Below are 55,460 nucleotides of genomic sequence, written 5' to 3'. Positions count from 1 at the left end.
GCTATGGGTTTGGCCATCATGCTGGGGATGGGGCCAAAATACTGGGGTTCTGGCCAAAATGTCCAGGGTTTGGCCGAAATATCCATGGTACGGCCAAAATATCCATGATATGGCCAAGGTATCCATTGATTTGGCCAAAATATTCACGGTTTGGCCAAATTATCCGTTGATTTGGCCAAAATGCACCTCCAGAATCATCACCCGGGGAAGGGAGGAAGGGGGTGAGGGGCTGCCCCATTCCCAGCTCTGCACATTCCTCACCTCAAGTGCTCCATCCCTGATGTGAGCACCACGGGAGCAGTGCCTCCATCCTCTATTTTTGTGTATTTGTGTTTTTTCTCCCCCCTTTTACACGCTAATTTCCTGAGCGTGTTTCCAAACGAGGGTTTTATTTGCCACGTTTGTTTGTTTGCCTTCGGGGCGCAGCTCTCGGACAGAGGTGCTAATAAAGCAGACGTCTGTGGCAGGGGATCAGATTGTGTTCTTGTTAACACGCTGTTTCCTTTAAATAAATCATTGTCCCCCAGACTGGCATTCAATTATTAACGCAAACGCGGGGAGGGGAGGGGTGGGTGGGTGGTGGGGAACATGGGATGTGCCTTAGGGTTTTCCCTCTGTGCCAGGGCGTTTTTGTGGAGTGGTGGTGAGGCTCTGCTCGTGGATCTGGAGGAGCCCTTTGGAGGGGATATGACCCCCAGTAAGTGGAAGGGATGCATAGGGAAGGGCAGGATCCGTGCTGCTCTGTGCTCCCCAGGTCTCCAAGAGGTGACCCCTGCCGCTTCCCCCACCCTACACCACGGGCTCTAAACATTACGTGGATGTGGGGGGGGGTCCCAAGGAGCTCTCCCTCCCCATTGCCCTTTACCTTCCCACTCCCAATTCATAAAGCAGCAGAGCAGGCGTGAGGAGTTTTCCCAGGAGAGCGTTTAGACAGGAGATTGAATGAGTAATTTTCTGGGAACACGAAGATGGCACCGGATCACTTATTTATGAGAACTTTTTGACAGATCTGCCCGTCCATAATTCATGCCGCGTGGCGTTTAGTTGGGGTCACCAGTAAATAATTCACTTCTTATAAACTGTGGAAGGGTGGATGAGATGCTGAATTGTTACCTCGCACTGAATTCAGGGCTGTGGGTACGAATCCAGTGCTGACCCCATAAAGGAGGAAATCCCAGACTGGGATGCAGTGGGGTTTGTGTGGCTGCTGGTAGGAAGCAGTGTCACTGGGTTTGGGGCTTGTGCAAGAGATGATGAAATGCATCTTATGCCCTTATAGGGCTTCACTGGGGTGAATGTGGCTTTTCCTGTCTGGGTAAATCGAGTGATCCTGGGAGAACAGTGGAGCTGTGCTGGGTGGGTTCAGATCTCACTCTTGTCCCTCTGGAGCCCTGTGTGGGTCCTACTCATCCCCCAGTCTCAATGCCTGGTCACCACGTGCACAACCACCAGCAATATCACCAGTGGGCCAAACACAGCAGCTACCAGATACCCCCTGAGTATGCAGTACCCACCCTGTGCCCCACATGGCCCCGGAGACCCCCCAGCATCTGGGAGCTGCCCATTGCCCGGGCCTGGTGTGGTCCCCCCTCCAGCATATGGCTCAGAGCTCATTCCTGGTCCAGCTGTGCTCCTGCTGGGTCCTCCTGTGTCACTGTCAGCTGATCCAGGGGAGTCATCTGTGTGTGAGGGACATGGGGTCAGCCTGGGAGTGCTCTGTGGGGGGGAAATGTGCCCATCCATCCCTTGACCCCTCCTCCTCCTCCCCCCCCCCCCCAGGATTTGGGTGTTAGTGGTTCTGGATGCATTGGGTTCAATGTGGTGATGTCACCACAACGGGAACGGGGATTTCTGCACCCACCACACCTCCCAGAGGAAGCTGCAGGGCCAGTGGGCTGGGGTCAGGGAGTCCATGCAATGGGGATCCATCAGCACGTCTCCCCCAGGGGCACTGGCACTCACCGAGAACCAGCACAAGGTAGGTAAACTTCCTGGGGCTGGTGGGTTTGGAGGCGATGTCCACCCCTGCAGAGTACTGGCCTGCATCTGTGCTGCGCAGCTCCGTGATCTCCAGCGACAGCAACTGGGGATGGATTCGCAGCCGGCCTTGGAAGTCAGGCAGGAAATCCACTGCAAACTCCTTCACCTCAGGCTTGGCCTCGGCGATGTGCGTGCTGTGGGTTTCGGAAGTCCAGGTGATCCTCACGATGTCCTTAGCCACGGGGCGCAACGCCGGGAAGGACAGCGGCTTTCCCCGCTTCCCTCTCAGTATCTTGATGGCATGGCAGCACTGCAGACCTGCAAGGGACAGGATGACATGTGCTGGTGACATCCCCTGACCCCCCCCATTCCCCACCCGCCCCAGTGGTGAAAGCAGTGCTTCCATCCATCCCTCAAAGCATCCCAAAGGCATCACCCTTACCCCCAGCCATCACCAGCAGCACGCAGCTGAACAGCACAGCCCCAGCTCTGGCCATGCCTGGGGGTCCCTTCCTGCAGACCTCCAATCCGTGGGGCTGAGCGCGATGGTGCTGCAGCCAGGACTGGGGAAGGAGAATTGCTTAGTGTGTGCAGGGAAGGATGTGAGTGAGCTTTTGGATGAGGAAGTGGTGATGGGGGCAGTGGGATGGGCAGCACTGCGGAAGTGACAGCTGCTCTGCCAGGATGTGCCAGGACTGGGGCCTGCCCAGGGGTGATGGTTGGTGGGGGGAAGGATGACCTGTTGTGCCATGCTGAACCCATCAAACTGTAGAGATGCTGGGAACCCGGGGCTGATGGTGCTCATGGGTTGGGAGTGGTCATAGGAGTATCCCAGCCCCATCCCACCAAATCCACCTGGAAAAGGGATCTCAGTTCTGTGCCCCATGGCACGAGTGAGTGACATTTGGGCTCAGAGGCATTGCACAGAGCAGCTCAGGGGCTTTGTTTGGCTCACCTATGGACACAGTTCCAACACCCCCCCCCATTCACCCCTCGAGCCTTCTGCCGCCCCTGACCCGCTCGGAAATGAAGCTCGTGCCCCCACCAAGAATTTGAGATTCATTCACAGCACCAAAGGGTGCAGGGGGGGCCCGGCCGGGTGACACTGAACGCGATCCCGTGCTGCCACCTCCCGGGCGGAGCCGCGCGGGGCCGCGAGAGCGCTGGGGCTGAAATCGCTCATTCTTCCCCCATTCCGTTGGCAGAGGAAAGGGGGGGTGGAATGCTGCGGGATGGGGCTGTGCACGGGCGGGGGTTGAGGGCAGATAACAGCCTGATGCCGGGCGGCTTCGTCCTGCTCCCACCCCACACAGTGTCCCACCGGGGGTGGCATTGGTATCCATCCCCTCTGTGACCACACGAGCGGCGCTGCCTGCACGTAAACCCGTCCCATCCACCCCCCCTCGAGTCCCCTGCACATCTCAGGGGCCACATTTCGCTGGAAGGGGGATGAGAATCCACGGATGATGCACTGAATGAAAACACCTTCTCCTCTGCAATGCGGTGCTTCGAGCATGCAGCATCTTCCCTTCCTCCTCAACGCGGTCCGTGAGACGTGCCGAACGCTTCCCTTTCATTCCCGTCCCTTTTTCCCCCCTCCTTCGTTCTCCTTCCTGCTGCTCAGCTCTCCCCGGGCAGGCTGCGAGGAGCTCCGACAGCAAAGGGAACGTCCCCTTGATGTAAATCGTTCCCTACATGTTGAACTCGGCCGCAGACAAAAGCGCTAATTAATCGGCTCAGCCCCTGCTCTGGAATGGAGGTTTTCAACCTTGCGGAGCGCCGAGTTTCCTTTGTAGCCTTAATTAGTTTTTGCTCCTCTGCCTTCGAGCTGGGGGAGGGGGGAGGTTGGGGTCCGGGACTCACGTCACTGCGGGAACACGCGGGGATCGGCCCGGTGGCAGCTAATGAGCGCCCGGCAATTAACAGTGAATGATGAGCGTGGTTGCGCTGCCCCCCCATCCCACTGAAAGGAGAAGTGGAGCAGAGGGAGTTGATGCTGATTGCTGCATCACTTTTGTTGTTGGGGTCCTACAGGGGTGTGGAGGCACCGGGAGGGGGGCGGTGGAGGAAGAGGAAGGAGGACCCCGTGCACTGTCTGTGTTAGGGATGTGGGGATCTTCTCACTGCTAGGGAGATGGAGCTGAGCTGGGGATGCTCGCATGCAATTTTCCCAAAGGTTTGCTCAGAAGCTGTCTGTCTGTTTCTTAATGCTGTGCTCCCATAAAGGAAAGGCTGTGTGCAACAGGGTCCTCCTTGTCTTCGGCTCTGTGTCACCAGCAGTGTGCACCAAACCCGTAGGGGACTGCTGGGGTGAGCTGGTAGGGCTGCGTGGGGCTCTGCCTGCAGTGCTTGGGGCAGCTTGAAATCTCAGGTAGAAAAAAGCCAAGAGTGGAGTAAAGCTGCCCTCATTTCATCAGTATCTCTGTGGATTTACTGATGGATCTATGGAGCCCGATAAGGGCCCGACACATCACTGTGTGCTCAGGTCCACACTGCATGGTTTGTCTGGACACAGCAGATGTGGAGTTATGGAGCAGTGAGAAGAAACCTCCAACGATGCACAGCGATGGGCTGAGCTTCCCCACGCAGTCGGGATGGAGGGTGGATGCAGTGCTGGTGCTGCTGGGGGCACAGCGCTGCTCAGCATCGCACTCATAGCGCTGTGCTTCCCTCGATTTGGGAAGCAGCTCTCAGTTCCTCCCACACCTCCCACATCCTCCAGCGCCCCGGGCTGGTGAGAAGGAGCGATTGCCAATACACCCACTTTGGGGCTATTTTTTTTCCCCGAGAAATGCCTGTTATATGCAGCTGATAGGAAGGGAATGGATTTTTTTTCCGTGGACAAAGAAAAGCTCAGCCCTTTGCTTGTTCCCCGTTCCCATGCCCCCAGAGCACACCAAAGCCCCACAAGAGCAGCACACTGTCATTCTTCTCTTAAAAACAAACCTCATATTTTCTCACAACTCCTTCTTAATGATCCGAGTGAAGTAACACCCACAGCAGGGAGAATTTCTGCCCTTTGGTACAGCGTCCTCTGCGTTCAGCACCACTTGATGGCAGTTATTGGCAGCTATGCATGGCAGTTATGCATGGGGCAGCTGAAGTGTGAAGTGCAGCAAAACACGGGAAAGTGCATGAGACAAAACCCACCCAACAACCCCCCACTTCATGCCATAAAGAGTCTCAGGTGGCCAGACCCAGCTTGATGCTCTCTGAGCTGCAGTTGTGGTGCTCTCCTGTTGTAACACCCAGTCCTCCCACAACAGAAGTGCAAAAAGAAAGCAAAACTCCCAGAGAACCCACTTGAGCCTTTAGAATGAGCTTCCTCTGAGATGCAGAGCCAGCGAGCCCTGCAGGAGCATCGATCCCCCGGGGTCACAGAGCCCTGGATGGCTCCATCCTCCCTCTGGTGACGTGGGGACGGCGTGGGGGACCGAGGGGAGGTGGTGACGCAGAGGGTGTTGCACAGCAGCACGCGCCCATGGGGGTGTGAGGGAGGAAGTTGCTGATGGCCGGGCGCCGTCTCCCAGCTCAGTCTCCAGCTGCAGGCAGCTCGCTCACACGGTGCGGAGATGCAGCAGCACGGGGTTGCATTGCATGCACTGGAGATGCTGCTGTGCATCGTGCTGGGGGTGGCAGGCAGCGGACAAGGTGAGGAGGGGGCACGGGGTGGGGGGAGTTGGGGGTTGGGGCTGTGCCGTGCAGGACGGTGGGGTGGGCACAGTGCTCATGGGGGCTCAGGGTACCCCGGGAGATGGAGCATGGATTGGGGGGTTGGCTTTGCTCTGGTCCCAGCCCCGTCCAGCCCAGGTTGAGCCATCCCCAGCCCTCACAAAGCAACAAATACCTTCTGACTGCAATATCCTTGGAGATGCCTGAGTTTCTCCTCTCCACTCCCAGGGACAGTGCTGCAGGGCAGCAGGGCAGTGCTGTGAGACCCCCCTGACACCCCCAGACTCTGCGCACACCTCCAGAGCTCCCATTCCATTCCAAACTCTCAGTTCAACTGCCCATCACCTCCTCCCCTGCTCTCCTCCCAGCCCCAACCCCACCACCACCTCTGTGCAAACCATCCCTGGGGGCTGCACAAGGTGGGGTGCAGCTGGCTGGAAGCTGTGCAGCACAGCCTGCAGCAAGCAGGGGCTCAGAATAGCTGCATGCAACCCCCCACATGTGGTTAACACCACCTCTCACACCTCATACCTTTTCTTTCCCTGCTCGCTGGGGCTGTGGTGGCCAGACACGCACTGCTTTTGGGCTGCTGCTGTGTCCGATGTTGTCCCAAACATGCAGATGGAGGAAGTGGTGCACACCAGGCACTGCTGACTGCTGGCTCGTATTTGCTTCAGGGCCTTTTTATCTCGCCTCTGCCAGAGCCCCGGACATCCGTGGCTGCTTTGCAAAGAGGGAAAGCGGAGCAGAGCTTCTCTGGGAAGGAAGCGTCCTTTGGGTCAAATTCAGGCTGCAGCAGCGAGGAGAAAGATGGGGCATGAAGCAGCAGCGAGGAGAAAGATGGGGCATGAAGGGCACAGGAGAGTCCATCTCATGATGTCTGGGGCACTGTTTGGGTTTTCGTCAGCATCTGTTCTATTCTGAGCTGGAGAAGCACTCCCTTAGCCCATGGCCGAGTGGTGCCTTCCTCCCCTTCTTCGCTTTGCTGGGATGTGTGGGACTGTGAGCTGTAACTTCTCTCCCCCAGCTCCGACCTCCCCAGCCAGTTTCCTTATGGCCTGAAACTGCCTGCTCTCTGGGCAGGGCAGAGGGGATGTTGCACAGGCAGCTGCAATACGTGGCCAGAGTGCAGGCTGTGGACAGACCCAGCACCGCAGGAGATGGGTGCATGCAGGACCCATCCCAGCTCCATCTGCACCAAGAAGTGTTGCCCAGAGAGGATGGAGCAGCAGCACGTGGGGTGCAGCACAGGGGTCCCCATCCCAGACTGTCCCTCTGCGTGGGGACACTGTGCTCACCTCATGCCTTCCACAGAGGCTGAAGGCTGCAGGGACAGAGCAGTGCTCAGCGGTACGGATCTGCAGCTGCTGCTGGAGGAACCACTGCCACTGGAATGGACAGCTGTTGAGTGGAAAGTGGTACTGGGGGCAGAACCCCGGCAGCGCATCCTGACGGTTCGGAAGGATGAAGTTGAACCTGCAAACAGTTCTCTTTCTCGGAGAGCCACCTTCCTCTGGGAGCCCCTCTCCCTGCACATCAGTGCTGTCACCAAAGCAGACAGTGGCAACTATTCTGCAGAGATCGAACACTCACATGGCTCCGTTTTGAACAAGTGCTTCCACGTGTCAGTGTGGGGTGAGTGCCTGGACCTCCTGCCCTCCTCCATCCCCATCCCCTCTAACCTCTCTGTCCCTGCAGAGCCTGTGGGCAGCCCACACCTGGAGAGACACGTGCTGCAGCAGGAGCAGGAATGGTGCAGCTTCCAGCTGTCCTGTGCTGTGCCTGGGGCCACCGCCGTGTCCTACAGCTGGTCCCGTGACAGTGAGCCACTGGGCAACCAGAGTGTGCTGGAAGTGCCCAAGGATGTGCAGCCTGGGCTCTATGTCTGCAATGTGAGCAACCCGGCCAGCTGGAGCACAGCTAGCATAGACATGGCCACAGCCTGCACCCAGACAGGTGATCTGTCCTCTGCTCCATCAAATCCAGGTTTGGGGTTGCATTGCTGCGGTTTTGGGACCTTCATCTTCCCCCAACCCTCCCCCACCCCAAGCTGCTTTGCTGCTACCAGGGAGAAAATGTGCCCTTCTGCTGAAAAGGGAAACATCACTGCTGGAAACTGCACGTAAATGGATGTTGTAGTTTCCCTGGGCAAGTCTCTTCCCCATGCACCAGCCATGATGGGGGCAGTTCTTTGGAAATCATAGAGTCATAGAATCGTCTTCAAATGTCTCTCCTCTGCTTCATGTCACCCGTTCCTTCTGCACTCATTCCTCCCCAGGGCTGTTTGGTGCCGTCCCATGGTGGGCAGTGATCGTGATGCTGGTTCTGGCTGTTTGCATTGCTGGCTCCACCACCTACTGGTGCTGGAGGAGGAGGAGGAGGAAGGACCGCCCTGCAGGTTTGGATCCACTTGGAGTGGGGATTTGGCTGTGCATCTCCTCCTGACACCCCTTGTACCCCTGCGTCCCCCCTGTGCTGCCACCAGCCCCTGGCTCTTCCCTGCTATGTGGGACTATTTCCATCCCAAATCTGCTGCTGGCACAGGAGAGTCCATCTCATGATGTCTGGGGCATTGTTTGGGTTTTCGTCAGCATCTGTTCTATTCTGAGCTGGAGAAGCACTCCCTTAGCCCATGGCCGAGTGGTGCCTTCCTCCCCTTCTTCACTTTGCTGGGATGTGTGGGACTGTGAGCTGTAACTTCTCTTCCCTAGCTCCGACCTCCCCAGCTCCCCCTGAACACACAGAGCAATCGCTGACTGTCTATGAGGAGGTGGGCAAACTCCAAACCGGTCAGGAGCCTGTGAGTGTTGGGTTCCCCCCCCACGCTGAGCCCTGGGCAGCACATGGCCCCAGGATAGCTGCTGTCAGCCTGATGCATCCTGTGCATCCTTTGACCAGTTTGGGGCTGCTTTCTCCTGCAGAACGGGAACAGTGAGGCTCACGTGGTAGGAAACACTGTCTACGCTGTCGTCAACCCCAAAGGACAGGTGGGACTCTGTGCTGGGATCCATCCCAGGGGAGCTGTGTGGCCCCAGAGGTGTACGGCTTTTGCCCATAATTTGCTTTTCACTCCATATTTCCTCTGCTCCCCCCCTGACAGAGGCCCAGAAGCCCTCAGAAGCCTGAAAGCTGTACCATTTACTCCACTGTTCAGCACAGGATGAGGGTGAGTGCTCTGTGCTGCGGCTACGGCCCCTTTGCAGAAGCAGAGAAGCTCAAATCCTCACCAGTGCTGAGGACACCAGTGGGACCTCACAGCCACAGAGCTCTGGGGCTGCTCTCAGGGCCTCTGGGGGGGAAGCAGCCCCCTACCCCATCCCTAAGGGCAGATCCACTCTCTGCTTCACAGTCCCCCTCCTTCAAGAGGAAGAAGTTGGACCGAGCTCTGGTTTCTACTGCCTATATGGAGGTAACAGGCACAGGGCAGCAGACAGATGAGCCCTGCACACCTCCTCTCCAAGTACCACGCTCTTGAGCTTCTTGGTGCCGGAATTTGGGTGACTTTCTGGGTGATTTTTGGTGATTCTGGCCACCAACAGAAGTCCCACACCACGCACCACGAATGGCTGCAAACATCTCTGCTGTACTGACCCTCACCCACTTACCTGCAGGTGACGGCACCTTTGAGACGCTACCCCTCATCTCAGAACTCATCCACATCTCCCACAGACCACCACAACTCCTGAGCCCCGCAGGCACTCGGATCCCTCTCCCCCCTCCCCCCCCCCCAACCCCCCCTGCAGCCCGGGGGCTCACTGGGGATGGAAACATCTGGACTTGGGTTTTGTTAAGACCACAACCACCCTCTTTCCTGACTGCTGCGGGAGGTTCAGCCCTGCACCCAACGGTCCTTCCTTCCTCCGACGCCCTCCGACGGCAAGAGAGGCTCCGGGAGGAAGGGAGGGGGGAGAGAAAGGGGGACTCTGGCTTCAAAAATCGCACCAAAGGCGAGATCAAGGCTTTTATTTGGGATTAAAATTAAACGTGTCTCTTTGATGGGAGCTCACTCCCGACGGCGCCGCCCGCTTCCTTCTGTCTGAGTCCCCCGCATCAAAATACCTTTGTGTCTGTTCCCTGCGAAAGGAGCGTTAATTGGGATCGTTAATGGGGAGTGTGCTAAGAGGCTGCTATGGTAAAGGGGTGAGGGGGGCTGGGGGGCTGCTGTCACAGCAGGAAATTTGGGGGGTGGGCTCAAGGCAGAGCCGTGCTGCTGCGTGGTGCCATCATCCGCACCTCGAGGCACCCAGGTGGGAGAGAGCAAAGTACTTCTGGCCCTGACGGAAGGGAAGGTAAAATGCAACGAACGCAAATCCACTGGTTTCTTCATTTTCTAGGCGAGCAAAGTCTGCTCCTGTGCCGTCAGTACCGACTCATTGCTGTTTTGACCGCAGGAGATGGACCTCTGCATGGGGTCGGGACACGGTGCCGTGCTGGCATGGGTGGAAATCCAGGGCAGAAACATGGGAGGGGGTGAGGCTGCTGCCTCATCTTGCAGGAGCGATAGGGAGGTGAGAAACCTCTCCTGCAGGCACTGGCTCTTCTCCCTGATGGACATGAGCTGGAGTTGCTCAGAGTTCTGCAGCACCGCCACGTGCCATTGTCCCGTTGCCCCCACAGACAGAATCAGTCATTACCTTGAGAAAAGGCTTAAGGTGCTCATCATCAGTGGGATCTCAATGAAGACCAACTGCTTCAAACAGTGCAGAAAGATAATGAGTTAAAAAACCCATTTTTTAGTCCCCAGAGAGGGACTGCGTGGTGCCTCTGATCATAGAATCATAGAATCACAAGATTGGAAACGACCTGTAAGATCATCCAGTCCAACCGTATTTTCATCACCACTGCTTCCACAAACTAAACCAGATCTTTCAGCTCCTCGTCCAGACGCCTCTTGAACTTTTCTAGGGATGGCGACTCCACCACCTTCCTGGGCAGACAACTCTGAGAGAAAAAGTTCTTCCTCGTGTCTTACCTAAACCTCCTCTGATACAACTTGCGGCCATTTCCTTGGGTCCTGTTCATTGCCAGGTAGAAGAGGCCAAACCCCTCTTCACCCCAACCTCCCTTCAGGAAGTTGTAGAGTGCAATGAGGTCTCCCCTGAGCCTCCTCTTCTCCAGACTGAACAATTCCAACTCCCTCAGCCACTCTTCGTAAGATTTGTGCTCGAGACCCCTCACCAGTTTCATTGCCTGCAATGAGAACGCCTCCTGTGACATAGAAGAGCTATGATTAGAGGAAGAGGAAGACGCATGCGCTTTGCAGAGGCCACAGAAACTAAAAGTTTCAGGGCTAATGTTTCATGAATACGTATCTGCGACTGGAGACCTCAGACTTGCAGCTTTTGGGGTGCCGCTGGGGGGCTTGCCTGAGATGCTCAGTGTGGATTTTGGACACCAACTGGAATGAAGGTGGCAGTGGTGCTCACGGGTCAGCTTCTTGTTTTCTTCGTGAAAGGTACGTCTGGGTTCCTCCGGGGCGATGCTGAGCGGGGACCATGTAGATTGGACCCACGTTGATTGGGGCCATGGTGCTGGAGAACGTGCTGGTGAGGAACATGATGGCGGGGATGGCGACGGTGGTGTGCAGGAAGGATGTGTAGGGCACCCATCCCTACCCCATGCTCTCCCTTCACTCTTCCTGTACCCAGATGTGGTCTGCTGGGACATCTTGCAGTTTGATCGCTCCCCATGGGACACTCCCCTGTCCCATCATGCTGGAAGCGAATGAGCTGGGAGGGGAATGAGCAGGGAGAAAAGGGAAGTTGAATATCATGGTGTTCTCAGTAAAGGAGTGAAAGAGGTGGGGGCTGTGACCCCACCCAACTGCTGTCCCAACTTCCTCAGTAGCCCAGCTCTGTGCTCTCCCAGCAGCATGGGCGCAGCAGGACCAGACACACGTGGAAGGGCTTAGCGGTGGGGTGGCCTACCTCATCCCCAGAAAACAGGGCTTCTTCCACAAAGTTGAGTGGCGCTTCGGCAAGGACCTGAAAATTGCCATCCATGAGAATGGGGAGAAGGTCCGCTACCCCAATGGCCCTTACAAGGATCGCCTGAAACTCTTCCCCAACAACACCTTGAGGATGGACCACCTGAGAAAAAATGACAGCAACACCTACTGGGTGTATATGGAGGATAGTGCAGGCACAGAGCACCCTGAAAGCATCCGACTGCATGTGTATGGTGAGTTGGGGGAGTGGTCCTAGAAACCCACAGGAAATAGGGCGGCTGTGACTTCTCCCTGTCCCCCGCAGACGCGGTCCCCAAACCCACCATAAATTTTGTGGTGAATGAGAGCAACCTGGAGAGCTGCGAAGTCATCGTGAATTGCTCAGTGGAGCTGGAGGATGTCACTTATGAGTGGTTGCCTCCCAAGAAGATCGCATCAAATGGAGGCAGTGAGCTGTTCCTCTCCTTCAGCCCCTTGATGGAAGTCTACACCTGCGTAGCCAAGAACCCCGTCTCCTCCAACAGCTCTAAACTGATCCACAGGCACCCCTGCTCCTGGGAAGGTACTTAGTGGGACAGGTGGGAGAGAGCACTGGCTCAAAGAGTGCTCAGCAGCAATGATATGGGGTCCCAGTGAGGCTGGAGGTGGTCTCTGGGGGATGTCCCTTTTTCCCCTGGGTTGGAGGTGGAGGAGCCCCTGGGCTGATGGAGAATGGGGCTGTGAGCCCTATGGTGGTCCCACTTGCTGCCCCAGTTCTCCCTCTACCTCCAGCTGAGTCCTCTGCTGTTACTACCTCCACCAAGACCAGCGTGCAGGTGTCTCTGGGATGTCTCCTCCTCCTCCTCTTCAGTCTGCCTTAATGATGCATCACAGTTGATGCCTATCCTCCTCCTCCTTCGGCACATTCCTGCTGTGAGACCAAGTGTGGATGGAGTACTCTGACACTGAGGGACTGCAGTTCTCCAGGAATCCATCACAACCAGCATCCAGGGCACACACTCCAGTGACCCACGTGCTGTGCCAGCATCTCAACCTTTGCTATGCAACCATGAACGGTTTTTCACGGGTATTCCTTATCATGACAACTGTTAGAGATGGGAGGGCTCCCAGAGAGCTGCAGCCTTCCTCCCTTAAATGTCTGCCAAAACTGTCAGTGCACCATAGGTGTTCGGCAGTGATATGTTATCCTAATCTTTATGCCCCACATTGGGTGCCATTGGAATCTTCTGTCCCACGATGGGATGGGAGGTTTGATTGTGACAAAGAGAAACTAATTTATGAGAACTGGTAAAGGAATGTGAGATGATACAGTATAAAAGGAATCAAGGGTAATAAACAAGTGGGAGAGGGACATGGGCTTCTAACCATGCTGTGGGATGGCGGTACAGTCAGAAAGAGGTCCTTTTTTATGTCACTTTCCCCCTCCTGGATGCTACTTGGGAATGACCAGAGCTGATAGGAAAGCTTTCAGCTCTCAGGAACCAGGAAACACAGCCCTCCCAGCTCTGACAGTTGACCGCAGGATGTCATGATATGGAATATCAATAAAAAACCATGACAGCCACAGGGATTGTCTTTCACAATGATGCTTTGAGAACACCAGCAAAACAAATCAATAAATTGATGGTTAACTGCTCAAAACCAGTCCATTCCTCAACTATAGGACATGCAGGGAGAGTTGAGCCCTCCCTGGGGGCTCCCTAAGGCCTTGGGCATCTCCAGGCATCTGCCAACTACAGTGACGTCCAGTGGGACAAATACACATGATATCTCAGGTCAAAGTCAGGGTCCAAAACCGGTTCCTGGGTGAGTTTCTGCAGAAATTCTCCTCTGTGATATTTCCCAGTGCCTCACATGCTTTTCCAGCCCAGAGGCATCAGTTTGCACTGCCTGGTGCTCAGGCAGATGCTTTCTGAGCAAGGACAACCCTGCAGGACATGCGTTGGTCCGATGTGGGTTTGCTTTTAGCATCAGAAATAATTTATTGTTGACAAAAGTCTCGGCATGCTCAGAGCCTGGCTCCTCTGGAAAACGGTGGGAGGCATAAATGCAGCTTTTATTTCATCCTGACACCTAAATGTGGTCTGTTTTAAAACAAACAGAGGAATTTGTGCTTCATGCTGCTGCCTCCGCTTTCTTCTGCAAAACGAGAGAAAAAGTAACAAAAAAACTTGAAAAGAGTAATAGGAAAAAACCCTTCTCCCATTGTAAAGCAGTGGCTCTGCGCAGGCTGAGCAGCAGCAGAGATGAATAATTCATTCCACTAAAAACACGAAAACAGCCAAGATCTTCTCACCCCTTTCCAGCAATGGAACGTGCAGGCAGAGTTTTTCCAGCCTCAGTGTGTACTGAGCGCTGTCCCTGCTCCGTCCATGTCTCGTGCAAGTCTCATCCATGTCCCATCCATGTCTCACCAGTGTCCCATCCATGTCCCATTCATGTCCCATGTCCCATCCGTGTCACATCCATGCTGCAATTGTGTCCCATCCGTGTCACATCCATTTATCATCCATGTCCCATGCATGTCCCATTCATGTCCCATCCGTGTCTCATCTGTGCCCCATTCATGTCCCACCCACATCCCATTCATATCCCATCCCTACTCCATCCTTGTCCCATCTGTATCCTATCCTTGCTCCATCCACATTCATCCATGTCTCATCTGTTTCCCATTCATATTCCATCCATGTCCTGTCCTTCCTCCATCCATGTCCCACACATCTCATCCACATCCCATCCCTGCTCCGTTCATATCCCATTATTGCTCCATCCCAACCATGTCCCATCCATATTCCACCTATGTTTCATGCATATCCCATCCCTGCTCTGCTCATACCCAGTATTTCTCCATCCATGACCCATCCCTCTTCCTTCAGCCAGGGAATGCCCACAGCCACGGGAGCAAAGGTGAAGGCAATTCACCTGTGCTACTGGAAGGGGTGGAGCCTGGCTCTACCTCTCCTGGATCCCATTTAAGTGCTCACTGCCACTGAGGAAGGATCTCTTCCTGGAGATCACTCCTTGCGGAGAATATTGTGAGCTTAAAACATCAGTAAGTGTTTTCCATTTGTTATCTTCCTGTTGCAATAATCTTACTTAGCCTAACTTTCCTGGTTATTTCTTAATTATAACATCTGTATGTTCATTGATTATACAGCCCTTATCCCCAGACACCAGCAGAGCACAATGCCTGGGGTTGGATTTAAGCACTGCAGGAGCAAACTGGAGCCCCACAGTGCTCAGGTTGAGGTTCTCTTGGGCTTTAAGGACTGCCTGTGCTCCTGCTTGCAGCAAAGCCTTGGAGCTGAGGCTGCAGACTGGGACCACCCTGGATACCGTGCACCCAGAATGGGTTCATCCCCTAATATTCACTGTTTTTCCTGCTGTGAGCCAATGCTGTGGTGTGGGCTGTGCTTGTGCCGCATCCTCTGCCCCAGCTGGTGCTGGGCAGCCCCGGGAACCTGTTATCATACATAAAGAGAATTTGGTGCTGGCCATTTCCTCTTCTCACGGAGACTAAGTTAAGGGTCTGTGGCAGATGATATACTTCTGAAGAAAACTATAAATCCATGCTCTGGGCCCTTCTGCAACTCTCCGCAGTGCTCTTCAGTGATGCGTTCAGCGGCTCTTTGAATACTTTCCACTCGAGACAGAATCATTCAGCCAAAAAAACAGGAAACGCATGGCCCACAGCAGTGCCTCTGATTTGAGTACACCTGTTTTCATAATGAGCATGGCAGCAGATATTAACTCCACTCCGGCAGCAGCTCCGTGAGCCGAGGCATGGGCTGCAGAGCATCACTCTGGCTGCTCTTCTCTTGTTGCTGGGTTTGGGCTATGTATATCTTTCCTATCTGCAAAATGTGTGGTTCAGATGGCTTGGGGATCAGCAGGTATTAGAAATGGTGTGTTGTGGGCTGGGTGGGTGGATAAATGTAAATATTCATCTGGAAGACAAACGACTCCTGACTCCAGGTTGGATGTGCGGTGCATCCCTAATGCACTCTATAGTCAGACTGAGGGAGGAGAGAATAAAAAGTGATGAATGAACAAAGGCAGTGATGGTTAGAGCATACCTGTATTGATGGAATACTCTGCCATGGGTTTTCATGGGGTATCACAGGTGCTCTGGGCTGGGAAGCAGGAGATGTAGGTCCTGGCAGATGTTCTCCAGAGGTCTCAGCTCTGGGTGCTGGTTGGGGGGGAGGTGGTACTTGAGCAACAGAACATCTATAGGAGCATCAGTGCATGGGGAGGTGGGCTGAGCCCCGACCCTCTTTTCAGTGCCATTCCTAGAGGCAAAACGTGCATCCCCATGTGCTGCTGCACCATCACCAGGCACGCAGTGAAGGGTCTGCCTGGCAAAGCAGCAGCGCGGGGCTGCCTCCTTTCTGTTGGCTCACTGTTACTAGAATACAGGCCCTCAAAATCCCCCTGGGTTTTTCTGCCTGAACAGCACTCTGAAAGTCCCATGAATACAATTCCTGACACAGGGGCTGCTCTGGATGCTGAACTATGCCTATCTTCCCCCAGCTGCTCCACATGGGTGCTCCTGGACTCTCATACCTCCAGTCCCACATCCCAGCAATCTTCCCCCAGGGAGCATCTCCTCTCCCTGGGAGCTGCAGCTTGCCAGGCTGAGGGCTTTGCTACCATGTTTCAAAAAGGGCTTTTCCATTCAGTAATTAATCAGGAGCTTAACCGCTGTGCTCCACGCCACTGAGAAAATGCAGCCTCCAGCTCCATGCTGGGCTTTGCTGCGTTCCTGTGCAATAGCAGCCACTCTGCATGGCTGGGTCGGCACCCCAGAGATGTAATTCACAGGGACAGCTCTGAAGCTGCTGTGTTTCATGCCATGGAGGGAGAAAAAATAAGCGATGGCAAGGACTTGTGTTGGGGGAGGGAAGCAGTTTCTGTGAGCTCGGTTGAGGATTCAGTGGATGTGCTGTAGCAAAAGCAGATACGAATATTATCTGTGCCAAGTCCTAATCTGAGTTCTTCCCTTCTGGGATGAGCCTTTGCCCCATTGGAAAGAATAGGGCAGGAGACATGAGGGTTACGTGGCACAGTCCCTTCCACGCTCTATCGGTGAGCAGTGCTGAGCTGGTGTCATCCCCACACTGTTTCCTACAAAAACAAGCCCACGGCTCACGGGGTCTGCAGGCAACTATGAATCATGGTCACAACCAGAGTCAACCCACGAGCAACCCGGGGCTGATGGTGACCAAAGTGCTTTGGTGTGCACCAGGTACCACTGCCACCAGTGGTGCTCAGATGCCCTCGGGGCACGCAGGGGTTGCTGGAGTGTGGGGCCACTGTCACTGGGGCAGGATGTGGTGCCTAACCCAGGTCTCCGGCTGAAAACATCATGAGGCACATCAGTAGAGAGACGAGCAGATCATTGCACAGGGGTTGACATGAGATTACCAGGGCAATCCCAGCACCGTCCCCTGCTCATGCAGCTCTGTAACCAGAGGGTCACAGCTCCTCCAAGCACACCCCAGACTCTCCCCGTGCATCTCTGCTCTCCTTCCAGGCTTAGGCTGTGGGACGATGGAGACAGTGCTTGGCACCCTGGGGAAGGTAACAATCCTGAGGATCCCCCCTTACTTCCAGAATCTCACCCAGCACTGTGGGACAGATTCTCTTCCACCCATCCGGCTCTTCACTGGAGATCCTCAGCACCCAACAGCATGACCAGCAGCTCTACGAATACTCTGTCACCATGGAAGCGGGGGAGAAAAACTGGCAGATCCGACTGGCAGTGTATGGTGAGACACCTTGCATTGTTGGGATGGTGGGAGCGTCCAGAACCCTCTGGTGAAGGCAGACCTCACCCTCATTTCCAGAGCCTCCAGCAGGACTGGGACTGGACCAGCACCTCCCCACCTCCAGCTGATGGCAGGAGGGCTGGATAGGATTTCTCAGCCTTTCTCTCTTCTCTCCACCCAGAGCCCGTGTCTGATCCTCGACTGGTTGCTGGCCAATGACAGCTGCACGGTCATCCTCAACTGCACAGCAGCACAAGGGGACAACGTGTCCTACAGCTGGGCCAGCTCTGAGGCCAGCACCTCACCACTCTGCACCCACAACGGCAGCCTCCTGCTGCTCTCCTACGATCCCACCAACAGCAGCCTGCCCTGCACCTGCACAGCCAGCAACCCCGTCAGCCGCCGCACCACCACCCTCCACTCCTCCACCTGCAGATCCGAGGAGCGAGGTGAGCCCCCAGGGATGCAGCTCCACTCTCTCCCCCACCTTCAGCCCCATGGGGGATTTTTTCAATTTGCTTTCTTCACCTCGGAGGAACCCTTGGCAGGAAAAGAAGCCACAGCACCTCTGTGGGCTGCGTGGCCATTCCCGTAAGCGCTGAGCTGTGCTCGCTGCGCCCCGCTGCCCAAGGCTCTTTTGAAACACACCAGGAGAGCTGGGGATGATGAGAACCTCAACTTTCCCCAGGAGGCTCTTGAGGCCAAAATCATGCTCTCTGTCATTGGGTTTTTCTTGCCCTCTCTTCCGACCTGGGGACTTTTGCTGTGGCTGTCCCTCACCCTGGGGACACAGCAGTGACACCACCTCTCTGTTGCCCACCCACATGGGGATCTCTCAATGCCCTGTGCCTGGCAAAGGTCCCCACATCATCTCTAGATCTCACTGGAGAGGGGAAGATGCTGACATGAGATACTGCAGGGCACATTTCCCAGCACTGGGTCCCTCCAAACCTTACACACACAGGGACACCCTTGTGACACATTAATGGCAGCCTCTGTCCCTTGAGGACTGGAGTGCAGAGCTCTGCCCCTGGGCTCCCCACAAAGCCTCCAGAGAGATGTCAGAGCCTCATCCGGCCCTCAGCAAGATTTTTTTGCTGGTGGTTGCATTTTGAAGCTGACTATAGAGAGTTCAGCTCAAAAAAAAAAAAAAAAAAGCATTTCCTGCTCCTTGTTATCGTTCTCTGAAATCCTCAGCCCCATAAATAGACAAGAAGGTACAGGGAGGGGTGGAGTTAAAGATGAGCTTCTCTTCTGGATGCTGACTGCTGACCTTCACTCTCTCTGAGCCACGGGCAGCTGGAGGACAGGGATGCTGCTGCTGGGGGTGGTGCTGCCCATAATGGTCCTGATTGTGCTTGCTGGGGCCTTCGCTGTGGCTTATGTGGCTGCAAACATGAGTGAGTGCAGAGCGTGGAGGCTTGGGGGTGACAGGAGCAGCTCACAGCTCCCGCAGGCTTGTGTTGGGGTACCCTCCTCCCACGGGGGAAAGGCTGAGTGGGACCTGCTTCTTTTTAAGCCTGGGGTAACAGACAGGAAGGAAACAAGCTTAAAAAAAAAAAGAAAGAAAAGAAAAAAAGAAAAAAAGAAGAAAAAAAAAGAAAGACATAGATACCTGCTTTGCTTAGTATGTGACATCAAGGGCTTTGTGTGGATGCTGCACTTCTCTGATGGTATCACACGGCTTCAAGGGGAAACATGTGATCTCAGCCCAAGCTCAAGAGAGCAACATCTCTGTAGAACACCCTGGTTGGGGGTGAACACCCTGAACAGTGACAAATTCACCAAGCCAATGAGCCCGTAGCCAAACGGCTGCGTCAGGGTTGGATGCAACATGGGAAAGACAGGGAACCCCATGGGGGGAGGAGTATGGGGTCAGCAGGGGTCCTGCTGCCACCCCATCCCCGTGGTGACTTTGCTGTGTCCGTGGTGCAGGACAACCCAGGGAGCAGTTGCTGCTGGCTGAGGACAGCACAGTGCATCAACTCTCAGGTGCAGCGGGTGGAGGTGAGTGAGCCCTGCAGGGTGCAGCATCCCAAAGCTGTGTTCTTGCAGTTCTATGGGCGGTGAGGTTGGAGCACAGGGTGCCAATGTAGCCTTGCAACAGGGGACAATGAGGTCATACCCACCCAGGAGTGGGGTGGCTGTGGGCTCCCCGAGTGTCACCTCCAGTAGGTCCACTTTACTTTGGGATTATTTTGGGTGCTGCCATCTCCCCAGCCCTCAGCATCCTATGGTGGCTCTGGGGATAAGCTCTATCAGGAGGCCTTGTAGTGCTGGAGGAAGGGGAGAGCAGCAAGCTGGCTGCCATTGCTCACTTTTTGCTCCCTGTACAGAAGCCAAAGTCCCCCTGCAGCCCTCCGGGCACTGATCACCCCACCTGCACCACCATTTATACCACATCCCTGGCCCCATACAGCTCTCAGGTAATTGGAGGGGGTTGAGGTGGGTCCCATACTGAGCACCCCGATCCCAGCACCTCGCTCACCCCACTTTGCCTTGCAGAGTCCCAACACGGAACCTATGACAGTTTATGCCAACGTGATGCTGCCCATCAGCTGAGCCTCCTCGTGGGGCAGGATGTGGCCAAACCCCACATCCCTGCAGGGGACCTTGCCCATCCCTGTGGAAATGGGGCACGCAGCTCCCAGCCCCGAAGCATTGAGCTGATGGTCGCTGGAGCAACGTGTATGGCTGAATGAAGGAAAGAAAGCAAAGAGAGCAGCGTGGGGACAAAGAGAGCACCATGTCCAGCACCAGGACAAGGGGTGGTTCAGGGCTGTCGGCTCTTTCCAGCTGTGCCATAATTCTACCACTGCTGGGCTCGGGCAGCAGAGCTGACCTCACCTGCTAGAGAAAATAAAGCGATAGGAAAATCTTTCAGGAAGGATTGTGAAAGAGCATGCAAGGGCTGCAGCTGGGTCAGGCTCTGGGGGAAGAGAAGGGCATTTCTACACATCTCAAGCTTCCTCTTCCCCTTATTTAAGCAAAAATCAGCTATGCTACTTTCTTGGGAAGTCTATGCAAAGATGCCATCACCCCAGGAGCACATCCCCATAACTCCTCTTCCTCCTCCTCGCCTAGTCCTCCACCAGCATGGGACAAAGGAGGAGCTTCCCTTAAGGGCTTGGTAACTATTTCTGTATCGGGCAATGATAACTTGCATGCACCCTGTGCTGAAGAAGTGGCTGCATTATCCCGCAGGATGAGCTAATCACATCCGCTGCTCCTGCTCACCCTCATGTGGCTCAACACTGGGGAGGAGCAACAGCTGAGCCTTTTCCTTCACCCCAGCAGAGAAATCATCACAAGTCCAAAGCCCCATTTGGCTTTGCACACTTCCCTTCAATTTTGATATGATGCCAGGGTCAGACTGCTTCCTGAAATAAGCCCAATTGGGGAAGTGGCTGATGTATCTCAGTTGACCCTCTGCTCTCCAGCCTGGCACAGCCATCCATGCCCCCAGCACCACATGGGTCCTCCCTCTCTATCCCCTTACCCTGGAAAGTCTGCAGAGCTGTGCTGCTGCTGTAAGGACCAGTGCCAGATGTGCCCACAGAGCAGTTCGTGCAGGTAGAGAGCTTGGCTCTCATCTCCCTTACGCTGCATGCCCCAGTGAACCATCAGTGGTCCATGAGCACCAGCACGCTGCTGGGTGTGACACTGCTCACACACATGATCATGCCTTGTGTCACCGCTTCTATGCTCTGCCTGAAGGCTTCTCACCTTTGGTTTTCATTCCATGCGTTCTATGGGATTTTCTTGCACTTCACCCCTCTTTGCAATGGGGACATCAAGTTGAAGTGATGGGGGGAAGGAAATCCGTGGGTTAAGTTCCAATGCTCTCCTCTCTGGGCTACAGGGACCAACCTGAGCACAGCCAGAAGCAGAGCAGCTGGCACAGCAGCCTGTGGGTTCTGCTTCGGAAGCTTTTGAACCTTCTGGATCAGGGCCTAAGATCACCAGGAACACCTGGAAGCCCTCTGAGAAATAGAACTGAGCTTAAGCAGAGGGACCTGCAGGTGGGCAATGAAATGCCCGCGAGGTGTGGTTAATGCAGAAACCCCCCAAGCACTCTATCACTGAAAAGGAGGCCCAGGGGAGACCTTATGACTCTCTCCCATTCTCTAAAAGGAGGATGTAGTGTGGATGGGGGTTGGTCTCTTCACCCAGAAAACAGCGATGAGATGGCAGGTGATGGCCTCAAGCTGCACCAGTGGGCTGGAGATGGCAGCCACCAGGGGGACCATGTGCACCTTCATCTATCTGCGCACCGGTGCTCTCAGCAGGGCAGGGAGCAGCTGGGAGCCGGGGCTCACCCAGATCTGGCCCCGAAATACACCGCTCCCCACTGACTGCTCCGTTCTTTCCCAGTCTGCACCAAAAAACGCACACACTATGGAAGTTCCATCCCCTGCTACCTGCTGGGCTCGGAAGAATTCCATTATCACACGTGCCTTCCTTAGGGATGGCATTTGGGGTGAGCCGACGGATGCAGAGGGAGGCATCAGAACGGACATTAGGAACAATTCCTTCTCCAAAGGAGTGGCGATGCACTGGTCCAGGGGCGGTGTCACCATCCTTTGAGGTTTCCCAGCACAGTGGGGATGTGTTGGAGCTGGGCTGATCTGAGAGTTCTGTTTGAACCACAATGATTCTTTCATACTCTCACTTCCTTTTGTCATTGGAAGTGGTAGTTCTTACCTGAGCAGGGATGAGATGTGTGCTTCCCTCGTGGGTGGGAGGCAGGGTGGGATCCTGCAGCTGGGGTTGTTTTGGGAACACCTAGGAGAACAGAGTTCTGACAGCGCTGTCTCATGCAGAGCCATCAGCACACAGTGCAGTGCCTTCTGTGAGGACAGATGTTGTTTTTTAACTCATTATTAGGGTTTTGCTGTGCTGTCCCAAAGCAGTTGGGCAGATCCCAGATCTTATCCTGATCCTACTGCAGATCCCACCAATGATGAGTGCCAGCTCCCAGCTCCAGCCTTGCCACATGCTGCTGCTCTCTGCATCCTTCTGCACCCCTCCTGTGTTGAGCTCGGGGTCTGTGCCCTATTGCCACCCATGAGCTGCTTCAGAATTTTCAGTACCTCCAGCTCTCACGTTTCCATTACGGGGTATTTAGGTCTGTTTCTGAAAATGAAGCAGCTTTCCTAGCTGATTTCCAAGCTGCCACGAACACTGGGAAGACCTGTGTGTCTCATTATGTCCTGGGCACAGAAGTAAACTTGAGGGAAGTGCAGAAGGGAAAATCACATGAATTCCCAACCAGCATTGGAGAGCCAGGAGAGGTCCCTGAGTCCTTCTGGGGTCCTGGCTTTGGCCAGATGCTGGCTCAGGATGGGGTTTGGTCCCCTGCAGGACAGAGATACTCTTTGTAATCAGAAACCAATGCTTCATGTAGGGTCTGCAGCTGGCTGTGACACTTGCAGGGGCAATGGGGTGCAGCTGTGATGCTGGTGGTGACCCCATGCCCTTGTTATCAGCCTGGACAGGGAACCCAAGGACATGCATCATGCAGCAGCACTTCCATCCCTTCCCTTCCATCCTTATCTCCCTCATAAACACTTCCCCATGGCCAGGGCAGCTTTTCCTTGGAGCTTTCACCAGGGAAGGAGTGTGGGCACAGCTGCCTTTGCCTAGTTTCAAAAATAAGCATTGGAGAGAGAACATCTCCTGGTACCAAGATTCATTCTTCCCAAGCTCTGAGGGGGAAGCTCCACTCCAGGATCAAGCAAGACAGAGGGGATTTGAAAATAGGAAGAATAACAGGACAGTATCTTCTCCCTCCTCAAAAGAGGGAAGTGTCAAATTCAAGGAAGAGGCCACCTGATTTCCACAGGCTCCTTTAGGTGAACTTGTCTGCCATGAATAGGGAACCTGCTTGACTTCTCCAAGCTGATCCCAATTCCTCCTTGCACTTTTGCTTCACCCTTTGCATGTTCCTGGTGCTTAGGGGATGTGAAAGTACAGACAGCAAGAAGGGGCTCAGGGAACAAAGATCCATCCCTGAGGGTGGAGGGCTCCACAAGCAGCACCCTGGAGCCCTGCACTCCTCCTCTGGGCTCAGCTGGGTTTTTCTACTCAGCGCGTGCCAGCAATGGGATGGATGTAGCTGGGGCAGAGGGCAAGTCTGTCACACCCCACCTTCAGAACCTGATAGGAGAATACTTGACCTGGAGCTTCCGTGGTGAACCCATATTGGTCATCAGATTGGGGGCATCTCCTAAACTCGTGTTTTCTGACAAATCCTTCGTGTTCTGCGTGGCCTTTCCCAAACAACGGCAGCTCACTCACCATCTAGCAGCTGAGGAGGGGTGATGCTGGCACCTGCTTAACAAAAAACCACGAAGTCAAAGTGAACTTCACCCTGCATGTGTACCGTGAGTGCTTTTTGCTTCCGGCCCCAGGCTGGAAGTGGGGTGGGGGAATTTGCTGACAGCCCCTTCAATTCTCACAGGTGAGCTGCTGGAGCCGATGGTGAGCTGCACCGGGTGGAACTGCTCAGCTGAGAGCTGCCTTTATGCACTGCAACACACAGTGGACCCCTCCCAGAGGACAGTTCCTTCTTTTGGAGCTACAATGATCAACCAGAGAGGCAGGGATGTGAGTGAGTGGTGGTGGTGGAGAGGCAGCACCCTGCGGATCTGGACCCGTTGCTGTACACCTGCACAGCACAGAACCCCGTCGGCAGCTGCAACACCAACTGTCTTTCCCTCTGCCCTTTGTGCAGGTGAGATCTCTCAAAGGATGCACACGTGGGGGATGCTGGGGATGTGCTGGGGACGTGCTGGGGACAGGACACATCCTGCAAAAGGTCCCCAGTCAGGGGCTTTATCAACGCATTCATTTCTCTCCTCCCTTCCCTATTCTCTTCCCCACACCACCAGAAAGCACAGCCCGCATCCCTGCTGCTGGTGAGTTGCTGCCTGTCTGCATCTGGTCCCCAAATGTCACAGAGTCCCCAAGGCACCACTGCCATTGCTATGCTGCCCCAACTCCATGCTGGAGACTGGGGAATCTGAGGCCAGGGCAGTTTACCTCTTCCTACAGCTCCTGGGGGATATCCAGGCTTTCTGAGCAGCTTCAGCATCATTCACTCTTTTTGCCTCTGGAAAATCAAGAGGGGAGATCTGAGTTGGACACAACTGTCCTGGAGCGCAGCAAGGAGGCAGAGCTGGGGTGAGCAGAGGTGAAAGGTAGGAAGGGTTTAGCAGGGCTTGAAGCATCCCTGCTCTGATGTTGAGCAGAGGTGCTTCGGGATGTGCCTGGGATATCCCTTTGTCGTTACCAGGACCTCCTTCTCTTCCCAGGCACCTTTTCCAACAGCCACACTGTCATCATAGCAGGATTGGTGATTGGACTGCTCTTATTCTTGGCTATCATCATTACCACTGTTAAATTAAAAGGTAAGGTGCAGGTCCACAGCTCCCTGCCTGGCAGCATGTGGGCTACTGCTAACAGGAGCCCCGTGTCACTTCGCTCCATGCAGGAGGAGCCATGACCTATCTGTTTCTGCAGCTCCCAGAGCAGGTAGGATTCCTGGCTCCCTCAGCCTCCTTCCTTGTTTATTCTTGAGATCCGGAGGAAAACCATCCATCACCACAGCTTGGGTATGTAGCTGTTCCCAGAGCTCCAGATGCTTTCACCCCCTCTGTCTGTGTGATCCCATTGTTGGTTCCTAGTCGTGCTTGGGCTTGCAAGCCCCCAGTGTTCCCTGTGCCTTCACCCTGCATGCACGGTGACAGGGAAAGGTGCCCACGGTCCTTTTTTGGAGACCTTTATGTCCTCCCCAAGGGAAGAAAGCAGAGCCACGAGGACACCTCCAAAGCTTGAGGGATTCTGGGGACAGGAGGGAGCCAGGCAGGGTGCAGAGAAGTCGAGCAGCGAGGTGGCTGCACCCCATCCAGAAAGAGAAATGAGCCCCTGCAGCACCTGCCCAAGCTGAGCATCCCCTGCCTGCAACAGCTGCCTCAAACTGCTGCTGCCTGGATTCCTTGCTTTTGGGAGCTTTGCAGAAGGAGTTCCATCACCTTTGCATCAGTTCCACCAGATGCTGAGGCTCAGGGTCCACATCCAGCCCTGAACTGGGTGCTGTTCAATCCTGCGGGACCAACTGTTGTTTCCACTCCCTGGCATCCAGGGCCATTCAGTGGAGGATGTGCCATGCTGCCAAATCACTGCCACAGCTGTGTGCTGATTCCGAGAATCTCATGGACCTCTGTCGTGTGCATGTTTTCTTCTTTCCATAAGCTGTAATAAAGCTGATGTAAGCAGGGGAGCTCCTGCCCAAATGGGTTGTGCAGGCACATCCAGCACCTGGAGCAAGGGTTTCTCCTAGCCGTTCTTTGGGGCCCAGCCCTTCCGTGGGAAACAGCAAAACGCTGCACAAACAGAAGTCCACGTGGCTGTTTCAGATTATAGAAACCGAAAATCTGACCCTGAACTCCAAATACAGGATGTAAACCCATCCTCCTTCTCTGTTTGATGGTGCTGACACCAATGCTTTCTGAAATGGTACTTAAAATGGAGAAGAAAATGCATGAAAGCAGCCATAGATCCTGCATGTAAATAAAAAACTGATTGCCACAGCAAGTTGCTTTGGCTGCCTTTGGCTGCAGGTGCATGGCTGTGGTTTTGCATGGGAACCCTGCAGCCATCCCAGTGGTGCAGCAGTGATGCTGCTGCCAGCACTGGGGCTGGCCCTCTAATTGTGTGTCTTTGCAGGGGCTGCAGCAGAGTACATAAGGTCAGTGCTGTCCAGCAGGTGAGTCCATCTCTGTCCTTTTTGTGCATGGGATGGTGCAGGATGGGTCTGCACAGCCCTGGGATGGGGACAGCACAGGGGATGTGTGGTGGGGACACAGAGGAAGGACAGCAGCTGGACAACCCCAACTTCAACTGCTGCTTCCTCCTGGGAACTCAATGGGCGACAGCCACTGCCACCTGCCTGCACTTCCCCTGTGCCATCAGTGACCAGCACATCCACTGGGATGTGTTCCTTTCCCACTGAGATCAGGGGTCCTAAGGCCGTGGAGCTGTGCCCATTCTGTGCCCTGAAAACATTTAAGTAACTTTTTCCACAGATGCATGCATGGAATTTCCCTAGGGCGCAGAAAGGTGACCCAAAGAAGTCGCCAGCCTGAGGGGTGGAGACCTTCAAAATCATTTATGCCACCGTCCAAGACATGGCCCAGGTGAGTTGATGCTCGTGGCCATCCCTGGGTGCTGAGACCCTGAGACCCCGTGGCTGGGTCACAGTTGGATGGAGCAGCTCATCCCATGGCAGCATCACAGTGCCTTGATGCAGAGGCGTGGGATGACACAGCTCCCAGGAACCAAAGCAAAGCTTTGCCTGTTTGCAGTTGCAGATAGATGATGAGAAGATGAGCAGCAGCACATTGGGGTGCTGGGAGCAAGAGAAAAGCCCCTGTTTGATGGTCGTTGAGCTGCATCCCATGGCACAGCCCTGCAGTGCCCACATGTCTGCTGTGAGCATGGATCCCTGCCACTGGGGAGCCATCCCCATCACGGACACAGTGCTCATCTGAGACAAGAGATCTGATTGTGTGTTGCCATCTGGGTGAGATTTGGGATCCTATATCTGCCCTCTGTGGCCACACCAGGGGACATGGACCAAAACTGTGGCTGCACACCCAGCCTTGCCCTGCAGAGAAGTTGCTCCTTGGATGCTCCTGCAGAGAGAAGCCTCAGCAGAGGCTGTGCAGAGGGACGGGACGGCTCAGTGAAACTTCAGCCACATTTTTTTTTTTTTCTTTTTCTTTTTAACTTGCTGAATATTTTAATGCTTCGGTTATTGAACAAAGAAAGTAAAAATAACACTTTGTAAAATGTGGTAGAAGACCAAGTGTGAGAACACACACCTCTGCCATGCACTGAGTTTCCACGGCACTGCTTGCAGCGACCTCACAGCCCCCGCAGTGCCCATCCACTACACCCAGCACAGCTCTGTGCTGCAGTTCAGCTATGGCTGGTCCTGCAGGAGATGGTGCAAGGCTGCACTGGGAGGGAGGGGGTTCGCTCTCAGGGGAAAACGTGACAAGGAATGTGGCCTGGTGCCATTCTGCACAACTCCTTGTATATACTGGTATGTGAAGCACTGGAGCTTTGTGGTTGCAAGCAGCTCTGAACCCCCCTGAGCAGCCCCCAGCCTTTAGATCCTGCATGGGGAGCACAGCTGGGGCTGCTCCTTAGCAGGGCTGGGCTGCAGGGGGGGAATGTGTTGCTTTGCATTGTCCCAGTGCCCCTCGCCATCCATTTCCAGACGGACACATCTTCCCACGTGCTGCTTCCCCCGCTCTTTGTCTTGTCTGCACGGATACTGAATTATTCAGGGATGGAACCGGAGATCCTTTGAAGTGCCTGGCACAGGAGAGCCCTCTAGGAGCTGCCAGAATAGAAATGCAAGACACATCTGAGCTCCATTTCTTTCTGCTTCTTTTTTTTTTTTTTTGATGAAAAGCATCTTATTGACAAACCCACGGTGCGTTTTCTGCATTTTCACAGCATGGTCATATACGGTTCGTTTTTCTGTTTCTTAAATTCATACTCATCAATTAAAAACAAATTTAATGCTCTGTGGATCATGTGTTTATCCAAAGGGTTCATCTGTGTGGCATCAAATCCGTCCCAGCTCTCTGCTGCCGAATGGGGCTGTGCACAATGTAGTGTGTGGCACTGGGGCATCGCCACCTCCGTTGCCCTTTCTCCGTTGCCCCATCACAGCTTCAGAAATGCCCCCGGGGATAATTTTAGGCCATGAATCACCCCGTGATGTTGCCGACACCTTCATGTTCACAGGAAGCCGTTGGCAGGGCAAAAAAGGGGAAGGAAGGCACTGTGGGGCCTCGGGGGGAGGGGGGTTCAGGAGAGGATGGAGGCGAAAGGAGCGGGGCGCGGGGGACTCTGCCTTGCTGTGCTCTGTGTGGGTGTTGGTGAGTGGGGTTGGGGGTTGGGGGCTGCCCCAAAACCCAGGGTGAGGTGGGAAGGAAGAGGAGGATGTGGGAGAAGAGTGGGTGGTGTGGTGTGAAGTTAGCAGGTGTGACACCCAGCACGCAGAGCGGCGCTGCAAAGCCAGGCTCCAGGAAGCCAAACTGCGAGCTCAATCTTTGCTTTGATTGCTGTCCTCAGCCCTTTGCACATCTTCGGGGCTCTCTGCATGTTCCTATGTCCCGGCCCTACTGCACACCAGAGTGCAGCCATTTCCACTAACAGCTTTCCTGCCTCCAGTGGCTGCGTCACCGTGAGCGCATGGCCACGATGTCCCCATTGCTGCAATGTGCCACTGGGCACGCTCAGACTGCTGGGAAATATCCTGCACACCCCGGCCAGAGGTGTAAAGCCCTGCGGTACCACCACCCTCACACTTTCCCTGCCAGCACAATGCTGCTGTCTCCAAAAATCCCCCCCCGTGTCATTTCCCCACTATGCACAGCCCCCACCACAGCGCTGCTCTCATTATCACTTTCTTCGTTAGCGAGTAGTTGGGAGATTTGAATCGGTCTTCCTGTGAGCTCCTGACATTTGAAAGCACGGTGTTGGTGTTGCTGAGGCTATTCAACCCTAATGTGAATTAATGAACTTTGTTCTTAGCACTCGCCCTCAAGGGAGAGGATCAGGGAGATAACAACATCACCCAGCACAGTGATATCTCGGAGGCTACGGGAGCTCCCACTACAGCCACCTGGGATGTGAGCGGGCTGACAACAGGACCAGTGGGCTCCCCCAGCCCCTCTGATACTGGGAACCTCACCACCATCACTGTGCCACTGCAAGCAGATGCCCCAGGGAACCAAACCCGTGAGTCTCATGAAGAAGAAACGTGGCTTGAGGATGCGCCACTGCCCTGGAGGGTCCGGCAGCCCCCAGAGACACTGGTGCTCTGTTTTGGGCAAGGAGCCCTCAGCTCTTGTCTCTTCCCATAGGAAACGAATCGGGTTTCCCCATCAGGTACTGGTCCCCCATCATTTTTGTGGTCCTTGCTCTGCTCGTGCTCTTCTTCACCTACCGCAGGACCAAAGGCAATGGTGAGTTGCTGTGCTGGGGGGCACCAGCACCACCCAGGCTCCACAGGAAAGGGTGTTGGCAACCTCAGAGCACCCAAGAGCATCACAGAAATGCTGCAAAGCATCACCTCCCCTTGCTCAGTTCCTGCTCAGTTTGGCACCTTTTGGGCAACCCTGTGCCATCTTTGGCCTCAACACAGAGCCAAGCAAATCCCAAACTTTCCCAGCTCATCTCTGGAGGAGCTGCCTGGTTTTTCAGTTTTTTTTCAGCCTCCTAATTGTAACATGTGTCTGCTCTCTCCCACAGGGTCACAAGAGCCAACTACCTCCATCAGTGACTTTTCAGGTGAGATTTTTCAGCCGCTTTCTTGCTGGAGCATCCTTTATCCACTCCTACTGCTTGGATTCACCTCCACTCATTGCATTGCAGATGTGGCCGACCCAGAAAATGACACAGCTTTGACTGTTCCTGCTGCCCAGGTTGCTCTTCCAACTGCTCTTCCTGACTCCTCCCCCCTCCCCCCCTCTCCCCCCCAAACTGCTTTGGGCAAGCTGCATTCTGTGCCTCAGTTTCCCCTCTGTGGTGCACAGGGATGAGGATGCTCAGCACTTTGTGCTGTTGTCCCTCTCTTGCAGAAGAGATCAGACAACCCTCTGCCCCAGGAGCTGAGCAAGACTACCCCCTGCCAGCCAGCCCCCTCCTCAGAACAGCTTTCCCAGGTATTTTACCCCATCCCTGATGCCACCAGCCCAGAGCTTCGGGGCACAACCTTGGGTGCACCCAAAGCATTGTGCAGGGGTGGGTTTCAGATGCTCTCAAGGTGTTCTAGGGTTTGTGTCCTGCTCAGCATCTTTTGCTTTTCAGCAGCCCACGAATCCCACCGCTGTAGGCGCTTCCCTCTGCTCTGGGGTTCCTGTTGATGACTGAGTGTGAAGCAGGGGAATCATCAGCTTTTGGACACCCTGAAGGAGCACGAGGCCACTCCAGTGGGACAAACTGTGCCAACACACCTGGGCAGGAGACAGATGGATGCTAGAGGATGCGAGCATCATACACCACCTTGGTCCAGCCAAAGGATGCTCCAGTGCATGGCCACCTCCCTGCAAAATGAGGACCTGTGTGAGACGTGTACATTTACTGCACCCAAGGATAGGTCTTGGGGGTGTCACAATGGAACCAATAAAGCAGCCTTTTGCCCCAGAAATCCTGGATTTTCTGCACCCTGTGCATCAAGCTGTCGTTTACTCCCACGTGGCCCAGCACACAGGAGGAGTGGGGGCAGCTAAGGACTTACATGCAGAGAAAAGGGGAATGGTTGGAAATGTTGGTGCTAAATTATTCATCTGGGGGAGAGATCATGCAGCGAGCAGCAGCCCCATCTGCCTCTTACTCTGCTCCCTCCATGCACAGCAAAGTGCAAGGTGCAGGCCCCCAGGGTGATGCGTGGGGGCTGAGAGTGGGGACTCAAAAAGCACTGAAAAAAACATCAAAGGGACCACCAACATCCCCTCCCAGTGACACGGGTGGAGGTGCAGGTGGGTGCTGAGCTGTGGGCGTTGTGCACATCTGCTGTTTGCATGCAGCGGGGTTTGCAGGCTGTGGGGTGGGAAACACACAAGTCCCAAAGGCTTTGGGTATTTCTTCAGCCCTCTGCTTGTGCTCTGCTCACCCCAAGCCCTTGGCCCTGGAAAAGCTCAAAATCCCTGTCCTCATCATCTCCAAATCGTTGGCCACATAATCCTCAAAATTTGGCTCCATAAACTCCAAACCCACAGCTCCATAAAGCAAAAGTCCCATAAACTGCAAGCCCACAGCTCCATAAACATCAGTTACATCCCTCAGAAACCCTAAGACCTCGGCACCATAAATCCCCAACCATTGGCCATGCAAACCCCAAGTCCTCGCTACCCCCATCCCCAAATGTTTGGTCCCATAAATCCCCAATCGTGTCCTCATCAAACCCAAAATTTTGCCTACACAACCCCCAAACCCACAGCTCCACAAGCCACCAACTCTCGCCTCCATTAACACCAAATCCTTGCCTCCATAAACACCAGGAGCACGGTCCCATAAACCCAAACCCTTGGCCATGTCAGCCTTAGACCCTGGGCTCCAGAAACCCTAAATCCTTTCTCCCACAAACTCCAAACATCAGCCCCACAAACTCACGTCCCATAGCTGTGCTGTGCGACCTCCCAGGGCAGGATGCCACTCCCCCCATCGCGCTCTCTAGAGGCCATATATGGCACTGCAGGTGTTGGGTTGGTGGGGGGGGTGAGGGGGGAGAAGACAAAGCCAAAAAATATCCAATGGATTTATTAAAAAAAAAAAAAAAAAAAAAGGATAATTTTAGTTCTTCTATTCAAAAAATAAAATAAAACAATAATAAAAAAAAATCAACAAAAACACCATCCGACTTCCTAACACTGCAAACTGTAAAAACGAGCTTTCTTTTTTTTATATATATTAAAAAAAAAATTTTACAATTCTTTTTTTTTCTTTTTTTTTTTTTTTTTTTCCCCTCTACACACATGCACAAGGTCTTGGCTCTGCGGGGATTTAAGAACAAAAAGAAAGTTTATTCCTCTTTAAATTTCAAGAGTGAACACCTCCCTCCCCCCCCCAAACCTTCCCAAGGCCTATAGATCTGCTCTTGCTCACTGAAGTCTTTTTTTTTTTTTTTTTTTTTTTGCAGTAAAACAACCCCAAATTGGGCTCCTGGCGGCACCAACCCCAAAGGGCTGCGTGTGTAAACGGGACTGGAAGCTGCACAGGGCTGAGCGGAGTCACAAAGCCACAGAAAGTCTGGAAAATAGAAGAGATTTCCAGAAAAATCCCTGGGAATTTGGGACAGTCTCCCCCCCCCCCCCCCCACATACACACTACATCCCACCCATTTTGTGCTGGGAAAGCCCTTGAAATCCACTTGGATCTGTTTTCTGCTACTGGTGCTTACGGGGAAGCCCCCAGCCCCTCGGGTGGGGGGGGATGTGTGTGTCACAGTGATGAGGTTTGGTAGCTCTCAGGGCCAAAGAAGCCCAAACCCAGCTTGGGGTGACCCCCAGCATGAAAAAATGGATAAATACAGGAACCCCCATGAGGTATTGGCAGCCCTCACAGAGCTGAGGGAAGGCAGAAGCTGTGGTGCAGCCCTGAGCATTGAGGTCCCCCTGCTCCGCACCCCTGGGGGTCACCTCATCACCACCTCCATGGGACAGGAGCCGAGGAGCCCGCAGAGCACGGTCCCCATGAAGAAGCCCTTTGGGGTCAGCACCAAGGCGTGGGGGTGCTTTGGGCTGTCCCACTGCAAGCCACGGGGTGCTGCACCCCAAATCTCACAGCCCCTCACCGGCCCCGTTGGTGGTGATGACGGACGGATGGACTCGATGATCTTCTCCAATCTCAGTGATTCTGTAGTTCTGGCAGCCAGCACGTGTTGGAATGGGGTAACAGCCCTATGTGAGGGGTGTGCTGGGAGCTGGGGGTGGGCTGGAGTACCCACAGCGCTGGGATGTTTCTCAGCTTCATCATCAGACCTCCTGCTTCTGTGGGGAGCTCCATGCCCAAAGCAGTGGGGAGCTGAGGGTCTCCCACGGCAGCAGCACCGTGCCTGTGGGGTCTGCCCTGGCCATGGGGCAGAAGGATGGTTCCATAGCAGCCTCAGATGACAGGGGTTTGCAAAACACTCCCAAAGTGTCGATATTACCAACCAGCCCAGCCACAGGTGGTGCTTTAAGACCGGAGACGCAGCGATCGCAGCAAAAGAGGAAGACGCAGGAGATGCTTCAGACCTGGCCACGAGCGAGGCTGCTGGTGCAGAGAACTCAGCCAAAGGTCAGCCCTTGGGGGGGATGGCACTGAGATGCTGCCCGTCCGGCTGTGACGCTGTGCTGTGCTGGCAGTGCCTCCTGGGGATGGCTGCGAGGAGCTGGGTGTGGGAGCGTGGGGATGGGCACCGAGCGGCCTCGTGCCAGGGATGGGGCTTGGTGCTCAGGGACCTGCACGACCCAGGTCACCCTGGAGCCCCTGCAGCACTCTGTGCTCACACGGAGGTCTCAGACTGCAGCCTCATGACGAACTTGTGCGACTTGGGGTCCACAAACTCCTCCGAGAGCTTGAAAAAAGGGATCTTCTTGGCGCTGATCACCAGGCTGAAGTCATGGCGCTTCAGCACGAAGACCACCCCGTCCTTCAGGCCGTTGGTCACTGGCTCCTCACTGACCAGCGTCCACTGCTTGGCCAGCCAGCGGTCCTTGTGGTACTGGATAGTGGGCCCGGCGCTCAGGTACCGCTCCAGGAACGCCTGCAGGAGGACAGACGTGTGAACATCACCTTCACACCGCTCACACTTCTCTTTATTTGCAGCCCCGAGCTGCCCAGCAGGTCCTGCAGGAAAAGCCTCCCAGCGGCTGGGAACCTGCCCCATCCATCCCTCCCTCGCTGTCACACCCGCTTTTCCAGCTGCACAGCACTGCACCGCTCTCCCACCCCTCACCCTGATGAGAGATGCTCTCACGTGGTTGGGCAAACCCAGGCCAGGATCCCCCAGCCCACTCCGCACACCTTGGGCGTCATGTCATGGGTGATGCAGAACTCAAGGTGCTGCAGGATGCTCTCCATGGTGTGGTAGGGCTGCTGCTTGGTGGTGCGCAGGTACTTCTGCATGGCCCGTGCCATGGAGGCAAAGATAGCCTGGGCTGCCTCCCGTGGGTCCATGATCTCCCGTGGGTTCTTCTGGTCCTCGTCCTGCAGCCGCTTGATGTGGGTGAAGGCCTCTTCCACTGCCACCACCAGCCTGTCGAGAAACACTCGTGCTGTCCCCTTGGAGACCTCCAAAAGCCACTTGGATGTGGCCCTGTCCCCAGGAGCCTGGAGGAGCCACCTGGCATCTCACCACCCACACAGCCCAGACTTGACCTCCAGCATCAACCCCAAAAGCAGTTCACCCCAGCACCACCACTCTGCTCCAGCTCCCAGCCCAGCACCTTTGGGGAGACTCAGATCTGCCCCCTCCATCTCAGCTCCCTGGGGCGGGGGAGATCCTGGGATGGTTCCTTACAGCCCCCCATAGCCCACTCCCCACCGATGTCCCCATACCTGGCGCGGCGTTTCCGCACCCTGCGCTCATGCTCTGCCTCCTCATAGTAGTACTCATTATGGCTGTTGTCGCGCCGGCGGGCGGCCGCAGCGATGACAGCCCGGGACTGTCCCGTGGAGTTGTTGGTGGTATTTTCTGCAGGAAAAGGGGTGAGATGTTCCCCTTCCCAGTGCTGCCAGCACAGCCCCATCCCACAGACGCGCCCGACGTGCTCCTGCTTGCAGCAGGGCGGTACTGCTGCGGCTTGAAAACCGGCACCCAGCTTGCCCGCGACAAATGCATGCAAATCCGGAGAGACCGGCTGGGAGCTCAGCATGGGATGGAGCCTGAGGGGGATGGGGGGGGGAAAACATTGGGACAGGAAGAGGGGGAACAAGAGGAGAAGTCAAGGGAACGGGAGCTCACCCTCGCCGAGGGAATAGACTTTAAACCCGGACATTTTCTTGGACAGGACGGATTTTGGCAGGTTGAGGAGGGCAGGATTGTAGACTGGGAAATCATGGTAATAGTTCTCCAGGATCCAGATGGCTGCACGTTGGATGCTGCAGGGAGACAGCGGGCGCAGGGCACAGAGAGCAGGTTAGCACTGCGCCGGGGCGGGCACATGGGGACAGGACAGGAGGGAGGAACAGAGCTGGCACTGCAGACACAGATCTCACTGCAGGGACACCCAGGCACTCACAGCTCCTCCGGTCAGGGATTGCCGGAGCGCAGCAGGACGCAGCATGCACACATCCAGCTGCATGTGCATGAACACAAACACACACACACAAACACGCGTGCATGCAGATGTGCACACAAACACAAACACACACACACACACACACACACGGGAGCACACAAGCACCCGCACAGCCTGAACCCACCCAACCACGGTGCCACCCAAGCACCCCATAACCCCGCACCTGAGGTGCCCGACGTTGTAGAAGCGGCTGGCCCCGTCGGTGGAGCGCACGGCCTTGAGTGTGAACTGGGGCTGGAGCTGGCGCAGCTCGAGCAGCACCACGGCCAAGTAGTGCACAAAGAGCAGCGCGTCCACCAGCGAGACAGCATACTGCACGATGCCCTGGTAATTGCGGTCCCGCGAGTCTAGGATGCGCACGCCATAGAAGAGCCAGTAGGAGACGACCAGGAGGAAGACGAGCACCATGAGCAGCGCACGGAAGACGAAGACGCGCGGGAAAAAGGCCTTGGGGCGGCGAAAGAAGAGCGCCCAGCTACCCAGCAGGAGGATGAGGAGTTTGAAGGCCACCGAGATGAAAAGCCCCTCGCAGGGCGTCCCGCAGGGCTCCAGCTCCTCCCGCCACAGCAGCTGGGGCAGCAGCATGAAGGCGAGAGGGGTGAGGAAGGCGAGCAGAGCCAATGCCCCGGCCAGCGCGACGCCCAAGTGCCGTGAGCAGTCCAGGTGCGCGCTGTCCTCCATGTCCTTGGTGATGCGTGTGATGTCATCGTGTGAGATGCTGTGCTCCGACGTCCCCGTCACCACCGTGGTGGTCTCGCCCCAGTTGTCATCCTGGGGAAGGGAGAGGGTTATAAAGCGTGAGGCTGCAGCACCGCGGGACCCCAACGCAGCCCGGTGTCCACCCCAACCTCAGACCTCCAAGCCTGGCGTGCTGGCTGGAGCCATCACCCCCATTGAGCAGCCGAGGGACAGCGCTGCAGGCAGCGCCCTGCAGGAAATCCCCGTCGGAGGCTCCGTGCTGCGCTCCACCTCTCCGCCCCGCGCGCACGATGCGGCCGAGAGCGGCTCTGCAAGTGGAAGGCATTCTGTTTCCAGGCAAATCCCCTCATTAGCAGGGCCAGAGCCAACATGCCCAGCCCCGTCCTAACACAGCCACTGCCTCCTCCTCCGTGCAGCTCCAGCACCAGGCAGAATGAGATCGGTGCTGATCAGCGCTGGCGGCCACACGCCGGCTCCCCACGAGTGCATTTTGGGGTGTGCATCTCTCCCCGGAGAATGCAGCAGTTTGCTGAGATCTTAAACCTCTTTTCCTTATTGGTATTTTTTTTTTTTTTTTTTTGTTGGTCTGCCGCTTTTTTCAGAAATATTTACTGCAAAACCACCATGCAAAAGATCCAGCAGCTGGCACATCCCTTCCCAAACACAGTGAGGCAGTCCTGCAGCACAGCTGCCCTGGGCCCATTCATTTCTTTTTTCCACTGAAGTCATACAGGTGTGGACATGAGCTTCATTCCCTTCCCAGTTAGCACACGGAGCTTCGGCAAAGGGAAAAGATGTCACCACACAGCCATAGAAAACACCACTCTGACACACCGAGGGTCTGTCTGTCCATCCATCCTCTTGTTCTGCCCTGGCACAACCAAAGCTGGAGGTTCTATTGTATAGGATTAAATTGCAATTTTCGTCCTGGAATTTCCACATGCTGGAGGCTTCGTTCCACACCGGAGCAGCAGAACCACCCCCAGCAGGGGCTCTCTGGAGGGAGAGGGTGGAGGAGCTGGCATCCAGCTTGGATCCCTCCGAGCATCCTTTGTGTCCACGCTGAGCATCGCTTCTTAGGGTCAGTGCCGCACAACTTGGGCTGGAGCAGCCCCCTGGAAGCTGCTGGTCCTGCACCACCAGCACGGAGTTCACCCAGCTGCACAAACCCGCTCGTCTGTTTGATCCTCCCAGAGCTGGAGCTGAGGTTATTAAAGCTTGGCAGGGCCAGGCGGCGTCGCCCTGCAGGCGCTGAACAAAGAGCCGGACTGGATCCGAAGTGAGCAGATCCCAAAGGCACCAATCCCAAGGGAACTGACTCTGAAGGCGTCGATCCCAAAGAAACCACTCCCAAAGGCACCAATCCCAAGAGAGCTGATTCCAGGGGAACCGATCCTGAAGGTGTTGATCCCAAGGAAACCAATCCCAAGGGAGCTGATCCCAAAGGCATCAATCCCAAGGGAGCTGATTCTGAAAGCACTGATCCCAAAGAAACCACTCCCAAAGGCACCAATTCCAAGGGAGCTGATCCCAAGGAAACCAATCCCAAGGGAACTGATCCCAAAGGCACCAATTCTAAGGGAGCTGATCCCAAGGAAACCAATCCCAAGGGAGCTGATCCCAAAGGCACCAATCCCAAGGGAGCTGATCCCAAAGGCACCAATCCCAAGGGAGCTGATCCCAAGGGCACCAATCCCAAGGGAGCTGATCCCAAGGGCTCCAATCCCAAGGGAGCTGATCCCAAGGGCTCCAATCCCAAGGGAGCTGATCCCAAGGGCTCCAATCCCAAGGGAGCTGATCCCAAGGGCTCCAATCCCAAGGGAGCTGATCCCAAAGGCACCAATCCCAAGGGAGCTGATCCCAAGGGCTCCAATCCCAAGGGAGCTGATCCCAAAGGCACCAATTCCAAGGGAGCTGATCCCAAAGGCACCAATTCCAAGGGAGCTGATCCCAAAGGCACCAATCCCAAGGGAGCTGATCCCAAAGGCACCAATCCCAAGGGAGCTGATCCCAAAGGCACCAATCCCAAGGGAGCTGATCCCAAAGGCTCCAATCCCAAGGGAGCTGATCCCAAAGGCACCAATCCCAAGGGAGCTGATCCCAAAGGCTCCAATCCCAAGGGAGCTGATCCCAAAGGCACCAATCCCAAGGGAGCTGATCCCAAAGGCACCAATCCCAAGGGAGCTGATCCCAAAGGCTCCAATCCCAAGGGAGCTGATCCCAAAGGCATCAATCCCAAGGGAGCTGATCCCAAAGGCTCCAATCCCAAGGGAGCTGATCCCAAAGGCACCAATCCCAAGGGAGCTGATCCCAAAGGCACCAATCCCAAGGGAGCTGATCCCAAAGGCACCAATCCCAAGGGAGCTGATCCCAAAGGCTCCAATCCCAAGGGAGCTGATCCCAAAGGCACCAATCCCAAGGGAGCTGATCCCAAAGGCATTTTCTACCCAGGGCAGCGGGAGGGCAGCTCATGGAGCAGCCCCATTCTCCATTCCACATGTCCCCCTGCCCTGACACCCACAATTCCCACCCCCCCCATCCTCACCCTCTCATCCCCCCGCGTCGATTCGTTGTCCAGCAGGGGCTCTCCTGGTGCCTGGATGGTCACTGACTTGTCCCCACGGCTCCCATCCCGGCTCTTGGAGCGGTGCCGGTCCCGTCGGTCCCTGCAAAGCATAGTGGGGGGGGGGGAGCAGAGTGGGTGCACATCCAGGTTGGAGACCGAGGACCCCCCCCAAGCACACACCAGTCCTCACCTGTGCTTGCGGGAGCTGCGGGAGTGCCCGGATTTGTAGGAGTAGCCCGAGTACTGCGACTCATTGTCCATGCTGTCGGCACGCCGGGGCTTGTGCCGCTCCACGCCGGGGGGCTTGGCTTTGCCCGACCCCGGGATGGCCACGGCCTCCTTCAGAGGGGGCTTCTTCAGGCCAAGGGGCACCTTCAGGAAGTCGACCGTCACCTTGAGGGACTCTATTTTGAATGCTGGGCTGGGCTCTGCTCGGAGAAATGGGAACGGCTGCCTGCAGGGGGAGGAAATATGGGTTTAGGGCACTGCCACGGCCCCCAGACCCACACCCTGGGACTCCTAGAGTTTTGCTGCCCGTGAGCATCCCCATGGCTGTGATGGGGCCAGCACCTGCCTGCAATCCCTATGAAACAGGAGCTCAGCGGGCAAAGGATGGAGAAATTTGGGGCACTTTAGGGCATCTTGCATTTTAGACCCAAGCTGGTTCCAGGACCGCCACCTTCCCCTTTAGTAATGCTATCGTACCGTGAGCTTTGAACAGAGCTCTTTCGGGTGATTTACACTTTAATGAATATCACAATCGTTGTTTTAATTTGCCAAGAGAGTGCCTGGGGTGGGAGCCAACTTTAAAGAGAAAAAAAAAAAAAAAAAAAAGAAAAGAAAAAAAGAGCCTGGCGCAGGCTCCAGCCCCACTCACACTCCGGGGCTCTGCCCAAACAAGTTCCCAACACGGAGCTGCCATCTCGCACTGATCAGTGCAGCTCCATGGACACAGCGAGGCTGGGGACTCTGGGCACAAGGATGGGACCCCAGCCTCAAACTGCAGCTGTGTGAATTGGAAATGCCCATACGCACATAAGCGTGGATGCGTGCGGTGTGCCCACCTATGCCTGCATCGGGCTGTATCTCTGCTGAACTGGGAAAACAGTGCATGGCTCAGGGGCTGGAGTGCTGCTCGTGCCCCCACCTGCTGCAAGAAAGGACTCAGATTGGGGGATGGCCACAGTGTTACCCATGGGGGACATCCCAGACCCACCAGGGAGGTGGCAGTCCCCTGCCTGCCTCTCCTGGATCCCTGATGATAGTGGGGGGGACCACCAGCACCCTGACTCTCCACTCAGCACCCCCCAATGCACACCGGAGCCGCCTGTGTTTGGGTGGGCAGGTTACCAGGGAAATGCTATTTGGACCAAATAAAACCCGAATGTCTTTTGGCCTCTTCTCCGAGGCCTCAGAGAGGGGGAGATGGGGTCGAGGAGGGGAAAAAGAAGCAAAAGGGGGGGGGGGGGGGGAGAATGGACAAGGACCCCCTTTTGTCCCAGATGCTGGATGCTCGCACATTTATCACTATGGAAACAAAAGCCCCCCCATGCTGGTTGTCTAGGAGATGGCAGCGGGGCTGGGAGCTCGTCCCGGCGTCCCCAGCGAGCAATGGGGGAAGGGGCAGGGAGAAAGGGACCCCCCCCGGCCCCCTGGAGCAACCCCCCCTTTCTTCTGGGCTTTGTTGGGAGGCCAGGATCGGGTTTCTGGCAGGAACAATGCTTGGCGCAGGGGGCCACGGCTGGGCTTTTCCCCAGCCCTATTCATTAGCGCCATTAAGGAGTTGGACACCGTGGGCTGGAGGAGCCATGGGGTTTGGGGACAGCTTGGGGACAGCGCAGGACTCACCAGCCGAGCTGCAGACGGGTGCTGTCCCCGTCTGAGTGGTCACCGGGGCGCGCGGGGCATCGTCAGCATGCAGAGGGGACGGCATCCAGCTGGCAGGCAATGGGGCATGGGCACTGCTCACACGTCGGGCTCCAAGCTGAGGGGAAAAAGGAAGGCGAGTCAGGAGGGAAGGAGGATCCCTGCCCCACCACGTCCCCTCCTGTCGATCTTCACCGTGAGCATCCTAAGCACGTCACCTCCCCGGCCACCTGCAAAGGACAGGCTCACCTCGGGGGACCGATCCCAGCAGTCTCACAGCACAGCTCGCTGTGCTGCACATCTCAGCTCCACACTGTGCATCGTGCACTGTCCCCTCCCTCCCGTCACCCACCCTGCTGCCCTCCCTCCCACCCCACGCAGAGAAGAACAAAGCCCCTCCTGCATCACCCATGGGTCCTGGCCCCATCCAGACCTGAACCCTCCTTGAGCCAGTATCAGGACAGGGATTTATTATTATTATTATTGCTGTTCAAAAAGAAAAGTTTGCCCGGCAGGGGGGGGAGAGCCGGTTCGACAACACAGGTGGAGGAGCTGGAAATGGTTCCCTTGGCTCTGCCCTCCCCTGTGCCAGCAAAGCAGTGCCGAGGGCTGGGAGCCACAGCCAGACACAGGCAAATAAGGAGGAAAACTCACTTTTCTAATAGCGAGGTGATTAACTATTAGAACAAACTCCCCAGGGGAGGAGAGGCTTTGCCATCTCTTGACATCTTCAAGTCCAGACTGGATGGCTTTTGGGATGTGGCTGCAGTGCATCATGGCTTCAAAGTGCACAAAGCTTGGATGGGGCTGAGGGCCCCCAGCACATGGGGGCAAAAGGAGCTGCTAGCTCCCCACCCCTGAGCCCATACATCTCCAACACCAACCATCCCTTGTATTCAAATGACCCCAAAAGATCCAAGTGCTTCTGTATGGGAAAGCTCTCTGACTTCAAACAGCTCCAGGGAAAAGCCCAACAAGCAAACCTGCTCTTCCTCTTCCCAGCAAGGCAGAGCAAAACCATGTTATGGGGCACTCTCTGCCCATCCCATTCACCACTGGGACTGTAAAGCATCACGGAGACCATGAGTGTGGAAGAGCCAGAGATGGCATTTGCTGGAGGGACAAAGCATTGTTGCTTCCCACCAGAGCAGCTGAGCAGAAGCAGCAGCAGGGAACACCTGCACAAGCATGGAGGGGTGAGCATTTCCCTCCTCAATGCAGTAAAGCAATAGGGAAACTGGGCCAAGCAGCATCACAGGGGGTCTGGGGTCCTGGATTCCAGCATGGGCTCCACTGCTGCTGCTGCTCCCAATGAGCCCAGAGGGCTGCCAGGGAAAACTGAGGCACAAGCAGGAAACCTTATGGGACACTCAGCCATGCTTCACATCATGACTTTTAGGCTGGCCTTGGCAAGACTGATCCAGGAAACAGCACAACAAGCATCTTTCTGTGGGGTACCAGGTGGGCACAGGGTGTGCCTCCAGCACAGCCCATAAACCAGACCTAACCCAGCCCCAGAAACAGACCCAATGCAGCCCCCAAAACCCACAGCTCCCTGCAGTCTGGGAGCCAGGGCAACTCCTGCCCCAGTGCTGGCTCTGCCAAGCCCTGCACCTAGCACATCTGCTCGCTCCACTGCACCACCACGCCTTGCTGCCTTCGCTCAATAGGCGCTGTCCCTGGACACCCACTGCCTTGGCTCTTTGCAGTGACAGTCACCACTCTCCCCCTGCACCCCACAATCAATGGGGACAGGAACAGAGCAGCGGCTTTGGGTGCATCCCTGGGATGCAGCGGGCTGCCAGACACCCACAGGTGATACCCAATGTGCAGAAAGCTCCGTGGGTGCTCTGCAAGGAAGTGGAGATGGAGAGGACCAGGCAGGAGCCGTGACCACTTGGCACATCATCTCCCCACTATGGCACAAACACAAAGCCCTCTCTCCACCCGGCACCTCCTCGTCACATCTCTTCCTGCTGCCTGGAGCCCCATACTGGGAAGCAGCCCTTGCAAAGGGGCTGCTCTGCTCTGTCGGATGCCGAATGCCCCGAGGTGCCACCACCATGCTCCCATGGAGGACTCTGCAAATTTCCACGTGGGAAGAGATCCGTGGGCCAGCAGCTTCGGTGGGACGCACAGACAGCCCATGGGAAGACCAAGCAGCTTAATCCAATTCCCCCATGGGGTCCCATTCTGCTCTCAAATTGCTCAGCGTCAGCTTGGATGCAGAAGGTTTAATATCCTTTCCCAACTGCCAGCTTTAATTACGATCACGCGGGATTGTTACAATATCCACAGGAACGTCCTGTGAGCACCCAGGGATTCCCACTGTGCTGCAACAGACAAAGCACAGCCATCCCCCTGCTGCAGCTCCACGTTGGAGCACCCACTGCCTCCATGCAGGTAGGAAGGGCCGTGCCAGGTGCAGAACCAGAAAATGCACCAAAAGCAAGGGATTTGCATGAGGGCTCGCTGCAAAGAAAAAACCATTTGCATTGCAAAACGTGACAGCTCCCAGGAGCCTCACTGAGCTGCACCTTTCCCTGCCCTGTGAAGCGCCCTGCTTGCTGCTGCAGTGCTCCAAATGGGACAGCACTGTGCTGCTCAGCCCAGCGCAGGGCATGCAGCTCCCAGGGCATCACCACGTGCTGCTCCTGCTCCATGTGCACCCACGGAGTGACAGCCACATGGTCACATCAGTCCCAGGCGTCCACGAGGTGCTGGGGCGGAGCAGGGCTGTGTGCTGTCCCACACCGTAGTTTTGGGGCGTTGCTTCTCCAAAAGCATCGTGGGAAGCTCCGATGCACCACAGCGATGCCACAAAGGACAGTTCCTACCCCAAAGCAACGCTCGCTGGATAAACAACGGCGCTCGGAGATGTGTTCTAGCTCTGTTTAATCCATTCCAGGTGCCTGATGCTAAATCCTGCAGGGCTGCGACGGGCAGACGGCGGCGTCCATGGCTCCAAGCTGGAAAGGCAGCGCAGGACTGGGGGTGGCAGAGCTGTGGTTTGGTCTCGCAGTGACTCCAGCTCCATTCCATCACCCTGTGATGGCTCCATGTGGGGCAGCCAGGTGAGGAGAGCCGTGCCTTTGCTGCTCCAGGGCCTTGCCCAACATCCCGGCCACACAATAAAGCCATAAAGCATCCACTGGCCACACCGGCCCTCAGGAACAGAGCCGAGATCTCAGATGTGCTCAGACCGAAGACCTGGAGCTGCTTCAGCTGTGCTTGATGCTGGGAGATGAGCTCTCACCTTCCCCCATGTCCCCTCCAGCCCCATTGTCTGTGATCAGATCCAAACAAGACACCACATCGCATCACCCAAACAGCCAAAGCGATCCTGGCAGAGGAGTGAGCACCAGCAATGCCCTTCCTGGGGTAACCCTTCCCAGCAGGGAATCCCCCAGGACAGGACAGCTTTCCTCTAACACTGCCAGCTGTGAAGCATTTCCAAAGCACCAGATATCCCAGGAACGTGTGGGTACCACAAACATGGAGCCATCCCAAAGACCCCAAATCCTGCAGGGCGCTGCTGATGGAACAGCAGGAGGGGCCCGGGCTGCCCCATATCCCACAGTGGCAGGAGCCACGGGCACACAGCATCCCGGGCAGCTCCTACGGAGCCCTCTGCATGCCCCCTCCCCGGCCCGACCCAGCACTCCCCCAGCACAAAGGCAGTACCGGGTTGTGTGCAGATCGCATCGCGCTGGGGCTGCCCCCGAGCCCGGCTCGGTCCCAACACAATCCCAACCGCTGTGATTAAGTAACAACCGTCCCCAGGGGTCCCGTGAAGATAATATTTAATTCTTCTCTCTTGTTATTATTTTTCTCCCCCAGCCTCCGCCTCGGTGATTACAACACGGCCTGGCGGGGGGGTGTGAGGGGTTCAGCTCCTGCTCCCGGAGATCGCAGCTCCACACGGAACACGGAGCTCACAGCATCGGGACAGACCGAGCCCGGCCCGAACGGGGCTGTCCCAGCAGGTGAGCGGTACCGGGCAGCCCCCACCTCACCGTTCCCCTCCCTATCCCGGCCCCAGCCCCGTGCCCACCCCCGTGCCCCGCTTTGCTCCGGGGAAACACAAAGAGCTCCGGCACTGAGGGCTGAGATCCGCAATCACTGCACGGCAAAACCCAGCGCCGGTCCGGCTGGGCCCGAGCATCCCCCGCGCTGCCCCCCGCGCCCCCTCCTCGCCCCGCAGCGCCTCCCCCCGCCGGGCCGTGGCCCACGGAAGTCTCCATATCCCCCCCCCACCCCTCAACCCCTCCAGCGCACCGCTGAGCCCCAGCCCCGCCGCCGCCCCCACCCGGCCCCCGCCCCACGCTCCGCACTCACCGCGCCCCGCACCTTTGTGCGCGTCCCCCCCGCACCGAGCACCGCGGGATCCCGGGGCTGCGGCGGAGGAGGCGGAGGAGGAAGGAGGAGGAGGAGGAGAAGGCGGAGGAAGCCCCGGATCCCGGCGGAACGGTCCCGCAGCTCCGCACTCTCCGGCCCCACCGCGCCTCGGGCCGGCAGCTCCCGCCCCGCCGGCGGCCCCGCACCGCCCCGCAGCCCCCGCCCGCGCCGACGCTGTTCCCGGCCGCTCCCCCCCCCCCATAGCGCGCACCGCCCATTGTCTCCGCGCGGCGCTCCCGGCGCCCCTCCGGGGCTCAGCACGACGGGGGGGGTCATTGTCTGATGCGGCCTCGGGGCTCCCAACCCCGGCTCCGAGGGGACGGCGAGGCTGCGGGGGGATCCGCCCCCCCCGGGGGGGGTTGCTCGCAATGGGTGTGGGCATGGGGAGGCCCCGGCGCCGCTCCCCACCCGCGGGGGCTCCCATCAGCCCTAGCAGAGACCGCGGATGAGCAGAGTTCCTTTGCTCAGGGACAGGATTTGTCCGTTGGGAGGCGACCTGGAAGGGTCTTGGGCTGCGCCCCCCATTCCCAGCTTTTCTGCCCGGCTCTGGGCGCTTTTGGGGCTGGAATGTGAACAAACGGCTTTGCGTGCCCCCCCCCCCATAAGTCCGACCCTACGAAAGCTGCATGGAGCACGGTGACCAGGGCTGCCCGGCTCAGCCCATGCGCATCATAACCAGAGCATCCCAGCTGAAGGCGATGGTGCAGGGCCCAGCTCTGAGCTGAGTGGGAGCACCTGGAAGCCCCAGGAACGAGGAGGTTACTCAGCTGAACTCTGCAGGGAACGGATAGGGCTGCAGGGGGAAGCACATACAGGCAAACCCCACCCTCTGGGAGAAGGAACGCAGGCAACCAACGAGGAAGGAGCAGGCTGAGCCCTGCAGAGCCCTTATGCCAGGATTTGGGGTCCCCAGGGGGACAACCAGGAACAAGCACTCGGAACAAGCACACAGCAGCAGCTCCGCCCCACAACCCCAAGAAACGAGGTAGGAAGGCAGCAGGCTCTGCTCCCCCCATCTATTGGTGCATCGGGGGTGCGGGGACAGCACCCCCATATCCTTTATTAGCTGAAAGGGTGCCCCCCCCGCCCCCCAGATGGGCTGGGTACACTCCCGCAGAGCCTCCTGCAAACCCAGGTCCCACTGGAGGACAATTGCCAGGCTCTGAGCCTAAACTGGGGGTGGGCAAAGGGGGACCCCCCCCCCAAAATGTGTACAACAAGGATACCGCGAGGGGGGGGGCGCGTCCGCTGCCTGGAACAGCCGCCCCCAGAGCGCGGCCCTTTATATCAATGGGACTGGGATGGGAGGGGGCCGGGCCGCCCCCCCACGCCGCCCAATGGAAAGCCGCGCTGCCCTCCTGGTGCACACCATTGGCGAGATTTAAATGGCTTGTTTGGCCTTAAAGGGGAGGGAAGAGGCGTTAGGAGATGAGTTTGGGGCTTTTTTTTTTTTTTTTTTTTTTTTTTTTTTTTTTTTTTTTTTTTTTTTTTTTTTTTTTTTCCTCTCTCTCGATGTTGTGCAGTACCGGTTATACGTTGGGGACCCTCATGGTCACCGTCCCTCCTCCCCCCCGCTCCCTATGGCACTACGGTAGAAGCGTTGGGCAGCTGATGCCCGGCAGCGTTTCTTCCCCGCAGCACTCCAGAGCACATGGCTGGGAGTGAGGAGAAGGATGGAAAGGCAGCTGGGGGACCCTTCAGCCGCACAGTTTGTCCCCCCTTCCATCTCTCGTCCAGGAGAAACCCACCCTGCGTTTTCCTACCTTTGGGTGACACAGCATCCGTCCTCCGGGGTTGCTCGGGATCGTTCTGTCTGTACCGTATAATGGCGATGCTGCATCTAGCAGCAGCCCTGGAGATGGATCCCAAGCTCGTTCGGGTCTCCTGACTCAGAGCTGGGGGGGCGGGGGGTGTCACTGTCACCCTTATACGTGGCTCAGTGGCTAGACTGAAGCTTTAGGGTTTGCTATGGGGTGGGTGCCCCACTGCTCTCCCCTCCCTTCCCCCTGCAGCCAGCTGCCCCGGGCTGTCCTCCGGCTCCAGGAGTGATTAATGGGCCCTGGGAGCTCATTCCTGGCCAGCTGGGGGTGCGGGAGCCTCCTTGCCATCTGGGAAGGGCCGCGTTGTTCCACCTGGTGATTTACAGGGTCCGTCCCCAATCTCCCATCCCACGTCAGGCAAGTTATGGCACTGGGGCTCAGCAGTGTAACACACACTCCTCTGGGACAGTGGCGTCCCCAGCATCAGCTCTGTGATGTCTCATCCTGGAAATCTCCTCCAAAGAATCTTTATTTCCCCACCTCGTGCTATGGGGAGGGCACCCTGAAACCCCTCTCTTCACCACCACCCCAAAGACTGCACCCTGGCAGGTTTGGCCCCAGGACCCTACCCGTGTCACAGCTGCTTTTTTTGCTCCATGGGGACAAGGAGAGGACCCCGAGCAAACAGCTCAGGAATCGGAGTCCTGGAAAACAGCATCCCTGCCACAGGCTGGATCAGAAGCATCCACACCACCTTCCCCCCAACCCACTGCACTGATGTTTGTCTGCAAGTCCCTGGGGCACCACAGTGCAGATCGCCCTCCTGACCACAGCCTCACAGCTGCAACTAAACCTGGGGACACCCGGTGCTGAGCAGCTGTGCACACCCTCTCCCCTGGATGCCTGCTCTGCCGCCCTGATCTGCACCGATGTCATCATCACTCACCTCTGCTGATGTCATCATCTCTTATCTCTGCCAATGTTATCACCGCACCGGTGCGAGGCCCCGGATGGCTTTCCCTGCTCTGAAAGAAGGGGGTTCTGCTCTCTCTTCACCCCAGCATCATCCCTTCAGGCCCAGCATTGCCCCTCTGCGGACCCCGAGAGCTCTGCCGGCTGCTGCGAGCGCTGGGTGGCTTTGGGAACATCCCACCCGAGCGCAGGATGGGCCCCCCCCCCCTTCTCACTACCCAGCCTGGGGTGCCAGGAGCCGGCGTCAGCCTATAGGACCCTGTCATGGGGACCCAGCAGATGGCACTGCCGCCTCATGTAGAGGAGATGGGGATGCAGCTGCTGCCTGTGGTGACATCCCTGGGGTCAGGGCCACCCTCTGGGGGCACGCCAGGCCCTGGCAGGCTGTGACAAAGGGAGTTCTTCCCCCTTCCCAAAGCAGGGTGTGCCCTCCTGCACTGCTCCTCTTGGGGGACAGAGAGCAGCAGAGAGGTGGTTTCGTGCAAGTCCCCTTTTTGGCATGTTTGGGGCTATTTTGCACGGTTCCTTTTCAAATGTTAGGTGAAGGCTTCCCTGTAGCAAGCATCTACCTGTGCACTCAGTATCACCTGGAGAGTACGGAGAGATGGATATGTGCATGGAGAGAGCAGGAAGCAGCAGTGGGAGCAGAGACAGAGCATGGAAGCACCCAGGGAGCAGAGACCCCGAGCACAAAGAGCGGATGAAGGACCCAATCTGTCTGAGGCGACAGTGAGGCCGGGATGAGAGTGAATGAGCATGAAGTGCTGCCATTGTGCGTGGCACAATGAGGACCATATGTCAGGGCCGGAGCTGGCAGCCGGGGACAGCAGAGGTCTGGGAGCCATGCAGGGGCTTTAGCTCCCCTAACTTCATCCCCAGCTCCATGCTGGTGGGGAGGGATGGGGATGGGGACGCGTCCGGTGAGTGGGGCAGGTTGGGAGTGCTGGGGGCACCTCCAATCTCCATCAGCTGCCATCTCCCCCAGCTCCCCCCCTTTCCCTGCCTCCTTCCCCTGCTCCCTCCCCATCTTTATTATTTCCCCTTTGACGCATCTCCGCTGAGCCGAGCGGCTGCCGAGGCCAATTGATTATATGAAGAAATTTGGAGCAAGTCGACGAACAGCTGCAGCCTGCCCCCCGGGGGATGCTCGGGAGCAGCGCAGACAAAGGAGCCGCAAACTTGCTTCCCCACATCACATGGGGTGGGCTGAGGGAGCAGGAGGGCACGGGGGGCTCATGGGGACGGGGCAGGGGACGTGGAGAGGGAACAGAGGGGTGCAGAGAAGTGATGTTGGCTTTGGAGCTGAGAGGCTGCGCTGATCGCTCAGGGAGAGCGAAGGTGGTTCAAGTGGGGATGCTGGTGCCTGGAGCAGATGTCCCCATCTCTCTTCTGGCACTGGGGGGATGCTCATCACATTGGCACCACCGCCTCCAGAACCCCACGGCTGCTGGGAGGAGGTGGTCACAAAGAAGGTTAAAAGGAAAGAACAAGGGAAGAGGGCACTCCGAGTTCAGGATCTCTTTTGCTGGCAGTTTAATTCATTTCCCCCTCCCCGACTTCCTTGTGAACTCATAAATAATAAATCCTCACACAGTCCGAACAGCCGAGATGAATGCACGCTGGGGCACACGGGGGTGGGTTGGGCTGCTTTCCACCGTGGTCGTTTCTGTTTGTTTGTTTGCTTCCTAAGATTCCTTTCCGAAAAGTGCACAACACAGCAAATAAATAATAACATTTATCAATAAATTAATTCAATAAATATCCTCGCGGTGCAGGGGTGTGGGCTGAGTGGAGGGGATGGGTGGGCTGCCCTGCTCTGTGCATGTCCCTTGGGGATGCCACATCTCCGAGCACGTCCCATGGGATGGGGGCAGTGCTGGGGATGCAGGGAGATGGGGTCTGGAGCTGTGGGCAGTGCAAGGACAGGGATGGAGCTGGGCCATGTCCCACCCTGCAGTGAGCAGCGCACTGCCTTTGGGCACAGCGGGCACTTTCTGCTCTGTCCTGGTCCCTGTGGAGCTCTGCTCGTGCTCCTGCCACCGCCAGTGCAAAATTAACTCTTAGGAAATAACGGGGGAGGCAGAGGAAGAGGCAGGGTGTGAAGATTGCTCCGGGGTTCTCAGGGATGTTGGTGCAAAGAGGGTGTGTGAAGGGCCAGGGGTTCCACGCTCACTCTGTTCAGAGCTGAGGGCGGTGCAGGAAGGGATGCGCAGCTCTGGGATGATGTGCTCCCACAATGGGAGGCATTGGGGAGGTTGGGTGTGCAGCAGAAGGGCTCAGCCAGGCCCCAGGTGACAGCAGCTCCAGCCAGGCATAGGCCAGCGTGGCCTCAGGCACTGTGCAGCTGTCCGTGGTGCAGTGTGGCCGGATCCTGCCCTACATCTGCAGCACTTTTGAGCACTCTGTGCCCCACCAGGATGGAGCTGGAGGGGTTTCTCTGTGCACAGGGCAGAACGCTGGGGAGGTGGGGTGGTCCCCAGGTGGTGCCCTGTGGCTGGAGGGGCAGATGGATGGGACTGTGGGCTGCTTGGTGCCTCATGGGTGCAGTTTGTGGCTCGTAGAAAAGAGACAACACGGGTGAAGGTGGACCAGGTCATGGCTGTGGGGACAGATGGACGGATGTGGGCTCAGGATCCTGCTGGCGCTATCAGCGAGACATGCAGCAGAAGGACAGACAGACGTTGGGAACAGACGGGCTTCAGGCAGCAGGTCCAGCAGGACAGACAGACGTCTGATGGGCTGAACAGCCTGCCCTGGCTCAGGCGGGACGGACAGACAGATGGATGTGGGCTTGGTGGTGGGGAGATGCAGTTTGGATAGAGGCAGAGTGGGCAGATGGGATTCAGTCCATCCAAGCAGTCAGATAGATACAGGTGCAGCGTGGTGGGGTCACATCTGGACAGATGTACTCAAGCCCTCGGCCCAGCATGTTTGGGTTGGAGACGGATGGGTGGCCGGACAGACAAACAGACACAGGCTGGGAAGCTCAGACATCCAGCACATGGTTCAGGTAGGAGATGTAGCAGATGGCCAGGCGGAGGATCTCGATCTTGGAGAGCTTCTTGTCGGGCGGCAGCGTGGGCAGCAGCTTGCGCAGCTCGGCGAAGGCCATGTTGAAGGCTTCCACGCGGATGCGCTCCCTCGTGGCGTGGGCCGTTCGGTATTTGGCCGTGGCTCGTCGCCGCCGTCGCCGTTCCTCCCGGCTCAGGTGCTGCAGGTCCTTCTTCACCGCCTCCGCCTGCTCAGCCCCGCGGGGCTGCGGACACAACGCGACGCCGGATTCCTCCGCGCTGCCCACGCGGCCGCAGTCGCTGAAGACGGATTCGGGCTCGGAGTGCGCAGGCGGGAGGTCGAGCTCTGTCTGCTCTGAGTTGAGCATGGTGGGTGCGGGCGGATGGATGGATGGATGGACAGACGGACAGATGCTGAGCTGAGGATGGAGCCAGGTGAAGCGAATCCACTGGGACAGGACCTCTGGCTCACAGCACAGCCCCGCTGGCTCTCCTCCTCCTCCTCCTCATCACACGGCGTCTCTGCACGACTTCAGAGTGTTTCCCTTTTTCTTGCTGGAGGGGCGATGGCAATAAACTGAGAGAAAGGCAGGATGCATGAAAATATGACAAAAATACAAACATCAGCAGCTCTCGAGCAGCTGAACCGGGCCGGGGGCTGTCAGGTGTCAGAGCTGAGCTGCAAAACAGAGAGAGGGGCTCAGGGTGGGGAGGGGGGAAGCACGGATAAAGTTGTGCCCCCCAGCTCCTGGTTGTAGCTGGGGAATGGGGATAGGGCTGAGACAGGGAAAGGGATGGGGAAAGGGAATGAGGAAAAGGGAAAAGAGGATGGGGAAAAGGAGAGGGGAAAGGGAAAAGAGGATGAGGAAAAGGAGAGGGGAAAGGGAAAAGAGGGGAAAGGGAAAAGAGGGGAAAGGGAAAAGAGGGGAAAGGGGAATTGGCTCCAGTGATTGAGACAGGGCTTCAGAGTGGCTCTGGGAGAAGGTGGAAGCTGCTCCTCCCGGCTCTCCGGAGGGATGACAGGTGGTGGATGAGTGAAGGGGAAAAACAGACTGCGGGGGCGAGGGGAAGGGGGGCTCAATTGTATACTAAATGAGCCCGTATGTCATGGATCCTGGCACCCCAGACATATGGAACCCAACACAGCTGCTTTGCTTGATATGTCCAAATAGGAGCTGGCTGCGTGCTCCCTGAGGCCCCGGGCTCTTGGTGCTGCGGGCAGGGACCTGTACAGGTGCCCACAGTCTGAGGATGGCTATGGGGACAGTGATCCTGGGCAGGGGGTGGGGAATGAACTTTGGAAGGGGAAATGCTGCTGAGCAAAGAGACGGCGGCTGGGCTGGGAAGAGAGCCAGGTGGAGATGTACAACATATTACATCTCTCTGGCCTGACAAGCTTGTAATGAGCCATATGACTGAGAAATAGAAACCAAACGAATACAGACAGGTGATGGCTGGGGAAAAATAGCCCACGTCCCATTCTGAAGGACGGGTGATGGACAGAGCGCTTGATGCGCTCTTGCAGAAGCACTGCCCGAGCACATACATACATACAGTCCCCATCAATCTCACGTGCAATTATGACCGTTAATTCCCACCCGTGTTCATATCTCAGCCCACCAGGTCTCTGCTCACTCCTGCACACACCCTCCCTTGCATTGGGATACTCAGATTTCACTAAAATAAATTAACTGGATTTTTTCCTAGAACACAAACCAGTGTGGCAGTAGAGGTAAAGCACCAAATGCTGAACAAAAAGTTGTTCCTTCAAAGTCCTTGGCATGGAGAAGAGGGAAGGAGCTGCTTTAGGTATGTGCTGATGGAAAGGCAGCTCTTGGGAGGTAACCTTAGGGCTCTGAGTGTCCAATAAACCCCATAGTAATGGACTGCATCCTTGGGGGAAGCCTGAGCTGAGCTCTGTGTTTGATGTGCTCTGCTCACTCTCAGTGCAGATACAGACCAGCCGTGGGAGAAGCACTGAGCTGCGCACCTGAAGTTCCTGAAACAGCCCTACTGCTGCAGCCATAGGAACAGCAGTGCCTCCTGCGCTCCTTTCACCTTCTCCAGCCCCGTGTTCCTCTCATCCCATTCTTGGGAAGCCAAGACCTCCATCCTCCCACCCCATCCCTCCTGCTGGTGGCTCTGCCTTGGAGCATTGCTCCCATCCACTGCCTGGACCCATCAGTACGGGGTGGGAGAAGGCAGATGGCTGGGCTGCCTCCTTGGATGCTGTCACCCTTGTCAAGTGGCACTCCTGTGCCATGGTGTGCAGAGGGCTGTGGGATGCAGCGTGGCGCTGCCTCTGCATCCTCACATGTAAGTTGTAGTGTCAGCGATGAGTTCTGCACGGGGCCTCTCTCCCTGCTCTCAGGAGGATGTTGGCAGTGGACACCGCACTATTTCCACGAAGGCAAGTTCCAGTGCTGCACCCCAGTCCTGCTCAGCCTTGCTCCCTCTTTGCAGGGTTGGTCCCCCCTCAATGAGCTCTTCCTCTGCACGGGTGCCTCATACTCTGAGCTGCTCTCTGCTCTAGATGAGCCATAAGCTGTCTCCTCCTAAATCCATCTGCAGCAAGAACTCTCCTTGATCACACACTTGTCCCAGTCCTACCTCCAGCAGAGCTTTTGGTGATGCCTCCAACAGAAGAAACGCTTCCAAACCTCACCCTTTTCCTTGTGCTCCATTCCAGCAGTGTGACCATTTCTGAGCACTCCCCACCAGATCCAATCTGAGGCCGTTTGAGCGGATGCTCCTTTCCTCCTTTCTGCTCAGAAATCCCCCTCCTGCCCCTCTCTCAGCACCCAACCCCACAGCATCGCATCACCGTTCCACCCCAGCAAAGCCGCCTTACCCCTGAGTTGACGACCATTCCCAGGCTCCAGCTTTCCTCTTCCTGAAGCTCAAAGTAATCCAGGAACCGCTCGCTCATCCATCCATGGAGGAGGCAGAAAGTTGGCGACCTGCTCGGTGGGATGAGCCCCAGGATCCTTGGGGCCCGAGCATGCCACGAATGGGGCAGGAGCTCAAGGACCGTGCGGGGAGATGGACACCAAGGAGGCATGTGCCCCACGCGCTATATATGCACCCCGGCCTCGCACACCGGGTCCGACCCCAGCTGCCTCATTGGCCGCTTCGCTGCTCCCCCCCTCATAAATATTAAAGCCAAGAGAGGGGATGCCATTGGCTGTGGGGGAGGTTGGAGCCCCCGGGAGAGGAGGGAGGTGGAGGTTGGATGTGGTCCTGGAGGGTGGATGGAGGTGGTGGGCTGGGAGGAGGGAGGGAGGAGGGTGGGGGTGCTCCGGGAGAAGGCGACATCTGTTCTCCATGCATATTTCATAAAGGAGAAATAGAGAGATGGGAGTGAGCGTGGAAGGGGAGAGATGGGCAGGCGGAGCGCTGGGTGGGACGGGAGCGGCGGGGCCGACGGCACAGCCCTGCCTGCTGCGGGGTGAGGCGGGCTGTGCTGTGCATGCATGCATCACCCAGGAGTGGGGCTGGAGATCCAGTCCCGATAGCATCACCGTCCCATAGGTGCTCCCTGTGAGCTGTTGTAAAATTCACCCGGAGTAAAGTTTGGGGAGGAGAGAGAAAGTGAAAGGAAAGGGCACCCAGAGTGCGCAAGTGCTGCTTGGACACACTGCTCACCACAAGACAACGATCTCTTTTGTGGGTTAGACTTCAGCTGAGCCTCTCGCCCATTCTCTGATTTCAAATTCTTCCATTAAACTCTGCCTTGAAAAAATCCGCTCTGTTAACAATTCTCTCCCAGCTCCGAAAGCCGCACATCTCCCACCCCACACTCCATTCCTGCATGTGCCCTCCTGCCTGCAGCATCCCCCCTCCGCCCCTCATCCCTCGGTGCTGGCTCTCTGCCCCACTCCTAGCCCCTGGGGCAGCTTCCTCCCAGCACGATGAAGCCCAGGTGATGGGCATGGGCACCTGGGCCGGCTCCAGCCCGCGGCACGGCTCAGCAGATGGGCTCAGGGTTTGCAGAACGAGCGGCGGCCGAGGCGGAGGGATCAGGTGGTGGTGAGAAGAACTGCCTCACCATTGCTATGGCACCGATTAGCAAACAATATTCGCCTAATGAGCTCATGGCAATCATTGCATCCACCCCGAGAACAACGCACAGCACCCGGGTACCACACGGGATGCAATGCACACCCATCACCCTGCACACATCGCTCCTCGTGTGAGGGAGAGCAGCACACATATGTCTGTAGGGTCCTCAGCCCCACACCCCCTCCTCCCCACACTCACAGCCTGGCCCCGTCTTCCCCGAGAGCCCGCTGGGCTGTTTGCATTCGCTCCTTGCTGCCTCCTCTGCTCCGTGTCCCTGCCAGGACGCCAGCAGGGCCCCCCCTCTCTCTGCAGCTGATGCCGGGCTGCTGCGGGCACCCTGCCGGGTGTGGGCAAGGATGGAGCAGAGCTGCTCCCAACAGGGAAGCCAGGACTGTTCTGCAGGGTTCCTGCTTCTTGCAATGGGTTCCCACTCCCGTGGCTCTCTGCTCTCTCCCCACTGTGCTTCCAGGGGCAGTGCACAGGATGTGGGTAGGGGACGTCAGCCAGGAACAGCCCCTTGCTCAGAGCTCCCATCACCTTAACTCTGCCCTCCCAGCTTTCCTCCCCCCACAGGTGCTGAGCTGAGGTTACAAAGGGCCCTTCACTTCTCAGCATCCATTGCCAAGAGTGAAGGCTGCTTCTGGGGACACCCCTCAGGTGAAGCCACAGGCCCAGGTCTTGCAGGAGGCTGACAGCACCATGAGAAGCTCAGGGCCATGCTCCTGTAACCCACCCCCATGTTTCCCCTTGGCTCTGACCTCCCCTTGCTCAGGGCCCATGTGAGCAACCACGGTCCCTATAAGTTTGGCTGCTGCTTCCTTTGCAAGAACTTCTGGGCTTTGGCTGTCCTCCAGCTGGCCAAAAACTGATGGGAGTTGGGGGAGGA

At 56.6% G+C, this 55,460-nt stretch overlaps 7 protein-coding genes, 1 long non-coding RNA gene and 1 pseudogene across 34 annotated transcripts; 5 read left to right on the top strand and 4 right to left on the bottom strand.

Annotated features, from left to right (window-relative positions):
- Nucleotides 1–449: 449 nt before the first annotated feature.
- LOC104914411 (uncharacterized) lies at nucleotides 450–7,091 on the bottom strand. Of its 5 annotated transcripts, none has more exons than XM_019623116.3 (6): nucleotides 6,951–7,091; nucleotides 6,184–6,442; nucleotides 5,828–5,888; nucleotides 2,423–2,543; nucleotides 1,963–2,298; nucleotides 450–1,679 (listed from the first exon to the last, which is right to left on the bottom strand). In XM_019623116.3, the coding sequence occupies exons 2-6, from the start codon at nucleotides 6,267–6,269 to the stop codon at nucleotides 1,420–1,422; spliced, it is 864 nt and encodes a 287-aa protein (XP_019478661.1). In that variant the 5' UTR covers nucleotides 6,270–6,442; nucleotides 6,951–7,091; the 3' UTR covers nucleotides 450–1,419. The 5 variants fall into 5 exon arrangements, with proteins under 5 accessions (XP_019478661.1, XP_010722185.1, XP_019478662.1 ...); XM_010723883.4 differs by lacking the exon at nucleotides 6,951–7,091 and adding an exon at nucleotides 4,927–5,078 and having other exon boundaries at nucleotides 6,184–6,260; XM_019623117.3 differs by lacking the exons at nucleotides 5,828–5,888; nucleotides 6,951–7,091 and adding an exon at nucleotides 4,927–5,078 and having other exon boundaries at nucleotides 6,184–6,539.
- Nucleotides 5,498–9,668, top strand: CD244 (CD244 molecule). 12 transcript variants are annotated; one of them, XM_085210094.1, is made up of 8 exons: nucleotides 5,498–5,631; nucleotides 6,967–7,608; nucleotides 7,931–8,050; nucleotides 8,364–8,452; nucleotides 8,574–8,639; nucleotides 8,753–8,818; nucleotides 9,002–9,061; nucleotides 9,264–9,668. In XM_085210094.1, exons 1-8 carry the CDS (start codon nucleotides 5,553–5,555, stop codon nucleotides 9,336–9,338), a joined length of 1,197 nt encoding a protein of 398 aa, XP_085066220.1. In that variant the 5' UTR covers nucleotides 5,498–5,552; the 3' UTR covers nucleotides 9,339–9,668. The 12 variants fall into 12 exon arrangements, 10 of the variants coding, with proteins under 10 accessions (XP_085066220.1, XP_085066217.1, XP_010722176.2 ...); XM_085210091.1 differs by having other exon boundaries at nucleotides 6,967–7,638; XM_010723874.4 differs by lacking the exon at nucleotides 5,498–5,631 and having other exon boundaries at nucleotides 6,813–7,287; nucleotides 7,351–7,608.
- LOC109371036 (uncharacterized) lies at nucleotides 9,581–10,760 on the bottom strand. Its single transcript, XR_002121694.3, has 2 exons — nucleotides 9,886–10,760; nucleotides 9,581–9,726 (listed from the first exon to the last, which is right to left on the bottom strand). It is a non-coding gene; the product is annotated as an uncharacterized LOC109371036 (long non-coding RNA).
- Nucleotides 10,761–10,917: 157 nt separating this feature from the next.
- On the top strand, nucleotides 10,918–13,240 carry LOC109371034 (CD48 antigen-like). 3 transcript variants are annotated; one of them, XM_019623118.3, is made up of 4 exons: nucleotides 10,918–11,107; nucleotides 11,524–11,832; nucleotides 11,904–12,161; nucleotides 12,371–13,240. In XM_019623118.3, exons 1-4 carry the CDS (start codon nucleotides 11,056–11,058, stop codon nucleotides 12,457–12,459), a joined length of 708 nt encoding a protein of 235 aa, XP_019478663.2. In that variant the 5' UTR covers nucleotides 10,918–11,055; the 3' UTR covers nucleotides 12,460–13,240. The 3 variants fall into 3 exon arrangements, with proteins under 3 accessions (XP_019478663.2, XP_085066227.1, XP_085066226.1); XM_085210101.1 differs by having other exon boundaries at nucleotides 11,521–11,832; XM_085210100.1 differs by having other exon boundaries at nucleotides 11,500–11,832.
- Nucleotides 13,241–17,152: 3,912 nt separating this feature from the next.
- LOC104914408 (signaling lymphocytic activation molecule-like) lies at nucleotides 17,153–20,065 on the top strand. The gene is given in 9 exon segments (XM_085209547.1): nucleotides 17,153–17,238; nucleotides 17,240–17,370; nucleotides 17,552–17,567; nucleotides 17,569–17,819; nucleotides 18,660–18,770; nucleotides 19,306–19,354; nucleotides 19,356–19,377; nucleotides 19,707–19,796; nucleotides 19,876–20,065. Coding segments are annotated over 9 exon segments (813 nt in total). The 3' UTR covers nucleotides 19,933–20,065.
- A 2-nt stretch (nucleotides 20,066–20,067) lies between these two features.
- Nucleotides 20,068–27,969, top strand: LOC116217462 (SLAM family member 5-like; annotated as a pseudogene). The gene is made up of 5 exons (XR_014879867.1): nucleotides 20,068–23,756; nucleotides 23,834–24,106; nucleotides 24,687–24,782; nucleotides 24,895–26,570; nucleotides 26,739–27,969. The product of XR_014879867.1 is annotated as an SLAM family member 5-like (transcript).
- A 277-nt stretch (nucleotides 27,970–28,246) lies between these two features.
- LOC104914410 (uncharacterized) lies at nucleotides 28,247–30,604 on the top strand. 5 transcript variants are annotated; one of them, XM_010723878.4, is made up of 7 exons: nucleotides 28,247–28,328; nucleotides 28,987–29,193; nucleotides 29,319–29,420; nucleotides 29,707–29,745; nucleotides 29,830–29,879; nucleotides 30,036–30,119; nucleotides 30,268–30,604. In XM_010723878.4, exons 1-7 carry the CDS (start codon nucleotides 28,268–28,270, stop codon nucleotides 30,325–30,327), a joined length of 603 nt encoding a protein of 200 aa, XP_010722180.2. In that variant the 5' UTR covers nucleotides 28,247–28,267; the 3' UTR covers nucleotides 30,328–30,604. The 5 variants fall into 5 exon arrangements, with proteins under 5 accessions (XP_010722180.2, XP_010722179.2, XP_085066225.1 ...); XM_010723877.4 differs by having other exon boundaries at nucleotides 30,265–30,604; XM_085210099.1 differs by lacking the exon at nucleotides 29,830–29,879.
- A 1,260-nt stretch (nucleotides 30,605–31,864) lies between these two features.
- Nucleotides 31,865–46,680, bottom strand: VANGL2 (VANGL planar cell polarity protein 2). 5 transcript variants are annotated; one of them, XM_085210085.1, is made up of 9 exons: nucleotides 46,533–46,680; nucleotides 40,354–40,489; nucleotides 38,696–38,959; nucleotides 38,485–38,605; nucleotides 35,404–36,011; nucleotides 34,904–35,040; nucleotides 34,498–34,633; nucleotides 33,964–34,195; nucleotides 31,865–33,703 (listed from the first exon to the last, which is right to left on the bottom strand). In XM_085210085.1, the coding sequence occupies exons 3-9, from the start codon at nucleotides 38,764–38,766 to the stop codon at nucleotides 33,443–33,445; spliced, it is 1,566 nt and encodes a 521-aa protein (XP_085066211.1). In that variant the 5' UTR covers nucleotides 38,767–38,959; nucleotides 40,354–40,489; nucleotides 46,533–46,680; the 3' UTR covers nucleotides 31,865–33,442. The 5 variants fall into 5 exon arrangements, with proteins under 5 accessions (XP_085066211.1, XP_085066209.1, XP_085066208.1 ...); XM_085210083.1 differs by lacking the exon at nucleotides 46,533–46,680 and adding an exon at nucleotides 44,981–45,137; XM_085210082.1 differs by lacking the exon at nucleotides 46,533–46,680 and adding an exon at nucleotides 44,710–44,935.
- A 2,113-nt stretch (nucleotides 46,681–48,793) lies between these two features.
- Nucleotides 48,794–51,712, bottom strand: NHLH1 (nescient helix-loop-helix 1). The gene has a single exon (XM_010723892.4). The coding sequence runs from the start codon at nucleotides 50,878–50,880 to the stop codon at nucleotides 50,488–50,490; it is 393 nt and encodes a 130-aa protein (XP_010722194.1). The 5' UTR covers nucleotides 50,881–51,712; the 3' UTR covers nucleotides 48,794–50,487.
- Nucleotides 51,713–55,460: the final 3,748 nt, after the last annotated feature.

Source organism: Meleagris gallopavo, chromosome 27, assembly GCF_905368555.1.
Source record: "Meleagris gallopavo chromosome 27, MGAL_WU_HG_1.1, whole genome shotgun sequence".
NCBI classification, from domain to species: domain Eukaryota; kingdom Metazoa; phylum Chordata; class Aves; order Galliformes; family Phasianidae; genus Meleagris; species Meleagris gallopavo.
The sequence above is the reverse complement of the archived record's forward strand: the minus strand, read 5'-3'. Positions and strand labels throughout refer to the sequence as shown.

What these genes read in the sequence shown, in the direction of transcription:
- LOC104914411 (XM_085210095.1), bottom strand. Translation starts at nt 5,602, where the DNA reads ATGCACAGCAGCATCTCCAGTGCATGCAATGCAACCCCGTGCTGCTGC. An exon ending in AGCTCATTCTAAAGGCTCAA is followed by an intron (nt 2,299 to 5,283) that starts GTGGGTTCTCTG and finishes TGTCCCTTGCAG; the next exon opens with GTCTGCAGTGCTGCCATGCC. An exon ending in CTACCTTGTGCTGGTTCTCG is followed by an intron (nt 1,680 to 1,962) that starts GTGAGTGCCAGT and finishes CCTCACACACAG; the next exon opens with ATGACTCCCCTGGATCAGCT.
- LOC104914410 (XM_085210098.1), top strand. Translation starts at nt 28,268, where the DNA reads ATGGAGGCGAAAGGAGCGGGGCGCGGGGGACTCTGCCTTGCTGTGCTC. An exon ending in TGCCCCAGGGAACCAAACCC is followed by an intron (nt 29,194 to 29,318) that starts GTGAGTCTCATG and finishes CTCTTCCCATAG; the next exon opens with GAAACGAATCGGGTTTCCCC. An exon ending in CTCCATCAGTGACTTTTCAG is followed by an intron (nt 29,746 to 29,829) that starts GTGAGATTTTTC and finishes ATTGCATTGCAG; the next exon opens with ATGTGGCCGACCCAGAAAAT.
- NHLH1 (XM_010723892.4), bottom strand. Translation starts at nt 50,880, where the DNA reads ATGCTCAACTCAGAGCAGACAGAGCTCGACCTCCCGCCTGCGCACTCC.
- VANGL2 (XM_085210085.1), bottom strand. Translation starts at nt 38,766, where the DNA reads ATGGACAATGAGTCGCAGTACTCGGGCTACTCCTACAAATCCGGGCAC. An exon ending in CGCAGCTCCCGCAAGCACAG is followed by an intron (nt 38,606 to 38,695) that starts GTGAGGACTGGT and finishes TATGCTTTGCAG; the next exon opens with GGACCGACGGGACCGGCACC. An exon ending in GTGCGGAAACGCCGCGCCAG is followed by an intron (nt 34,196 to 34,497) that starts GTATGGGGACAT and finishes GTTTCTCGACAG; the next exon opens with GCTGGTGGTGGCAGTGGAAG.
- LOC109371034 (XM_085210100.1), top strand. Translation starts at nt 11,056, where the DNA reads ATGAAGGTGGCAGTGGTGCTCACGGGTCAGCTTCTTGTTTTCTTCGTG. An exon ending in TCTTGTTTTCTTCGTGAAAG is followed by an intron (nt 11,108 to 11,499) that starts GTACGTCTGGGT and finishes CTTCCTCAGTAG; the next exon opens with CCCAGCTCTGTGCTCTCCCA. An exon ending in GCACCCCTGCTCCTGGGAAG is followed by an intron (nt 12,162 to 12,370) that starts GTACTTAGTGGG and finishes CTCTACCTCCAG; the next exon opens with CTGAGTCCTCTGCTGTTACT.
- CD244 (XM_085210086.1), top strand. Translation starts at nt 6,813, where the DNA reads ATGGGTGCATGCAGGACCCATCCCAGCTCCATCTGCACCAAGAAGTGT. An exon ending in CTCTGCTCCATCAAATCCAG is followed by an intron (nt 7,639 to 7,930) that starts GTTTGGGGTTGC and finishes ATTCCTCCCCAG; the next exon opens with GGCTGTTTGGTGCCGTCCCA. An exon ending in TCCAAACCGGTCAGGAGCCT is followed by an intron (nt 8,453 to 8,573) that starts GTGAGTGTTGGG and finishes TTTCTCCTGCAG; the next exon opens with AACGGGAACAGTGAGGCTCA.